Source organism: Panthera tigris, chromosome B2, assembly GCF_018350195.1.
Source record: "Panthera tigris isolate Pti1 chromosome B2, P.tigris_Pti1_mat1.1, whole genome shotgun sequence".
NCBI classification, from domain to species: domain Eukaryota; kingdom Metazoa; phylum Chordata; class Mammalia; order Carnivora; family Felidae; genus Panthera; species Panthera tigris.
In genome coordinates this window covers 3375870-3445458 of record NC_056664.1, presented here as the reverse complement: position 1 = coordinate 3445458, position 69589 = coordinate 3375870, and the positions used below count along the sequence as shown (strand labels likewise).

Genomic DNA, 69589 nt, shown 5'->3' with positions numbered 1-69589 from the left:
CAGATTGGGACAAGATATGCACAATACACATAACTGACAAAAGATTCAAATATATGCAGACTCTTAGACGTCAATAAAGAAAAATAAACAACCCAATAAAAATGGGCAGAGGCTTGAACAGCCACCTCCACTAAATGGTATTCAACGTCCAGTAAACGTATGAAAAGGTGCACCACATCATTAATCCTGAAGGAACCGCAAATCAAAACTACAATGAATTATATCACTGCACACACACCCGAAGGCATGAAACAAAAACATCAACAAGACAAAGCGCTGGCATACATACATATTTTGTTCATTAGCTTTATGAACTTTTAAAAACATTCTAATAGTATTGAATCGAAGAGGGGAAACACAAACAGAACTTGAACACCGCTGCCCTAACCTACCATTCATTCTTATTCATCTTATGAGAGACCCCTGGAGACACTACTGAGCTTGTTGATTATCTGAATGCTGGCAAGTCCCTTGTGGAATCACCTAGTGAAGGCAGTGAAGACTCGTCAAGAAAGGAGGAAAGCAAGCAAGCGAGCGAGAACCCGAGCCAGAGTGGAAAGGAGGCAGGAGCAAAGAAAATCCCATTAAATACAACTTGAATCTCATAAGGTCTTGAACCCAAGACCTCTCACTTTAACAGATAAATCGAACAACAAAGCTACACTATCTTCAATGTTATTTGAAATACATAATATAGGAAACATTTAATGATGTTAATTATATACATCTTTATGAGAAACTGCATCGATTTGAGAAAGGAAAGATCTTTTCTGGCCCAAACCAGGGAGAACTCCTTGATACAAGGCGTAGGCAGAGGAGACCGCCCCTTATGGAAATCGCCAGTATCAGACACATTATCCCTGTTCTAATTCCTCTTTTTTTTTTTCCTTTCCCCCCGTGTTTCTTGGCTCCGTAACTACAAAAAAAGCTGTTCTAAGCTCTGCTATTAGAGATAACCCAGACCTTCCCACCCTACCTGGCTCAATCCAACGAACACGGTGGGGTCTGCATCCCACGTGCCGGGTTAGAAGGGGGAGTGTGGAGAAGAGAGGCCACGTGGGCACAACAGACAACAAATACCTTCCGCTCACCTGGGGCTCCCGGTGCCGGAGTGAGCGTGGCCGGGGGCCACAGCCAGGGGGCCAAGCCAACTGCGCCCCCGGGACTCACCAGCGGGGGGCGGGGCGATGGACGTAAACATGCGCAGAAGGGGCGACCACAGGCCTTTTGAGTTACACGTTTGTACTTGTATGTTCCGTTTGTATGAAGAAATTCCAGGTGGGCCCACGGGATAAAGGTGAAAGGTTGATGTTAGTGGGGGAAGGGGTAGCTTGGGACTGGGGTGGGGGAGGATTGTTTATTTTATTTCTTTATAGATGCAGCTTTAAACCCTAGCAAATGCATTGCTTATTCAAACGTACCAAACAAAGTTGTGGAAGGGTAGATGGATAGATAGATGACGGATTATTGACTTTTAGAATTTTTTTTCCCACTCAGTATAGTACCCTTGAGATCTATCTAAATTGTTGCATGCATCAATAGTTAATTAATTTTTTTAAAGAGTTTTAAAAAAGGAATCTCTACACCCAGCACGGGGGTCCCGAAGCTACAACCCCAAGATCAAGAGTCCCACGCTCCACCGAGTGAGCCAGCCACGGGCTGCAGGTAATTAATTTTATTGCTGAATACTATTGTATAGTATGGATGTACCTCATTTTGTGTAACCATTCACCCATTGAGGCGCATTCCGGTTGTTTCCAGGTTGTTTCCAGCTTTTCGCCATTCGAAGGCAAACTGGCTGTGAACATTTGTGTACGAGCGTTTGTGCACGTACACTTTCATTTCTCTGACATATCTCATCTTAATGTGTATTTCTCTGGAAACTGGTGACGTTGCACATCTCGTCACATGCTAGCTTTCCATCTGTCCGTCCTCTTCATTGAAATATTTCGTGCCTTTTGCACATTTTATAATTGGATTGCTCCTCTTTCCCCTTTTGAGTTTTGAGTGTTATTTCTACATTCTAGAACAATCCTTTGTTTGATACACACTTCGTAAATATTTCTCCCAGTCTAAGGCATGTCTTTCCATCTTCTCAGCGGAGTCTTTCACAGAGCAAAAGTCTTTATTTTTTTTTTAAATTTATTTATTTACTTAGAAAGGTGGGGGAGGTAGAGAGAGAGAGAGAGAGAGAGAGAGAGAGAGAGAATCTGAAGCAGGCTCCACATTGTCCGTGTGCATGGAGCCTGATGCAAGGCTCAAACTTACAAACCATGAGTTTATGACCTGAGCTGAATCTAGAGTCCAACACTTAGCTGACTGAGCCACCCAGGCACCCCTCATTATTTTTGTTATAGTCTCTATTAAGCCCTTGGTCCTGAAGATGTTCTCTTCTTAAGCCTTTATTTTCCAGGGCGCCTGGGTGGCTCAGTCAGTTAAGCATCTGACTCCAGTGGAACTGGCGGGAGTTAAGAGCTTGTGCTCTTGTGTTAGAATCCTGGGTTCAATCCTTGGTTCAGCTACTTACTATCTATGGGTGTTGGAGAAAGAGAATTAGCAACAAAATCTCCAGCCAACCACAAGACTTCTCTATAAAAAGTAAAAGGGAAGGAAAACAATTTCATTATTGAGAAAGCAGGAAACCATAATGTGCTGTGCACCACAGACAATCCGCTAAAGAGACTGCAGGAACAGAAAACAAAAGCTACTCGCAAACTAAGCAGGGTTGGGTCTGGTTAGTACTTGGATGGGAGAAAACAAAAGCTCACTTTTAATAGAGCCAAGCAGGTGCAACCCATCACATACATCTTATCTCAAGATAAGTGATAGCTTGCCCTCCAGTGAGAAGTCTGGCCAGCACCATTTGTCACACATAGTGCGTCCTAAAGTCACCTGGCGATTTGGATGATGCTGTGTAAATGAATTGGCTTCATCTGAAGAGAAAATAAATAAATTTCTCAATTCTGATGACAGGGTGCAGTTTTGCAATTTGGGATAAGGTCCTCCCAGAAGTTGGGCTCCTAATGTCCCGTAGCAACTGGGTGACAAGGGCACTGTCTTCTTTCAGGCTTATGTTTCAAAAGGTGGCTCACAGGTCCTTGACAAAAACATTCTTGGGTTGCAAAACTGGTAAGCTTTTTATTTAGCTTTTAAAAAAATTTACATACATCTCAAAGGGGTTGAGGAAAAATTTATAATTTTTTTTTTAAGAAAACACTCTTAAGAGAAGGGAAGGTGGGGTCTCTCTTTTGCACCAGCGAAAATTATTATTTTTTCTTTTGCCCTTAGAAGTCTCAGTGGGCAACGTATGCAGTCTTTTTTGTGTGCGACATTTTTAAAGTTTATTTATGTATTTTGAAAGAGAGAGAGATCAGGGGAGGAGCAGAGAGAGAGGGAGAGAGAGAGTTCCAAGAAGGCTCCTTTGCTATCAGCAAGGAGCCAGATGCGGGGCTCAATCCCACAAACTGGGAGATCATGATGTGAGCGGAAATCAAGAGTCAGACGCTTAACTGACTGAGCCGTCCAGGTGCCCCGCAACTTATGCAATCTATGTGTGCCTGCGTGTCCTCATTCAAAATTGGGGACGAAAATAGTGCTTATCTCAAAAGGCTTTTTATCACATGTACATCACATGTTACATAAGTATTTTTAGCAGGTTCCTGGTACACCTATAGGTAATGTGAAAGAAGAGAATATTCAATGACGCTTGTTCAAGGCGCTAAGGCAGACTATTCAGGACCACGGTGGGAGGTACAGGGAAACACTGCTGTGGGATCTTACAATGATGGGGAAACACCGGGCTTAATTCGGAATACTGCTTCGCCCCTGGGCGCCGGCTTGCGGGGGCACCTCTTAACAGCCACCAGGGTGGCCGTTGCAGTGGCTGTTGCCGAAATCCCACTTCTTCATTGTAGGGTTGCCGGGTCGTGAGGTGGGGGCCCGAGGCAATCCCCTGCAATTGGACCCTAGGGGTCTGGAGCCGAAAGCGCTGATCTCATCTGTCAGTTGAGAACACGAGCCGACAGGGATGCCTCCTTGGCTCAGCGGGTAGGTGTTAGATCCAGAAGGGGCTCCACGCACCCGTCTGAAGGGAAACGGTGTCTGTGAAAATCGTTTCCTTCGACATTTCCCAAAACGAATCTGGGAGGACACCGTCCCTCCCTCCTCTGCCAGGGTTCGGTCGGAAACGAAGAGAAGCGGCTGCTTGGGTGACACAGACACCGGTCCCAACTCTGATTCAGAGTTTGAAATTTGGGGAAGATGAAAAGAAGGCTGCAAACTTGGGAGACTCTGGGTCGAGAGAAGCAAAACCAAACGGTTTTGATGAGGACATGGCGGGGCACTGAGCTGTGCTGAGTGCAGTCACTGTAACAGATTCCAGGGCTTTGACTAAACAGTGAATCTGTTCTGACTCCAGAAGGTTGGCTCAGGTGCTGTTCCTGCCATCAGGCGGGCCGTTTATTTCACGAGGTGCGAGGCAGTCGGGATCCTGTCACGCTTTCTCCGACAACGTGGCGCAGGCCTCGGTCTCCCCACGTGTCCGTGGGGGGGAGGACGCGGGGGCCCAAAGGCCACGACCGAGGTCCCCGGGTCGTGAGGCCTCCTGGTGCCAAACCCGGACACAAGCCTAAGTTCAGGCAGCTCGTGCTGCCAGACGCCTTCCGGGCCACCGTCGTCCGAGCCCTTAAGGACTGGGAGCGTAGGGAGCGGAGTGAAGGCCTGTGGGCCGCCTTTCTAAGCACACAGGGCCCATGCAAGCCCCGCGGTTCAGTCAGACCTCCTGGTTTATGTTGTCTGGGGGAAGCTGTCAGCAGTGTTCTAGCCACTTCTGGGTGAAAAGGGAGGTGGGAGAGGTTGGGGGCGAGAGTGTGCATTTTCACCCAGGCGCAAAGGGGACCGGCGGGCTGGGACTGACAGCAGGCGCCTCAGTTCCCTTGTTAACCAGGGCGGGAGGACAGCCGCGGGACAGCTGACCACTCAATTCCCTGCAAACACGGATTCCCCCAGGGCTCTTGAGCGAGTGTGACTGGCGCCATCACCCTTCGTGGCTGTGCTTCCTCTTTTCCTACCGAAGCGGCCCCAGCCCACTTGGCTACCCTGCCCACCCCTGGGAGTCCCTACTTCCTAAACCGCCCCTGTCTCAGGACAGCATCCAGTTCCTTGTTAGCTGGCTTCTCCTAACCGCCCCCTCCGGGGCGCCGGTAACACGCCCTGAAGGGACCCAGGCCTCTCCTGGGGTCTCCTCCGTGTCCTCAGCGGGACTCAGACCTCCTGTGCAGACCCCTGCCCCCCTGCCGGGCAGCATTCCAAGGTCCCCCGCCCCCCCACCCCCCTGGGGCCTGCCCAGACTGCATCAGGTCTGATCAGAGCTCGTCCAGCCCACAGACCATGTCTGCACGTCTCTGGCTGATCCGGCTTGAAAAGTTGGGGTCCCATCTCCAAAGGCTACGCCGTCTGATTTGATGTTGAAACTAGGTAAACCCGGTGAAAACTTGCAAGCAGTGAAGTCACAGACTCAGTCTGGGCTTTCAAAGACAACTCTGGAAGTATTCAGGGCTGTGTATCAGAGCTATAAAGATTGGAATTGGGAGGCACACCAGGAAATTGTTATCCTCGTCAGAATGAGATTCGCCGTGGCTGCTGAACCTAACGGGCCCTGGGAAAGATTGACAGGCTGAATGTGGGAGCTAAAAAAGACACTGATGCAACGGGAGGTTTTCAGGCTCTCGTGTGGGGACGTGGGGCGGTGAGCAAGACCCAGATTTCCTGGGGGTGGCTGATGGTGATGTCACGCGAGGAACTGGAAAGCACAGGGGGACGTCCGGTTGGGGGAAATGTTAGTTCCGCTCAGCACACGCTGGGATCGAACGTATCGGGGACACGTAAACTCTGGAGCACGTAGTTTGTCTTCGCCCGTGTGGAGCGAGACAACAAAATCGGATTGCCACTTCAGATTCTGTATTCTGATTCTCAGGATCGCATCCGAAGCCACATAGAACGACCCGGCGGGAGCACTCACGGGGAAAGGAAGAGAGTTCTTCGGACAGAAATCTGCTCTGTCACATACACCGTGACTGTCCTCTGTGCACCGGAGGAGCCCTCTGATGTGCATTTTTCTTCGCAGATCCGCCTGGGCCCACAGCTTTCTTCGAAAGCCTCTTGCCGGATTCAAATTTCTCTGCCCTTGAAGCAAAAACATGGTTTTGAACAATATCCGGGCAACAATTTTTCTCTTTCTCACCGGACCCGGCATCGTGGGGAACATCTCTGTGTTTGTGAAGTACATGTGCGCTTTCTTTTCGGGCACTGCGACGAAATCTGTACACCTTCTTAGCATCCACTTGGCTTTTACAAATACCGTGATACTTTTGTCCAAGGTAACGCTGAAGACAATAGCGATGTTTGGTGTGAGAACCGTCCTGGGCGACGTGGGCTGTAAAGCATTTGTGTTTCTGGAGAGGGTGGCCCGGGGCCTTTCGATCTCCACCAGCAGCTTCCTCGCCGTGGTCCAGGCCACCACCATCAGCCCCAGAGCCCCCGTGCCTGCCGGCTTCAAGCCAGCATCCGCAAGGCACATCCTTCCCCTCTGCCTCTTCTTCTGGGTCCTCAACTCCTTGGTCAGCATGAACTTACTCTACTACGTCAGAAACACGAGCAGCCTAAACAGGTCACAAGCTAGCCACGCAAATAGCTGCTCTTACGTCCTCCCAAGAAGCCAGGTCATGAAGTGGACGTTTCCCATCCTCATGGCCCTGCGGGATTTCTTGTTTCTGAGTCTCATGGGCTGGGCCAGCGCCTATATGGTGCTTCTTCTCCACAAGCACCACAGGCAAGTCCTCTACCTTCAGAAATCCAAGATCCTTCACCAGACCCCCCCCCGTGAGAGAAGAGCCGCTCACAGTGTTCTCCTTCTGATGCGTTGTTTTCTTTTATTTTATTGGACAGATTGTATTCTTTCTTTGGGCTTAAATTTCTCCTTAGAGAATGCTTCTTTCGTATTGAATAGTCAAGAATTTCTAACTCTTGGTTATGCAATTCTCAGCCCGTTTGTGCTGATTCACAGAGATGGACATCTGGGTGGATGTTGGCATACTCAATAAATCCTGAAAAATGCCTGGTTTTTCACAGATCCCTTGGGTAGCAAGTTTGAAAGAAGACATGTTATGGCTGAGCGCTAAAAAAAAAAAATGAAGCCTGGCTTAAACAAATTAAAGTATCGTATTATACAACAAAGCTGGTGACTAGTAGCCATGAGCTGACACAGGAAGGAGATTATAATAACCTCTGGGGACTCAGCCTTCTTCTCATGTCCATCCTGCCACCCTCGGGAAGAGTTAGCCAATTCCACTTTCTTTCTTATAAGATGTCTCTTTAACTATCACGCTTCCTGTAGGAAAGAGAAGAATCTGTCAAATTCCATCAAAAAGCTGATGTACTTACTCTTTGACTTATAAGCTTAACTTCTAGGAGGATCAAGCAGATAAATATTGCTCGTAGGAGATTTGGAGCCTAAAAACTATTACAAACTGCAGCGATTTTTTAAACACCTCAACTAAAATATCTAGCCAAAAAGGGCTGTTTTGCTGGCTATGTGAAAGTATCCTAGAGGATACAGCCATACAAAGGAATTTTTGTTGAGCTTGTGAAAGAACAGGTGAGTTCAAAATGTATTGTTATGGAATAATATTCTGAGTGTATTTGTAATTAATAAGAGATAGTAATTCAAGAGCAATAGTATTAAAAAATGGACTGTAATATTTTTACTCGCCCTTATCTCCATCTTTTACAAGAGTTCAAAAGACACTTAAAAGAGTGTTACCTGGTTTCAGAGAAACTGGGTAAGTGAAGCAAAAACTGGAACTTCCTTTTACATCTTTCTATATTTTCCGAGTTGTTAAATCTTTGAGTATGTATTTTTAAAAAATGAATTAAAATGTGTTTTGAAAATAATTTGTGACTTGTTGCAAGACACGTTTGTTAGTGCCCTCACACTGCCACAATAAAACCAGCCTCATATGCCATGAAAGAGTCACAAAATAATGTGGTTCTACATTAATTTACATAGGAAATCAATAAGATACCACATATCTATTTGTAGATTTTTTTTTTGTAAAAATTAAAACAAAGGAAGTGTCTTGAAAGTAACCAGAGTTAAATGATAGATTACCCACTGGAAAGCAACGATTCTTAAATGACAGTGGATTTCTTAGAAGAAACCATGCACCTGAGACAAAACTTCATTGATCATGTCACCCTACTAAACTCCTTCTCTAACTGGCGATCCCCAGTGAGACTTTGGAGCTCCGGGAATTATTGTCAGTTGAGAGCCAATGATCATGAATCTCTGAAAAGATGATTATGTCCCTCATCTACTACACAGTTACCATAGTATATGACTGAATGTTCCTTTCGGGATGGCCGGCGGGAAGATTATCAGTGTATTTCTTTGGCAATGTAGTAGGGTTTCTTCCTGGGGATCTGTCTCTCCCATCATTAGAGGTGCCATGGGTGACTGAACTGGTTCCAGTCTGGGAATGGTTAAGGATCCATGACCATTCATGATGTGCAAGGGATTCAAGTCAGATTTGTACTCACAAGGCCTGGAGTTTTTCTCCTTTTTCAGATCAAGAAAGACTTGAGTCAACCTCTTACATACATCGGTTCTAGAGAACCATAATCAACTAGTCAATGGCAAAGATCTCTGTGAGTCAGACTATTTGATTAATGTCCATACCTGTCATTCTGCATTCAAATTATTAACACTATATTTAGGCATTTCGGTTCAATGACAGTAACTTCTGATGTAATTTCTTATTTGTAGGGAAGAACTTCAACACAGCTCTTCTAGGATGCTGGGGCTATACTCATGATTATTTGTCACAGCTCTAGTGAAAGGCATATTCTCTGGAACCCTCCTGGTTTGGATGAGCAGATCTTACATAATAAATACTTTAGAATCCCAATAATCTCAAATCTTGGGTTAACTTCCTCTACAGCATATTAAGAAGTTCTTGGCATTTCAGCTTCATTTAGTGTGGGCCACGTTTGGGTTCATCTTTCAGGTATCCAAGCTTTCAAACTGTTTGAGCCATTCCTAGCCACTTAGGCTAAAATATTGAATTCATAATTTCTGCTGAGTGAGTCTATCTCAATACATTTGGCTTTATCCATCTTTACACTCTTTTCACCTTGATCCTACACCCTTCAGATCCATTTCCATATACCTATCGCCAGCTTGGGCCACAAATTATCTTGGGACTGTTTCCAAAATACAGATGAAATGTTTTCTGAAATACATGTGGCTTTGCCCTAAAAGCTATCTTGCTCTAAAATCTATTCCAAGATTTTCATTGCTCCGTATAGGATTTTGGACTGCCATAGTCATGTTCACCATATTTGGATCATCTCTACCATCAGCCCCTAATGGAAAATCTGACCCTTCGTGTCATACCAAATTTAATGAAGGCTATATAGGTAGTTATGAATTTACAATAAATATGGGGGATAACAGCATATTCAAGGACACTGTGGAAATGGGTAAAATTGGGATGTGAAAACTTCTATTACACAAATGTGCTTCTTTCTTGAGAAAATAAATCGAAAGAAATAAAAAGAGAGGAGTGAAAACTTGATAGTTAACAAGAGACTTAGATATTTTAAAAGAACACAGTATAAGATCTTATTTCTTGTCTACTTATTTTCTTTTTTAAAAAAAATGTTTATTTTGAGAAAGAGTGTGATCAGGGGAGGAGCAGAGAGAGAGGGAAGGCGAGAGAGAGAGAATCCCAACTGACAGTGTGGAGCCCAACGCAGGGCTTGATCTCACAATTGAGTGAGATCGTGACCTGAGTCAAAAGAGTCAGACGCTTAACCAACTGAGTCACCCAAGCACCCCTTTTATTTATTTATTTTCATCCCGTCTTATTTCCTTGAAGGAATAAAGTAAAAGTTCATAATTATTGAACACATGTATAAATGAATGAATGTCCAATTATCAAATAAGTAGTGTAGCAAGTAAGTGGGAAGAATGATTCTTATCCATGATGCTCAATAGAGCAAATGTAAGGAAACACAACTAATGTGCAAGCATGAACAGAGGAGAAGAAAATAGAGTCAGATACCAAACTGAAGGAAGGATTTTGGAAAGTGAGAGAAGTTTTAAATGAGAGCTATGGGCCATTTTGGCTAGATTGCCAAGGACAAATACTTAAGTATCCGTGACAGCTTAAAAACTAATATTTCACAACTGGCTCAACTGATTGACCCACCATAACAAACCACTGTTCATTTCCCCACTTTTTGTCCATACTGGACATATCAAGAGTGTCACATATGGTGATGATTCTTTCTCCAGAAGGGGAAATGAAATACCTACTTGAATGACTTTCAGTCAAGAAAACACCACATCCATGTAGTCTGGTATATTAGTATTCTATTCCTGCATAACAAATGAACACACATTTAATGACTTAAAGTAACACAAATGTATTACCTCATAGTTTCAGAGGGTCAGGAATATGGCCTAGCTGCCTCTTCTGATTAGTGTCTCACCAGACACAATTCACAATGTCAGCTAAGGTTGCGGTCTCATCTGAGGTCTTCCTAGCTCGCTTGATGGCTGGCAAACCTCAGTTTCCTGTTGTTTTAGAACGCAGACCCTCAGTTCCTAGAGGACACCCCCTGCCACGTGACCCTCTTCATAAGCAGTTCACATATCTGTTTACTTCTTCAAAGCTAGCAGGAGAGCCTCTCCTACTCTGAATATGTCTCTTTTGGACCCTCTTCCAAAAGGCTCACCTGATTAGGTCAGACTCACCCAGGATAATCTGTCACTCTCTCTTTTGTTGTTGTTGTTTAGTTTTTATTTTGTAATCACAAACGTAGCTCTGCAATCCAGCTAGACTTGAGGGGAATTAGGAAACTAGGGGACCCACAGAACTGCAGCCAGAGCACAAAGATTGTAGGATGTTTCGAGCAGATGGGGGTGAAGGACTGCTCCCCTGAGCGACAGAAGGAACAGCCTGGCAGTTCAGATGTGACGCGAGTCAACTGCACTAGATTTGTCCGCAGTCGGCAACGGTGATCTTGCTGCTCTTGCCAATGCTGGACCCAAAGTGTTCCCCGGCTTCCACAACATTCGTGCCCTCTTTGGTCTTGCCCACGCCCACCTGCTCACCATCACACTCAGTGCTGGCAGCGCAGACGAAACCTGGGAACCATTCGTGTTGGGTCCAGCGGACCACGGATGGGATGCCAGGATCCCTATGCTTCAGGATGACATTCTCATCAAGTTTCTCCCCATAAGTGGGCTTGCTGCCAGTGCCATTACAGCGTGGGAAGTCACCACCTTGGCACATTAATCCCCAGTTAATCCTATGAAAGCAGGAAACTTTATGACCAAGTCCATTCTCCCCAGTGCACAGAACACAACAATTTTCCATTGTCTTTGGAATTTTGTCTGTAAACAGCTCGAAGGAGATACGGCCAAATGGCTTGCTATCCGGGGTGATGTTGAAGAACACAGTGGAGTTGACCATGGGCTGGGCCACACAGATGGCTCCAAGGTGGTAGCATCTGCAAGGCTTGATCTCTCGTTTTTTATTATTAACTCAAAGCCAATTGATTAGGGACCTTAACTACATCTGAAGAAATCACTTCCATTTTGTCATATAATATAATTCAATCATGGTAGTGTAGGAGCCAAGGCCAGGTTGTCCCAAAATGTACCACAATGGCAGACTGATTGTTTTGAATTAAAGCTATTAGAGAAACAGACAGTGCATAGGCCTCAGACCTTCTGCTCTCTCCCTGAAAGCAGGAAATAAATCTTTCATATGAAAGATACCCGCCATATACTAAGAAGTAAAAAGAAATTCTTGTCACCAGAGATGGAAAATTTAAGAGTGGAGAAAGCTGTAGAAACGGCAGAGAAAGCTGTTATGTTTTTACTAATCTACTGTCTCAGCCCAAATTCCACTTAGAATTCCTTACTAAGTAAAGTTCCCAAACATCTGTTTTCTTTATCCTGTCAATTACTCAAAAATGTATTATTTCTTTGTCTAAAAAGTATAAACACTGCCTGCCTTGGTCATTTCTTTAGGTCTTAATTTTATTATTGGTAGTCTGGGCACATGTAATAACTGTGGTTGGTTTCTCCTATTAATCTGTCTCACGTCAACTTAACTCTTAAGCCAGCTGGAAGACCTTGAAGGGTAGAGGAAGAATTTTTCCTTCCCCACAGTAGTGAAATCCCACCATATCCAGAGGTCTTGCCCATATTCTAGGAAAGAGGATTACACCAGGTCTGCACACCAGAGAGAAAAGAATCATGGGACTCATCACATAATTCTGCCCATCTCCCCTTCCACTAGTTTACTGTTTTCAAATTAAATAATCTAAATCTCAAAATTTATTTTGGTAGCAGTGCCAGAAACACGAGAGATACAGAAGAGGGGCTGGTTGTACATCTTCCCACTGAAAGAAGTTAGATGAGAGCATGGCTGGAAGGGAAGAAGAATGAGGGCCATCAGGCAGCGGATTGAAAAACTAATCTGTGCTGTTCAGTCAGGACAGTCAGTTCTCTGGGAGCAAGTAGAATGGAGAAATGGGAGACACTCCTGGCTTATGTCTGGTAATGTTTTACACTTTTGTCTGGGGGGTGGTTTTATAGACATGTACAGTTTGTAAAGATTCATTGGGCTATATAAGTAAGCTATATGTGGTTTTCTTTATGTATATATTTTTTAATTTTTTTTAACATTTATTTATTTTTGAGACAGAGAGAGACAGAGCATGAACAGGGGAGGGTCAGAGAGAGGGAGACACAGAATCTGAAACAGGCTCCAGGCTCTGAGCAGTCAGCACAGAGCCCGACGTGGGGCTTGAACCCACGGACAGTGAGATCGTGACCTGAGCCGAAGTCGGACGCTTAACCGACTGAGCCACCCAGGTGCCCCATTCTTTATGTATATTTTACCTCAGTGAAAATAAAACTTAAAATGCCTGGACTATGGAAATTCTTTCTGAGCATATTCATATGCCTGGAGACTATTGCTGCTGACTGAAGATGCTACGTGTCACGTGTTTTTATCAAAATAACAAAATTCTGGGCATGCCTGGGTGGCTCATTCCATCGAGCATCTAACTCTTGGTTTTGGCTCAGGTTGTGATCTCACGGTTTCATGACTTTGAGCCCCGGGTCTGGCTCTGTGCTGGCAGCACAAGAACCTGCTTGGGATTCTTTCTCCCTCTCTCTTTGCCTCTCCTCTGCTCACGCTTTCTCTCTCTCCCTCTCTCTTTTCCCCTCCCCTGCTCACACACACACACACTCTCTCTCTCTCTCTCTCTCTTTCAAAATAAATACACTTAAAAATAATAAAATTCTGCCTCTCTTTAATGTTACTTTTTCTTGGGGCACCTGGGTGGCTCAGTTGGTTAAGCGTCCAACTTTGGCTCAGGTCAGATCTCATGGCTCGTTGAGTTCAAGCCCTGTGTAGGGCTCTGTGTTGACAGCTCAGAGCCTGGAGCCTGCTTCGGATTCTGTGTCTCCCTCTCTCTCTGTCCTTCCCCCACTTGCCCTCTGTTTCTTTCTCTCTCTCAAATATAAACATTTAAAGAATTTTTTTAAAAAGTTACTTTTTCTTCAGTGCATTATAACCCATATCAGGCTGTTATAAAAACCTGAGTGGTAAAATTTAGCCAAGTTGCCAGTAAAATACACTAGATCTCAGAAACCCTTTATCTGAAAAATGGGGATGATACTAATGACATCATGACCTTTACAAAGGAAAACAGGAGGAATATACCAGAGCACATAGTTCACAGTCTGTACCCCGTAATCACTCATTAATTTTATGGAAATGAATAAAGACCACTCCATGATTTACTAATTAGAACTCTGGACCCCGATTCTGACAATAAGCTGAAAGTTGAACCATTACCATCTCTAATTAAATGGATTCTTCCCAAATGTTGGGCAGGTCATTGAGAGGATGTGACCACTGGTTGACTTGTGAGCTGGACCCTGGCAATGGGAGCTCCTTACTCCTTCCCCTGTCTTTGGAATATGTGTTCTGTTTGCCTTCCCTGTTTCCAGAAGCTGCCTCAAGGACACAGCTTTGAGATAGTGATGTGGTGTTGAGGCCACCTAGACACTATATGTGACTGAACCCAGTTAGGACCTCTATATAAACTTTTAAGATTTGGCAGGCAGGTGCAGGGATCTTCTTGTCGCAGACCACTGAAGACAAGCCTAGTATGTAAATTCTCTTGCTAACTAGAACTGCTACCTACAAACCTGGAGTGGACTGCCTCTCTCTTCAGTCTCTCCCTGCCCTCCTCAGAGGGCCCTGTTTCAGATTGTCCCCAAGAAGCTCTTGAGGTTGCCAACTAACACCAACACACGTGTTTGATTCCAGATGAACTGCTGTTTCCCTGAAACATGCATGAATTCTGCATACCTGACTTCATGGGCAAACTAAGCACAGGGTTAGCAGTGACTACCCTTGTCCCTTGTTCCCTGCCAGCCCAGGGACAATTAAGGTAAAACTATGTGCCAGAGAGCAAAATGCACATGAATCTTGGAACAGATTAAATCAGTGTGAATACAGAGCAGAAGCTGGGACTTGTAATTAAGAGAAAGGACAGTTTTGTGACACCAAGTTCATTAATGGGAACACTCAATTCATTACTGCAAAGTATTTATTCTTTTTATACACTTTATTTATTTTGAGGGGAGAGAGAAAGAGAGTGAGAGAGAATGTGAGCAAGGGAGGGGCAGAGAGAGAGGGAGAGAGAGAGAAAATCCCAAGCGGGCTCCATGCTGTCAGCCCAACGTGGCACTCCAACTCACGAACTTCAAGATCATGACCTGAGCAGAAATCAAGAGGTGGATGCTTAACTGACTGAGCCACCCAGGTGCCCCCATTATTGCAAAGTATTAAAATTCTAAAGATATTCCTTAAGATATACATTTGGGGGATTTGAATTTTTCCATTGTTGCCTCTCACCTTTATCACCCACTTTTGGAAGCTATGTGGTAACACAGTAGGCTGGAGACAAGAGGAGACTGGGTACATTTCTTGAAGAATACCCAAAATAAAAATCAAGAAATACAAAGTGAGAGTAGGGATAGAAAGAAAACTACTTTCTTGGAGTTTTATGATGTTGTAGTCACTATGTGTCTCAAAAAACTCTTAGAATGTTCAGTGGTGGAAAACAATTCAAAGTTGTAATTGAGATACCTGCTATCACTCCATCTAGGACTTGAAACCTGTGATTAATAAATTAAAATTCAAGTTAGTTGACATACAGTGTAGTCTTGGCTTCAGAAGTAGAACCCAGTGATTCATCACTTACATATAACACTCAGGGCGCATCCCAAAAAGTGCCCTCCTTAATGCCCATCACCCATTTAACCTATCTCCACCCGCCCCCCCAGCAACCCTTAGTTGTTCTCTGTATTTAAGAGTCTCTCACGGTTTGCCTCCCTCTCTGTTTGTAACTTATTTTTCCTTCCCTTTCCCTCTGGTCTTATGCTAAGTTTCTCAAATTCCACATATGAGTGAAATCATATGCTATCTGTCTTTCTCTGACTGACTTATTTCACTTAGCATAATACCCTCCAGTTCCATCCATGCTGTTGCAAATGGCAAGATTTCATTCTTTTTGATTGTTGAGTAAAGTACATTGTATATATACACCACATCTTCTTTATCCACTCATCAGTCGATGGACATTTAGGCTTTTTCCATAATTTAGCTATTGTTGATAGTGCTGTTGTAAACATTGGGGTGCATGTGCCCTTTTGAACCAGCATTTTTGTATCCTTTGGATAAATACCTAGTAGTGCAATTGCTGGGTCATAGGATAGTTCTACTCTAAAATTTTTTGAGAAACCTCCATACTGTTTTCCAGAGTGGCTGCACCAGTTTGCATTCCCACCAACAGTGCAAGAGTGTTATCCCCTTTCTCTGCATCCTTGCCAACATCTGTTGTTTCCTGAGTTGTTAATTTTAGCCACTCTGACCAGTATGAGGTGATATCTCATTGTGGTTTTGATTTGTATTTCCCTGATGATGAGTGATGTTGAGTATCTTTTCCTGTGTCTGCTAACCATCTGGATGTCTTCTTTGGAAAGGTGTCTATTCATGACTTCTGCCCATTTCTTCACTGGATTACTTGTTTTTGGGTGTTAAGTTTGGTAAGTTCTTTATAGATTTTGGATACTAACCATTTATCCAATATATAATTTGCAAATATCTTCTTCCATTCCTTCAGATGCCTTTTAGTTTTGTTGTTTCCTTTGCTGTGCAGGAGCTTTTTATCTTGATGAGGTCCCAACAGTTCATTTTTGCTTTTATTTCCCTTGCCTCTGGAGACATGTCAAGTAAGAAGTTGCTGCAGCCTAGGTCAAAGAGGTTGCTGCCTATTTTCTCCTGTAGGATTTTTCTGGTTTCCTGTCACATTTAGGTCTTTCATCCATTTTGAATTTATTTTTGTGTATGGTGTAAGAAAGTGGTCCAGGTTCATTCTTCTTCATGTTGCTGTCCAGTTTTCCCAACACTATTTGCTGAAGAGACTGTCTTTGGGTCACAAATCAGCCCTCAACAGGTACAAAAAGATTGTGATCACACTATGCACATTTCTAGATCACAACATTCTGAAACTTCAAATCAACCACAAGAAAAAAACTTAGAAAGCCTCCAAATATATGGAGGTTAAAGAACATCTTACTAAAGAATGACTGGGTTAACCAGGAAATTAAAGAAGAAATTTAAAAATACATGGAAGCAAATGAAAATGAAAACACGACCGTCCAAACCCTTTGCGATGCAGCCAAGTCAGTCCTAAGAGGAAAATACACTGCAATCAAGGCCTATCTCAAGAAGCAAAAAAGGTCCCAAATACAGAACCTAACCTCACACCTAAAGGAACTAGAAATACGGCAGCAGAGAAAGCCCAAAGCCAGTAAAAGAACAGAAATAAAGATTAGAGCAGAGATAAACAATATAGAATCCACAAAAATAGTAGAACAGATCAATGAACCTAAGAGCTGGATTTTTGAAAGAATAAACAAAATTGATAAACCACTAGCCAGAGTTCTCAAACAGAAAAGAGAGAAGACCCAAATAGATAAAATCATGATAGAAACAGGAGAGATCACAACTAACACTACAGAAATACAAACAATTATTAGAGAATCCTATGAAAAATTATATGCCAACAAATTGGACAACCTGGAAGAAACAGACAAATTCCTAGACACCCACACACTTCCAAAACTCAAACAGGAAGAAACAGAAAATTTGAACAGGCCCATAACCAGCAAAGAAATTGATTCTGTTATCAAAAATCTCCCAACAAATAAGTGTCCTGGGCCACATGGCTTCCCAGGGGAATACTACCAGACATTGAAAGCAGAGATAATACCTATTCCTCTCAAGTTGTTCCAAAAAAATGGAAATGAAAGGAAAGCTTCCAGACTCATTCTATGAAGCCAGCATCACCTTGATTCCAAAACCAAACACATCACTAAAAAGGAGAACTAAAGGCCAATATCTCTAATGAACCTGGATGAAAAAATTCTCAACAAGATACTAGCAAATCAAATTCAACAGTATATTAAAAGAATTATTCACCATGATCAAGTGGGATTCATTCCTGGGCTGCAGGGCTGGTTCAATATTCGCAAATCAATCAACGTGATACACCATGTTAACAGAAGAAAGGATAAGACCATATGATCCTGTCAATAGATATAGAAAAAGCACTTGACAAAATACAGTGTCCCTTCCTGATAAAAACCCTCAAGGAAGTTGGGATAGAAGGAACATATCTTAACATAATAAAAACCATATACGATAGGCCCACAGCTAATATCATCCTCAATGGGCAAAAATTGAGGGCTTTCCTCCTAAGGTCATGAACACGACAGGGATGTCCACACTCACCACTGTTGTTCAACATAGTGCTGGAAGTTCTAGCCTCAGTAATCAGACAACAAAATGAAATAAAAGGCATAGAAATTGGCAAGGAAGAAGTCAAACTTTCACTCTTTGCAGACAACATGATTCTCTACATGGAAAACCCGAAAGACTCTACCAAAAAACTGCTAGACCTGATACAGGAATTCAGCAAAGTCACAGGATATAAAATCAATGTACAGAAACCAGTTGCTTTTTTATACACCAATAATGAGGCACCAGAAAGAGATCTCAAGGAATCGATCCCATTAACAATTGCACCAAATACCATAAAATACCTAGAAATAAATAAACCTAACGAAAGAGGTAAAAGATTTATGCACTGAAAACTATAGAAAGCTTACGAAAGAAATTGAAGAAGACATAAAGAAATGGAAAAACATTAAATACTCATGGATTGGAAGAACGAATATTGTTAAAATGTCAATACTACCCAAAGCAATCTACATATTCAATGCAATCCCTATCAAAACAGCACCAGCATTCTTCACAGAGCTAAAACAAACAATCCTAACATTTGTATGGGACCACAAAAGACCCCAAATAGCCAAATGTTGAAAAAGAAAACCAAAGCTGGAGGCATCATAATTCCGGACTTTAAGGTACATTACAAAGCTGTAATTTTCCAGACAGTATGGTACTGGCACAAAAATAGACACATAGATCCATGGAATAGAATAGAGAACCCAGAAACGGACCCACAAATACATGGCCAACTAATCTTCGACAGCGCAGGAAAAAGTATCCAGTGGAAAAAAGAACCCCATGTTTAAAAGGCAGACAAAGTAACCTCTGAGGAGATTAACTCTGTGCTCTTAACCCAAACAATATCTCCTCACATACATCCCAGGAAAGATTGGGACACAGTTTAGAAAAACCAGTGTCATAGCAGATGGTACAGGAAACTTTCTAGGCAGAGGTAGATGGCTTCCTTGTGCGGAGGGGGCAAATGGGAGGTAGTGTGGTCTACGTGGTAAACCATGCAGCGTGGGCATTCTCACCTTGTATCGTTGGGATCGGCACAATCAGGGAGGGAGTTCTGCCCCTATTACCAGATACAAACATTATCAGTGAAGGGTGACCATGGGTCCAGAGGCTGGGCAGAAGATATCTGCAGGGTGCCAGACCTATTTTAGAATGACAATAATGAGGAAATCTATGGTAGAGGTGACAGAATGTGTGGGCGACGTTAGCATAAGGATTTGAAATAAACACAATACAAATTCTGTAAGTCACAAAGGAAGAAAATGGAAACCTGACGCTGGAGTAAACAGTTACGAAGAAGAAACAGCCAGAGACACTGGCTATGGATGGGAAATGAATGAGTTTTTCGACAACTCAGTAGACTATCAGATAAGACAGTGGGCAGTATACCCAAAGATCAAATGAGTGAGCTAGAACATTAAGTCAAAGAACAATCTTAGCAAGCATTACAGAGGCATCAAAAGGTAGAAACTAAGATAACTTTATGAAACACAACAACAAACGAGGCCCAGAAGGATAGAACAAAATAAGTGGAGGGACAGCATTTACAGAAACAGTGCTCCAGTCCTTGGGTCTATGGTAGCTGGCGGCCCTGGACCTGGAGGTAGCCTCGCTCCTTGCCTGGGGTAATCTTGGAATCTGGGCGGTATGTAGTGCCTGATTTCAGGACTGTCCAGGACAGTCATGAATGCCACATCCTATGCCCTCCCCTTCCAAGGTGTTGAGTAATTCCAGAGGGCCAAGAGTCACAGGTATGTTCCAGTTCACTCTAGAAAGAAATGCAACCCCAAGGACAATTATGACACGTGTCCACAGGAGAAAATGAGGTCAGCGCAGTGTTCTAGCTCTGAGGAGTCCGTGTGCGCAACAGGCCAGGGGGTGAATCGGTGCCCTGTCGTTCTCTCCAGATCTGGCCTGTTAGTGGGTCTTTAGGAAGAACTGGAGTAGACAAACAGAAATAAAGGGTGAGATTACCAAATCAGATGGAATCCTTGGGAGACAGAAGACAGGAAACCTGATGAAGATAAAGAGTGAGAGTTGACAAGAATATCAGCCATCTCCTGGGTCTTGTCTTTGATTAGAGAAAAATGTTCAGAAAAACACTGATAAGAAAGATGGGTTGATGCACCATCTTTCCGAGGAGCTGACATTTCAAACGTCTCTCTCTCAATCCTACTGAAAAGCCGAAACCTTCTAAAGCTAAGGACAGACACAAGAGGGAGACAAACTAAGCATTCATCCGCCTGCATTGCCTTTTTCAGAGGAGGAAATTTTGTGAGACACTCAGCAAGCAGGGATGCCAGTCTATAAAGAATTTGGAGACAGCTACTTGCACTGAAGGGTTAAATCTTTGAAGGGCTCTGTTCTTAGTTCTAGCAGAATACAGAGGTTTCAAAGTCATAAACCAGATGAAGTCATAATGACCTGTGCTTGGGGTACAATCTGGTTTTAGGGCACCGAATATTACAATCAGTACCTTGACCAACATGCCTACTCATGGTACCTAACTGGGCCCTGGCGCCCCCCAGACAATAGAAATTGACAAGAGGCGGAGGGGGCCATCCAGGCAGGGTTTGGTTGGGGCTTGTGCTGGAGCACAAGGGAGGCTGAGCCCCTGAGGAGGGGTCAGAGAGAGCTTTATAAAGAGGCGTAGGTGGGAAAAGAATGACTTCTAATCACATAGAGGAGGGGATTTCTTGGCTCCTGCACGCGTCAAGGTCATGCTTCTTCATGCGTCTTCTAGCATGTTAAATCTCGACCCTCGGGCAGTACTTTTTTTTAGTATTATAATGAGGGGGAAACGGGGGTGAAACGTTACCACTGTGGTCCATCTTGGGGCGCGCTGGTTTGGCCCCACCTTTACCAGTCTTCACAGTCAAGACATCCCTTTCAATGAGCATGCTGCCTCTGTGTTCCTGCAAGATACGCTACTCAAGAGCATATCTTTTTCTCTCTGTGAAGGCAGCCAAGAAATGCTGGATTTTGTGGTTGGGGTGAGGGGACCCAAGTCCAGTCCTCACTCCGTCTTACTTATGAGAAAGCAAGTTTTTAGGGCACTTGTTAAAGAACATGTCAAACAACTACCTCTGTGAAAGTAAACCATAGAAAATTAAGATGGATGTCCCCTCAAATCATTTGTCATACCCTACAGCATATCATGAAATTTAGAATAGAGTCCAAATGTATTGTTTAGATAAGAATACCGATCAAAACTAGAGTACTTTCCTAATGTAAACTTAATTGGGTTCAGTGAGTCACAGATTAATCTACAGACAGAACTCACGTCGGAGTGGTTCTCATATAACAGATGGGAAAAAGGATGAAAAAATTTAGTAACATGAGCCTAAGAAGTGATTATAAGGCCCCAAAATGTATATTAGTTGTCACTGAAAGATAGTTGCATTGATTAAATAGCCAAGAAGACTGTGGCTCATCTTTTTGACTCTGAAAGTGTGAAGACAGAAAAATTCCCTCTGACGCTTACTTACTTGGTACCATGATCGCTTCTTTTTCCAATCTAATAATTATAGAATAACGGGAAGGATGAACCTAATGAGGGAACTGTTTTTAATTCTGAAGGCATCACACTCAGTGCAGCAAAATAAAATTGAAAATGTGTGTTAGTTCCAGGCATGCGTGTTGGTTCACATGGATTTAAAATGTGGCTTAGATACACCTGCTAGTGTAAACTTTGACTTTAACCAGAAGTTTTTGGTAAGTTAATAAACGCATCTAACACTAACGTCTTGGTGCCCGTGAAACATTAATGTTAAGAAATGTACCTCCGATCAGTGGAACTTCTGGGAGCTGAAAAACACGCTTTGGTCTAGGAGCCCCTCGGTAATGATAATATCCAACTTTCAAAAAGGAAAGAAGTGAGAAGAGGAAAACTCCAGAACAAGAATTTGTCTAACCTAACTTAATTCAAAGTTAGATGGAAATGAGTTAAACGACTTAGAATAGTTTAGCGAAGTGGAGCAAAGGAAAAAGAAAATGTCCAAATTCCCTACAGACCAGCCTTACCACCAGGTGACGTCATGGTGATTGCAACTGTCAACAGACCTTTGACACAAACAGCCTTTCCAACTGTTCATTCATGTAGGTGATTGGCGGGGAATTAAGTTTCGGGGAACAAATTCTTTGTAAACAGAATGAGGGTAATTGGATTCTATTTCTTCTTATCTGAAAATATGGAGAGGCCCTGCACGTAGGCGGCTCGTTGGTCTAGGGGTATGATTCTCGCTTCGGGTGCGAGAGGTCCCGGGTTCAAATCCCGGACGAGCCCGCTTCCTTTTCAACCAATTGGATTCAGAGAATCAAGGAAAAGAAGTATTTTCCCGAATATTCTTGCCAAAAAGACCGGGCTCTCACCTTGCTAACAGTGGTACTGTTCTCGCAGGAGCTGGGCTCTGAATCCCGGACCTCCCGGACGCGAGGCACCCGAATCGTTGACGGGGTACCCGGCCGCCAGCCCCTGTGGGTCCCTCCGCCGCCACCGAGGGAGCCCGGGGCCGCGGCGGGCGCGCACGCGCGTGCGCACACCTGGCGCGGCTCCGGAGGCGCGAGCAGCGTCCCCTCGGAGCTCCGCCGCGCGCGCGCAGTCGAGAATTCGTGACTTAACGTTGTCGCCTGGCAACGGGATGAGCGTCCACGACGCGCTGTATCTGCCGCTCCCAGGGCGCGGAGCAAAGAGGCGCCCCGGTCCGCTGCTGGCGTGAGACGCCTGCCGCTCTTTTCCTGCGTTGCCGCGGTTGTTCATTCGTTTATTCGTTCCGCGAGTGAATTTTCAGCGACTACTGCAGGTCAACCTGTGCTGGGTGCTGGGGGCGCAGTGGTGGACAAGGTATAAACTAGTTTTTGTTTCTACGGAATTTCACATCACAAGTAGCTAAATATTTACCATGTTCACGCTTCCTGGGACGAAGCGCAGCATTCCCATAGAAGCGTGAAGAACCAGGGCCGACCTGTCCGCTCCAGGGAATATTGTCCGCCAGGGTTTGTCCTCCAGGAAAGAGAAACCAGAAGGAGCAACCCCTGCCCCATGCCCGAAACTTACCAGTACTTTCTCCTCTGCCCCAGGAGATGCGCTCACTTCTGAACTGTTGAAACGCTCGGGTACATTGATGAACATAAATTTAAAAGACAAGAGAGAAAGAAGGAAAGAAAGAAAGAAAGAAAGAAAGAAAGAAAGAAAGAAAGAAAGAAAGAAAGGGAGGGAAGGAAGGAAGGAAGGAAGGAAGGAAGGAAAGAAAAAGAAAGAAAGAAAGAAAGGAAGGAAGGAAGAAAGAGAGAAAGAAAGAAGGAAAAAAAGAAAAAGAAAGAAAAGAAAAGAAAAGAAAAAAGAAAAGAAAAGAAAATGGAGAGGAAGGTATTAATGCACTTACTTTACTCGTGCTAGCTGAATTAAGTTATTTCTTTCTAATAACCGTGTTGTGACCCAAACTGAAAGTGAACACACACACACACACACACACACACACACACACACCACTCCAATTTCTTTCAAGGCTCAACTGGCCCCGCTCATCTCAGTCTGAAAGACTGGGTCTTTTGTTACCTTTCTGATCAGTTGAAGGCCCAATAGGCTTGAAGACGCAGGTCATCGTTCAGAAGTGGTGTGTGACATATTCTCTTTTTACACAGGAAACATGAATTTAAAATTTATTTGTAATTTAATATAATTTTACAATTTGAAGTAGATGGTGTCATTCATTAAGTTCGCAATTCAAAAGGAACTTCCTCCAAACTTTGCCCTTCAAGAACGTTCTTAGGATTCAGGAAGTCAGTTTATGCCATCTAAACCAGAGATTGAATAATCTTCTTTCAAGGGATTTTATTATCCCAAGAAGGGTGAGTTAAAGATCCTGTCTGGTACTAAACGGCACAGGCAGGTCATTTTACAGGGAAGTCTATCGTCAATAAGCTGGACTCATAATCTGTTTCCATTTATTTTTAGGGCCTCATTATAACAATGCCCAGCAACCAAAGATCACCTGACGTCTAAACTTAAGTGTCTAATATGAGAGGGATAAAAGTGCACTTAGAAAAAATAGAGGCTAATGTTATGCAGAGAGAAGAAACCTTCTCAGGAAAGTTATTACAGGGAGAAAGAATGCTGTAGAAAACAGTAGCTTGGCTACAAAAGCCTCTTAAAATTGAAATTGTGAGCGTAGAAATGAAAAACTTAATGGAGTAGCTGCAATAATTCTCTTCCAGAAGACGGAGTAAAATACGTAAAGGCAAACTCCAGCAGTCATGTTCCCTAGGAGACCCCCAAATTAGTTGAAACTGCCGCCTACACAAAAACCTGCACGCAATGCTTATAGCAGCTTTATTCACAATTGTGGAAACTTGGAAGCAACCAAAATGTCCTTCAATAAGTGAATTAATAAGCTGCGGTACATCCATACAATGGAATATTATTTAGTGATAAAAAGTAGTAAGCCTTCGGGGGCGCCTGGATGGCTCAGTCGGTTAAGCGTCCGACTTCGGTTCAGGTCATGACCTCACGGTGTGTGAGATTGAGCCCCGCATCGGGCTCTGTGCTGACGGCTCGGAGCCTGGAGCCTGCTTCCGATTCTGTGTCTCCCTTTCTCTCTGGCCCTCCCCCGTTCATGCTCTGTCTCTCTCTGTCTCAAAAATAAATAAACATTAAAAAAATGTTTTTTAAATAAAAATAAGAAGAGTGTAAATAATAATTTTCAAAAAGTGGGGGAAAAGGAAAAAGGGAGACGAAACACCCTGGAGGTTTAAAATCCAAGGTAAAAGAAGTCCCAGAAAAAAAAAGAAAAGAAAAAGAAAGAAACTAGAGAACACATAAGTGAGAAAATCAAAACAGAAAAAGTCAAGCTAATTTCCCAAACTGAAATACATGATTTTGCAAATTTAATGCTGTAATAGAGCTCTGAGAACAATGAATGAAAATAGAAACACACGAAGGCATATTTTTCAGACATTTAGGAACACCGGGGACAGAGAAATAATCCTGAAAGAGAAAAAAGCTAATTACAAATGAAGTATCAGTAATTAAATGACTTCTTACTTCTCAAAAGCAATACAGGAAGCTAGAAGAAAACGGAGAACGCTTTCAAAATCCGGAAAGAAAAACTTCCCCAACCTAGCATTCCATACTCAACCAACACTCAATCGAACGTTAGAGAAACATAAAAGATATTCTCCAATACCCAAATATTTAAAAAATCTAAATATCATAAGAAAACAGTGGACAATATTTGCCAGTCATCACAAACAAGCAGTGAAGACCAATTCAAAAAGACTATGATATAATTGGAAGAAAGATGGATCGGAAGCTTGTCCCTATACGGTGGTGTTTAAGGCGAGGAACAAGATGAGCCTTTTTGTACGGTGAGTAGTCAATCGAAAATTCTAAACTTGAAACATCAGTAAGTAGAGAAAGCATCCGTATCGGTCAGAATACAATTCTGGCTCTGTAACAAAGACCTCAACCTACTGTAGCTTAAAGGAGGCGGACGTTACTCATCTCTCACATGATCGTCTGAAGGTACAATCGAGGCTGACGCTCTGGCCCCACGGTGTTGGTTCCGGTATTGTACCTCGTGGCTCCCTCCTTCCTACGGGGTTGCTCCGTGTTTCGTGACTCCTTCTCTCCTGCGGTGTTGCCACTTCCAGCAAGCACACGTGGTAGGAAGAGAGAAGTGGAGGGTGTTCCTTTCCTCTTCTGGGCATAACCTGCACGTTTCACAGACACCGACTCTCCAACGCGCTGGTTTCGAAACTGGTCACATGACCCCGCTTAGCGTCAAGGAAAGTTGTGCATTGGGGACGTCTCGTGGATGGCTCTGAGCCCTACTAAATGTCCAACCAGCCATCTCTGCCGTGGCATCCGATTTGGAGATGCGCCGGGAAAAGCAAACACCACCACAAACCGAAAGCCAAATGGCTGAAAATCTTTCCCTCTCCCAGGGGGGAAGATGAGGAAGAAGGCCACGTATTTTTGAAGTACTTAAGATTTTTAAACGTGTGGTTAACTTTGATGGGAAAAGATGTGAACTTAAAAAATAAGCCTGAAGCCGAGAACAAAGGTGTGGATTAAAAAAAAAAAAAAAAAAATCCATCCGGGTTCAAATGGGGCAGGGGAGGAATACCCCATGAGGGAAAAAGGCCTTGTTGGAAAGAGGGGAAATAGATCCTTCTTGATACCGACTCGGGAATTGGACTGAGCGGAGAAAACAAGGCAGAGGGAAGTGTATGATTGATTTGCTTGATCTTCATGACCACTTTCCTGCTCAGATTTCAGGATTCTCCCTGATGGGTCACACACATGCTTCAGCGTTCCGGCCACAGTGATTTCTCAACACTCATCTAGACACTGTGGGCCCCCCGGCCTTTGCTCAGGCCCTGTCCTCAGGGAAGGACACCCTCTCTCCTGGCCAGCTCTAGAAAACTTCCTCGGCAAGACTCACCTTTAATACAGTCTTCTTTCCCCAGGCATTTATGATTCATTCTGATTAGTCATAATCAAGCCCTACCCATGTTCCCTTATGTGCATTGTATTCATTCCGTGAAACAAATTTTTAAAAAGCAGTTGAAAAAGCTTTTTGCACCCTTCCCCAAATAATCTTCCCGCTGGGAGTGACTCTTTTAACTTTTTTTTTTTTTTTTTTTTTTTTTTTTTTTTTTGCACCGCATCCTTTGGAAATCAGGCGCAAGTCGGGCCACCTGTCCCCCCTAAGACCACCCAAGAAGCACACGGGGATCTGGGGGGAATCGGAAGTCGCGGCTCCTCTGCTGGGATGAGCGGGGAGAGAGCCCCGCGAGTGAAGGGCTCTGCCCTGCGCAGTTTCACCCTGCAGGGTCCAGGCGGTGACGACACGGGGTAGAGTTGCAGCGCGACCCCGCTGGGGCCCAGTCGTCTAAGCTTCCGGACTGTCTTCTTAGCCGCGAATTCGGAGTCCGGACTCGCCAGGCTCCCCGAGGTCCACACCAGGGGGACCGGCTCTGGGAGCCCCCGCCCGCGGCTGGTTCGGGCGGGTGGCGCCCTCGGACCGCAGGGGGGGGACCGCAGACAGGTGCCAGGCAGCCGCGCGGGGGGAGCCCAGGCCCAGGCCGAGGTGCTTGCTTCCCGGCTCCGCCCCCGTCGCGACTCCTGGGGGAGCTGAGCCTGCTTTTCGCGTCGCGACTTTTCCAGTCCGGTCGTGGTCCATTCGCGTGGCAGCCGGAGCTGGTCTCCCGGGCGTCCCCGAGCCGCCTCCTGGATCCCCTGCGTCCAGGACAGCCGGGAGCGCCCGAGGGTCAACTCTGAAATAAAGTACTTGGAGAGCGTGGTGCGTGGTGACGAGGTGGCCGAGTGGTTAAGGCGATGGACTGCTAATCCATTGTGCTCTGCACGCGTGGGTTCGAATCCCACCCTCGTCGGTGGAGGTATTTTAGCGAGGGGGCGCGGGAAGGAGTGCGTGCAATTTCACCTTGGCTTTGACTGTCAATATTGTCTGTGTGGATACTTTATGTGAGTAATAAAGTGCCCGCGGAAGGCTTCCTTCCGGGTCCCTGAGAAAGGAGAGGGTGAGAAGGAGAGAAGCGAAACACCGGTGAAAAATTCTGCTCCCTAGAAATCACAAATAAGTGGATGGCCCTTTATTAACACTTGAAGCCTGTACTGTTTTACCGCTTATATTTAGATCTGCAACTCTCCTGGAACGAATATCGATTTACAGTGGAAGGAAAAATCAATTGGCGTATTTATTTATTGGTCTATCATCCACCTGTAGATAAATATAGTCATATTGCTATTCAAACAGATCACCTTTACCGTGGACATCGAATGGCCCTGTCTGTGCGGTTCTTTTCAGGAATCTACTCTTGAGTTGTCTGTTTTACATACTCCGCTGTCTTATTTCTAGAGCTTTGTAACAAGTCTCAACCCCTTGTTCCTATTCCAGATTTGCCTGTTCTCAATTGCCTTTTTGTAGTTCCATACACATTTTAGAATCGTTATGTAAATGTCTGCTCCCAAAAAAGGGGGGGGGAGGGGAAGGCTGATATAATTTTGGCTAATAATGTTTGAATCTATAGAGCAATGTGAATACAATAGACATCTTTAAAATATTGAATCTTACGATACATATTAGACCCTTCAATTATGTATGTCTTCTTGAATTTATCTCAATAGTGGCTTGTCTGATTTGTCTACGTAGAAATATAGCCCGTATTTCACTAGATATGCTTTAGGTATTTGTATTTAAGTATCTGAATTAGGCTGTAAAATATGGCGTATATGAATATGTTGTTGTATATGCTATTAGGTTGTGAAATTTTATTGTTTATTAAAGCATTGAAATCCAGTGGATTTTTATATACCAGTCATGGAAAGCCTGATAATAGCTCATCATGCGGGCGCTGAGTTGAAAAGACGACATCACAGGCACATGGTCTTGCTATGGGAAATGCCATATTAGGAAAAGCCGAGGCCCCATCAGGAGATGCATACAGGCCATCGGACCCCAGGGAATGCGCAGTCTGCACTGGGTACGTCGCAGCACACAATTTTCGGGAAAGAAATAGCGGGGTGGGGGAAGTTGAAACTGAGATAGGCTTTTTGTATTGGAGAGAGAAAATGTTCTACTGAAAGGCACTGTTACTGTGCGGGTGAACATTCTGGACAGGAGTCACCGCTTAGTTAATTTCTGGCTCCCTGAAGTGGGTCGAGGAGGGAGGACAGTTGCCAGGTACAACAGAGGACCCACCTTTGCTTTACGCATAGAAGCTGTCTTTTGAGTAAATCTGTTGACAGCATCCGAGAGCACCCTCTCCCCCTCCAAGACTTAATGATCTACTCACTACATAGGCTTTCTGTGATACATGCACTTTACTGCGGATATAAAATTGATTAGAAAGTATGGACGAGTTCACTGAACATCGATGATACAAAAGTATATGACCTGAGCCTTATGTTTTAATTAGTGGACTTTCCGTTGCTGCTTCGATATGGACATCTACGAGCATCTTGCTCACGGAGATTCTCATTCCCCAAAGCTCATTGCAAACTTCTTGGAACTTTAGCAGAACAAAACCCAAGGGGCTGCTGGCCTCTGGCCCACATGTCCGTTTTTTCCAATTGTGGCTGAGGCTTCCGCTCACCCGGCGTGGCCCTCTTGACTGGAGGGTGGGCGGAAGTAGTTCTCAGTGACAGGTGATTTCTCCCCATCGGGGGATGTTCGGCCATGTCTGGAGACATGTTTGGTTGTCACAACTAGAGAGGGACCATCTGGCGGGGAAAGGCCAGAGGCGCTGCCGACACCCTCCAATGCTCGGTACTTTCTCCAACAGCAAATAATTTCCAGCACGAAATGTTACTAACATCAAGGTTGAGAAGTCCTGATATGTTGTGATAGAGATTAACATAATGCACACACATATGTATTATAATATCATAAGAACCCTGAGTACAATATAGTAAGAACCCTGTCCTGGGTCTTAAGGAAGTCCATTCCGGTAGGTGATACAGACAGTGACCCCCACAGACCACAACACAGGCACAAGCTCATGCTGTTGAGACACAACATGAACCACACATACAGCTACTCAAAGGCAAAAACTCTAGCACAGACCTGGAGCGGCACAGAGACAGATGAACACCAGAGACACATAGTCTGAGAAGCAGACGTGTATTCAAAATGACACAATCACCCCCACACGCACTAAATAAGGCAGCGAGGGTCAAAGTGTGCCAAACACTGGGCTAAGCACTTCCTACTCAAATGTGGATAACATTCTCATTAAAAAGTATCTGATACAATCATGGTCTCTGTGTAAAATTTCATAAATCCAAGGCACAAAGAACTTAAACTTTCCCAAGGTCACCAGCTGATAAACTGGGCTGGGGGGTTAGGATTTTTAGCCGTCTGGTCTGAAATCTAGTGTCTGCCTTACCCACGCTTTTAAGCTATCCCTTTCCCTGAGGGTCTCAGGAGGCTGGTTCCTTCTTCTCCTTTGGGTATTGGATCTAAGAGGCCTTCCAAGACCCCACACGCACACCCCTGTCTTTAAAACTTCGACTTTGCCTTGTTTTGTTGCCTCCAAGACCCGTGAGCGTTTGAAATGACTCTGTATCCTTTTCACTTGTATATATGTAGCTACTTCTCCCCACAAGGCTTGAGGAAACGAGAGCTGGTCCATCCAGGACTGCGACATACAGCGAATGAAAATACGAAATGCCTAATTAAATTGCAACTTCGGATCATTTTTTAGTATATCTCATGCGATATTTGGAACATGCTTATATTTTTAAAAATAATCATTCATCTGGGGGCGCCCGGGGGGCTCCCTCGGCTAAGCGAAGAGTCTTGCTTCTTCGGCTCAGGTCCTGAACTTGGCAGCTTGTGAGCCCGAGCCCCGCGTCGGGCTCTTGACTGACCGTGTGAAGCCTGTTTGGGATTCGCTCTCTCCCTTTCTCTCTGCCCCTCCCCTGCACACTCTCTCCATCTCCCTCTCAAAACAAATAAATAAACCTAAAAAAAAATTAACCAAAGAAATAAAAAAAATGATTCATCCATTCGAAATTCACCTGTAATGTTTTGTCTGGCAACCCTATTTCCTTCACGGTCAGCCTGACATCTGTGGGGTCTTGGCATACAGTGGCCATTAAATGTCCATTCAATGTGGAGATATAGTGTTTCTATGGTTGCAGCTCAGGAAATCGATGGAACTCTCTGACCTGGGTGCAGGGATTGGTCTACTTACAGATTTGCAGGGAGAATGTCCACAGAGAGTTGCAGATGAACAATCGAGTTGCAACGTCCACAGATAGTTGCAGAAATCGGTGATTTCTTACTGTTGCCCGTCCCCAGGTGGTCACTATCTTCACCCATCGCTTTGGGTGCTGCCGCACCTCGGTGCCATCGTGTGTCTCTGCTGGTCTGAAAGATCTTCCCTTAGAACCTTCTAAGACTTGTTGATCCCCCAGCAATTCCTCTCCACACACCTAACTGCCTTCTCAGTACGGGACGGCGTAGAGCGACAGTGTGTTTTCTGGAAAGGGTCCGAGGACATGACCGTTCTTTATGGACGCACCGCTCGTGCGTCTTTTCCCTTTTCATTCCAGGCTTCTGGCTCCTCGTTTTTCTCATCTTCAAACTACTATCCACCTGTCGGATTTGGGAGGCGATAAGTGAACTAATGAATATGAGATCATTTGTAGGCTCTCAAAGGCAAGACAAATGCCACTAATCGATACTGCTTAATGTGGGACTCTCACACTGTGAGTGGACACCTGAGAGTGAGAGTCTCACACTCAAGAAGACACCGAGTGCAGAACAGAGTCTGGGGTACGGCAGGACCAGTGGGTTTTGGAGCCGAAATGCCAGGATACCGGCCCATGAACATCTATAGCCACAAAATAAGCATATCCCTGTAGCCAGCAGAGAAGATGGTGAGAGGAACTGTGTTGGGAACAGGCCTCTGCGGCTCCCTGGATTTGGTTCCCGGCTGTGATGGGGTGTATGGAACGAACGAGAAGCCCAGGTGCCTGCTTCCCTGATGCTGGCGCCTGTTGCTGAGTCAGGAACCGTGTCCGTACCTTTAGAGGAGTCACATGTTCTCCTGGAAGGGAAGCATTACGTGAGCAATCACGGAATCATTTGATGCATCGTTCGTGTGTGCTGAAAAGAACCAGATGAGACTATGAGGACAGAATCTGTCACCGAGGGGTTCAGGAGAAACATCCCAGAGACGGGGGCATGAAAGCCATGAATCGAAGGAGACCCACAGGGGCCTGAGTATTTAACATATTCTGACCATCATCTGACTGATAATGATGAACTCTTCTTGAGAAACCTTCGTTGCCCGGTGGACTGGGGAGACCCCGGGCCCTGACCCAGAGGAGTCCCCAGAGGTGCTTAGTCTTGTCACGAGAAGGAATTCCAGGACAGACACGCAGCAGATGAGCGACGCAGTGGGAAAGTTTATTAAAGTGAAAAGTCCACTTGAGACATGAGAGCAAGAGAGAGGCAGAGACAGAGACAGAGAGACAGAGAGAGAATGAGAGCTGTGCCTTTGGGGTTGGGTTTCTTTTATTGCCGGATGTTAACTAGGGGACAGAACATTCATTGCTTGGGGCGCGAAGCGTGGCTGGTCTCCCACTTTTCCTCCTCTCTTGCTCAGGGCTTCCTGTCATGGCCCGGCCCTCTTGGGCCCATCTGGTGTGCTGGGGCTTCTCGGGGAGTGAGGCCCCGACAGGCCTCTGACCCTCCCCACGGCTGGGCACGGCCTCCTCCGTGCTGGCCTCCGGGCATCCCCTCAGAGCCTAACTAACTGCCTGCTCTCCAGGGGTTACAAAATTGTGAATTAATTATTTTGACTTAGTGATACATGGGCGAGGAGAAAAAGACCCAGAAGTTCTCATGGCTACAGAGAATCGGCACATTTTCTGAAGAGATTTGTTATAGATCATCAATACTGACTTTTTTCAGTCTCACATAAGGCAAATATTTTCTAGTTTGTCCTTTGTGTTCTATCCTTGTTTGTTAGTATGTGTCAAAACATTTTAAATACGTGCGTTTTAATGTTTCTTCTTTGTGTTTTTTCATCAGATTTAGAATGAAATTCAGAAACACAAATGACATAATTTTCTCAATTTTTCCTCCTGAAGAAATCATGCTACCTACGGTTATACACTTTCAGTCTTCCCCACTCACCATGAAGTTTCTCCTTATGGACCACCTGCCTGGCTGAGTCGGAAAAGCGGGCAACTCTTGATCTTGGGGCTGTAAGTTTGAACCCCACACTGGATGTAGAGATTACCCAAATAAATAACATCTTCAAAAAAAAAAAAAAAGTTACGTCAGGACCGCTGGGTGGCTCAGTCGGTTGGGCACGCAACTTCGGCTCGGGTCATGGTCTCCTGGTGCGTGGGTTCAATCCCTCCATCCGGCTCTGTGCTGACAGCTCAGAGCCTAGAGCCTGCTTTCGATTCTGTGTTTCCCTGTCTCTGCTCCCCCCCGCCCGCCGCTTGCCCTCTGCCTCCCTCTCAAAAATAAACATTAAAAGGTAATTCATTCATTAATTAAAAAGTTACTTCTTGCACAAAATAGGTGCCAAGTAAAATTTTGCACTGTGGGCTGCACCCTCAAATCACCATCCACAAAATCTGGAGTCTCACATAGGCTGGTGAATGTCCTGCCTTATTTCGATTGGTTTGTTTAATGGAAATCCATGCAGATGAGATATCTGTTGAGATGAGTGTGGCAGGGCGTGGGTAAAAGGTGTGATCTTGCCCGTCCTGATAAAAAGGCAGCATTAAACCGCAGGCCTTCACGTGCACAGTCTTTAGGGTTGGAGGCCTGAAAAGAGCTCCTCGGTGTAAGAGGTGAGTTTTACTTCTCGCACTCTTTCCATACTTGATTAGAAATCACTTTGATGAGGGATATGTGTTTGCTATTGGGGGTATTTGTTTAAAAAGTAAATACATAAACAGAGTAAGTAGACAGTGTGGAAGACAGAGGAATGGTCTCACACCATTCCTTCTTTAATAGAATTCTTCTACCCCTTCAGCCCCCAGCAAATTTTAGAGAAAACATTCATGAGGACTCTAAGGGGAGTCTCCTTAAACACTGAAAGGGCTCTGCCATGTATTGGAACCACTTAAAGTTATGCTGAGTGTTATTTGTTGGACGTGGGCTAAAATGAAAGGTCACAGAAACACGGGCCATGTTTCACGGAACTCAAAATCTTAGGAGGCCGTGAGACGGTAAACAAAAAGGGGACTAAAGAATGCAAATTCCATGCAGAAATAAGTGTTACTTACGGGCTCTTTGCCAAAGCATTTTTTTTTTTTTTATGGATTATACATCCTGTCTTGGCTCAGTGATCAATCATACTTCACTTGCAACCTCCAGTCAGCTTGTTTTCACCCCTAAATGTTGCTCAAAAGAGTGAAAGAATCCTGGATAGTGATGGAACACTCAGTCTTTTTTGATGGCGTAATCCTCACTGCCGGGTGCGTTCCTCGGTACAACGATACGTTTGGTCTTCATCCACCGTTCCTGTAACTGCTTCAGAGCCATAAAGGTGAACTGGGTGTCTTGCTGTTAATGAAGGTGACTTTTGGATCCCAACTTAGGGCAGGGCTGGTAGCCAGGAGGACCGACCCTGTGATCAGAGGGGCTCAGTCCCAGACCCCTGGGGAGAGGGGAGGGGCTGTAAGTTGAACGAGCCAACGGCCAATGACTTAGGACTGTGCGACGAGACCGCCATAAAAACCCAGAAGCGCTGGGTCTGAAACGCTTCCAGGTTGGTGAACACGTGGAGATGTGGGCCGTGCCGTGTGCCGTGATTGCTTCCTGCCCTTTCTCCATACCTCGCGCTTCTGGCTGGTGATTCATATCCTTTCTCACATCCTTTAGCAAACTGGTAAGCCTGTTTCCCTCAGCTGTGGGAGTCGTTCTAGCAAATTAAAAGAGGAGGAGGTCCTGGGAGCCTGCGATCTGTAGCCAGGCAGTCAGAGGCACAGGTAACCCCCTGGGGCTTACTACTGGCAGCTGCAGTGAGGGCTGGGGGCAGTCTTATAGGACCGAGCCCTTGACCCGTGGGATCTGATGCTGTCTCCCCATAGATGTTGTCAGAATCGAGTGAGTTCTCGGACACCAGCTTGTGGTTGGGGGCCACCGCCCCCCACACGGGAATCGGGTCCAAGAACTTAAAAGATCTGGTGTCAGTAGAGTCTCCGTTCCCCAGCATCCATGGCTAAGCTCCAGAAAGCGCTGACCTGTCTCTGTTTTCGGGGACGTTGAGGAGCCCCACTGTGGCGTGTGAACACAGCGTGTGCCCGGGAAACCCTGCCTCCTTGGTGATGGTGACCAGCAGGAGGCCTGCGCGTGAGGTACGCGTCGTCAGCGTGTGCGTCTGAGCATCTTTCCTACACGCCCACCCGCTAACAGGGTCCCACAGGGGCCCTGGCAAATTTGGGGACGATTATGCCAACGCCGCTGCTGTAAACGTCCTCGTCCTTCCGGATACCATGTGCTCGCAGCTTCTCAGGCCGCTGAGTCACGGATCCGAAACGTGTCCGAGTTTCAGTGTGGCTGTTGCCATCCTTCCCACGCCCTCAGTGCCCAGGGCCGCCTGTCGCTTTCCTACCTCCCGTCACGCAGTGCTCGTGTCTCTACGGTTAGGGCACTCACCTTGGTTATGGTTGGTGTATATAGTGTTACCACGCTGTGACTCGTACTTGAACACCCAACATGCCAACTGAGTTTGAGTCCCCTTGTATCATATGCATGGTCCATTTGGAAACTCGCTTTTATAAAGTGCTTTTTCGGGTCGTGACTATTCTGTTTTAAGTGGATTTATTATTTGTTTATTTTGAGAGAGAGAGAGGGAGAGGGCGTGTGACCAGGGAGAGGGGCCAAGAGACCGGGGGAGACGGAATCCCAAGCAGGCTCGGCGCTGTCCGCATGGAGCCCAACGCGGGGCTTGAACCCACAAACCGTGAGATCATTAACCTGAGCCGAAATCAAGAGTCGGTCGCTTAACTGACTGAGTCACCTGGTGCCCCAAGTCTTGACTGTTTTGCAAAGGTGGGGTTATCTTCCTTTATTTGGTTAGGGAGTGTTTTTGACATTTTTTTGGCCGGTGAGCGTCTTGCCACTGCGTTTTTCCGTTTCTGCTCTGTCAGTGGTTTCATTTTTTTTTTTTTAATCACAATTTAAATAGACGCCGGTTTTCCGTCTTCCGACTCACAGTGATTGTTTTTTCATTTCACGCTCCATATACGTTGCATTTTGAGCTGAAATTTCTAGGGTGACACAGAGGGGTCGTTGTCAAACTTGTTCTCTCTTCTTGCCCGATGAACCCAGCCCTCTTTGCTGACAAAGCTGTCCCACCCCCCTTTCTGCAGCGCTCACTGTGTCTTTCGTTGAGTTTCCATACAAGTTTCTGCCGTTTTTGAAACCTTCCTTTTCGCTGATCTAGTAGTTCTCTGAGGAGGAGTCCCAGGTGGCTATGACTAGGATGGCCTCACAGAGCACGTGCTATTTGCCGTGCAATTCCTTTCGCTTGTTTTCATTTTGTGTTGGTCTTGGGGTCTCTGGACCCCGCTCATGTCCACATCGACTTACCTTTTCTTCTCAGTTGCCAAAAAAGGCAAAGGCTGCTACGTTGGTAGAAATACAGTTGATCCCACCGGTTAAACTGAGGAGAAAGGAAAGGACCCCTTTAAAATATCATCTTTCGGTCTGTGACCATAATATGTGAGGAAATAAAATTGGCGTTTGCCCGTGTTTTGTGTCTAGTAACCTCTTTCAATGCATTGGTTCCAATATTCTCTCTGGTGTCCCGTATGTATTATGCGTATCTTACAGCCTCACTTGGCAACAAGACAATTGTCACTTATCATTGACACGATGGTAAACCTTTCCTTCTTTTTTCCACAGGTACCGCGGCGGCAAAACTCAGAGCGGCCATGACTGACGCGCCCCTTTCACCCGAAGTCCCTACTTCAAGATCCCCGTTTGACGTTCTCTGCCTCACTTGTCCTTTGGACATTTGGAGAGGGAGAACCGGGATGGCTCTTCCACCTGTCCTCGATGGCTTGACATCAGCCGCATCCAAAGGATCCAGACCAGCGTGATCCCGGGGAGGCCGGGGGCTAAGATCCCAGCGCGGGGGATGCTGGCAATGAGCAGGGTCTCCCGTGTGCCGCCTGTGGATGCTGGAGGTGGTCACCCCATCCCAGCTCCCTAAAAGGGAGAGGCAGCTTCCAATACTTTCGCCCGGGAGGGGAGGGATCGCCGTTCTAACTTGAAGGGCTGGGTGGATTTTGAGAGAAGCTGCAGGCTTCTGAGGCCGCTGCAACTTACACGTCGCCTCTGCTGACGGCTCGTGGCATCGTAGCTCACCACGTCTCCCTGTGTTAAGACGAGGTCAGTCACCGAAACACGCGAGTGCAGCCGTAGCCAACCCTGGGGCAGCTCAGATGATCACGTCACCCTCCTCGCAAGTCCGCCCCCCTCTCTGGACTGGGACCTTGCAGCCCGAGAGGGGGCTGGGAAATGAGAGATACTGGTGACCCGGCCACAGCGTGCGAGCCTGGTGGGCGTGTTAGTACCCGACGTTCTCCGTCTTTGTTCCTACTTTCAGCGTCTGCTTCAGGGAGTCGGGTCGATTCGGCAGAACCGGAAGATGTTTCTGCAGAAAAGCATTAATCCAACAAGAAGCTCTTTGCCCGAACGTGTGTTCCAACCCCTTGTAAAGACCCTTCAACGTATAATAAATCTTCAGTTGAGTTCAAGTCTTAAAAATCTTGTGTTGTGGCGCACATGAAACTGAACAGGATTCAACACGAAACGAGGGCTTAAGACAGAGACTGTGAAGCTATTCGAGCTGCCTTTTAATAACCTCTGCGGCCGTTACTGCCTGCAGGACCTTGAGCTCTTTGCGGCCACCTCTGTCTTTCAGGTTCGTCCTCTGTAAATGGGGGGAAAGTAGAAAAGCCCTTTTCAGAATTAAACATGTTAGTATCTGTAAAGTTATTAGTACAGGAACCGAAGCCAATGATAGATTGTTTCCATGCTGTTTTACTCCTATTATTAGTGTCATTATCAAACTGTTTTCTACTTTGCTTGAGTCTATTACCTCTTTATTGTGAAGGAGTCTGGATCCGGCTACAGTCAGCGATCGTTGGAGCCTCTGGCGTGGGTTCATCCAGATGTGCCCACCACAGACATTCATCTCAGCTCCTCGTGGCCCCGGGTCCGCTGGTCACCTCTGGTCCCCTCCGCTAGGCGGTTCCAGTGGGAGGGACAGCAGAGTGGGCTGTGGGAGTTTGCAGTGCGCCTGCATACCATCAAGGACCTTTCCTGGTGTCTTCAGACCTGGGTTCTCCCCGGGAGGAGGGCATGAGGTCACCTTCTGGGCTAGCACAGAAACCGGGACTGTTCGTCGCGTGACCCCCAACATGCGGTAAGTAGATATTGTTCTAGACTTCGGGAGGTCGAGAGAGAGGGAGAGAGAGAGAGAGAGAACCCCAAGGTGGGGGGGCGACGCAGGGCTTGATCTCACAACCGTGAGATCATGACCATGAGACCACGACCCGAGCTTAAATCAAGAGTCAGATGCTTAACCAACTGAGGCACCCAGGCGCCCCTCTAATTTGTTTTTCTGATGAGGAAGACTTCAGATTAGAACTGCAAAAATAAATCAGTGATTTAAAAACCTGACTTAATTCTAAATACTAGGTTTTGCTCAACGTGGAGCTGAACCAGACCCCAGAAGCCACAGTTCAAGGGTGGGTTTGTTTCTTTCTCTGGCATCTTTCCAAGAGGTAGCATTCGGCTGCTTCTGGATGGGGGAAAGGAAGGGGGCGGCCAGAACCTTATAGAACAAGGACCCTCCCCTATAGACCGTGGGCATTCACTTTCAAATGTCCCCTCTCTGCAAAGACAGCTTTCCTACTATCCTCCCTTTCTCATCTTATAGTCTAATAAACTTTTGTCTACTGCTCATTTTGATGGAGTTTTGGGGTGATAGTGGGGTGGTCCGGAGCCGATGGCCAAGAAAGAATTCTTGAAGACGTCTTTGGTGCAAAAAAAAAAAAAAAAAAAAAAAAGGCGATATTATTAAAGCATGGAGACGGGACCCGTGGGCAGGAAGAGCTTCACGGGGTCGTGACGGGTAACTCATTATATACCCTCAAGTTGGGAGTGGGTCAGGGATAGAGTAAGTCTCTAAGGAATTTTGGAAGCAAGGTTTCCGGGACCTTGAGGGGCTGGTGTTGTGAGAAAAACACCATTTATTACCGCTTAGTAAAACCCCAGTCGTGAGACCCTTCAGATGTATATCAGGGGGCCATATGCTTAGAGTATGATTGCCAGCATATACTTGGGGCAGTTGAGATCAAGGAAGTTTCCAATGGAATTTTTATATGTTAAAGTAGACTCACAGGAGGATAATGTTGAGCCAAGGTTCTCTTTTGCCCCCAGCAAAGTGCCATCATGGAGGCAGCTGAACTCCCAGAGGGAGGTCACTCTACCAGTTTCAAGGAATGTTAATGGGCTGTAGGCAGTAAGGGAATTTAATTTTTCATTTGCCTTAGTTTCCCCCATCACCGTGGCCAGCACTGAAAGCCCTTTCCTTCATTCTTGGGCGGCCAGGAGTGTCCGAGGAACATCACACATGTCCCACCTGCAGGCGGGGGTGCTGTAACCTGTACTTGGCCCTCAGCTCGCCCCGCGCTCCCTCATCAATTTTGTTTCCCCCTTTTCATTCTTCGAAGCGGCGAGACAACAAATCCCGGGCACTGAGGTAAAGAATCCCACAAGAACATCGTTTCCATATGTGAACTAGAGTTCTCGTCCCTTATTTGTGGGCTTTTCAGATTGAATTTAAAAAGGTGTATTACAGACTTGATCTATCCTATGATATTTTTACTATGACTGAAAAATGACATTTTTACTTGTTTGAAACAACTTTATTAAAGCGTTATTGGCATGTGACAAACTGCGGATATTTATTTGTTTTGATTTTTTTAATGTTTTATCTCTCGTTTGAGAGACACAGAGAGAGAGCAAGCAGGGGAGGGGCAGAGAGAGTGGGAGACACAGAATCTGAAGCAGGCTCCAGGCTCTGAGCTGTCAGCACGCAGGGCTCGAACCCATGAACCGTGAGATCATGACCTGAGCCGAAGTCGGAAGCTTAACCAACTGAGCCACCCAGACCCCCCAAACTGCACATATTTAAAGCATACATCTAATGAGCTTTGATAGATGTATACACATGAAACCATTACCCCCATCAAGATAGCGAACTCCCCCCCTCACCCCTAAAGTCTCCTTGTCCCCTTCTAGAATACTGTTCTCCTGCCCCCTCTGACTCCATCTCCAAGGGACCTGATGGGTCTCCATTTGTAAGGATGTCTCACTCTCTGTCCCAGGAAGAGAAACTCTCAGCCATGAAAAAGCTGCTGACTTAAATCTGCATAACAACCTCACCCTCCTTTACAGTTTTTCCTGGGAACCTCGCCTCACTGGCCTTCCTAACCTCCAACTGCTTTCTTCTGTCTTGGGCTGAAGATGATATTTAAGGTGGTGCCATTTCAGGGAGTTTCGCTCAGTTTTCCTGGGCCTGTCCCATGCATACACGAGGTAGACATATTATTAAGCTTCTGTTTTCCTCTTGTGAATCTGCCTTTTGTTACAGGTCTGTAACAGGTCTGTTACAGGTCTGTGGCTGTGGGGTCTCAGCCACAGCACCTAGGAGGGCAGAGGGGAAACTGTCATCCGCTACGTAAGCTCCCCGATGAGAATGCAGGCTGGCAGGGGTCTGGATGGAAGCCCTGGGAGCCGCTAGGCCGACGCTGCGGCTAAGTCTTTCCCGGAGCTGAGCATTTACTATCCTGAGATAATACACGTGTATTATTTATAGACACTAAGCTCGTGGCATCACACAAAATTCCACCAAGTAAATTCTAAAGATCTTGTCGGCGTTACTCAACGATTCATAAATCCAGTCTAGCAGACAGAAGTTCTAGGACCTCCAAGGAGCTACACAGAGTGAAAGGCTCTTATAGGCAGAAAGCGGGGAGAAGAAGGAAGTTCTACCAGAAGAGCAGGTTGGTTATTGCCAAGGTTACTTTCCTTTGCAGAAAAGCCTGGGGTCTGTCAGGCGGATTACCCACCTACCTAGTGCTGACCGGGTGATTTCTGATGGACTGGTTTACGATTCCATTCTCTGAGAGAGCTAGAACTGTAATTATCAGTCTGGTGATCCAAGGCTGAACATAAACTCCATCTGGGGCCTATTGTCTTAACAAGGCTCATGTATCCCGCCCAGGCGCGGCAGGAAACTGACACTTTTGTTGGCCAACTGTTCATTCCTTTTCGTTGCCGAGTAGAATTCCATGACATGAATGTACCACACACGGAAGCTATTGACCACTTTGGGGGAGGGGAGGTGAGGAATCTTTTATTTATTTATTTTTTTATTTATTTTGAAAATCGTATTTAAGTTCTGGTTCGTTAACATACAGGGCAATGTCGGTCTCGGGAGTAGAATTCAGTGATTCATCGCTTGCATCCAACACCCAGGGCTGATTCCCACAGGTTCCCTCCTTAGTACCCATCACCCATCTAGCCCAGCCCCCACCCACCTCCCCTCATCAACCCTCAGTTTGTTCTCTGTCTTCAGAGTCTCCTATGGTTTGTTTCCTTCCCTCTTTTTTCTCCCCGCCCCCTCCCCCGTATGTTCATCTGTTTTGTTTCTTAAACTCCACATACGAGTAAAAATCATATGGTACTTGTTTTTTTCCCTGATTGACTTCTTTCACTTATTATCTATTTATCTTTTGATGACCATTTAGACAATTTCCAGATTTGGGCTAATACAAATAGGGCTTCTATGAACATGTGTATGCAGATCTTTATACGGTGAAGGGTAGTGGAATATTCCGTCGCAGAATAGGCCACTTTGGCATATTGGTTGTTTTGAGTAAAGTTACTTGAGAAGCAGCTGGTTCAAGAAGAACACTGATGGGGGAGCGCGGGGCAAGCTGAGGGCCAAGTACAGGTTACAGCACCCCCGCCTGCAGGTGGGACATGTGTGATGTTCCTTGGACACTCCTGGCCGCCCAAGAATGAAGGAAAGGGGTTTCAGTGCTGGCCACGGTGATGGGGGAAACTAAGGCAAATGAAAAATTAAATTCCCCTACTGCCTACAGCCCATCGACAAGTCCTCGAAACCGGCAGAGTGACCTCCTCTAGGAGCTCAGCTGCCTTGACGATGACACTTTGCTGGGGGCAAAGAGAGAACCTTAGCTTAATAGTATCCCAACCTTGAGGAGCCTGCAAGTCAATTTCCTTTATCTCAGCTGCCCCAAGATACATGCTGGCAATCGTACTCCAAGCTTATGGCCCCCTGATATGCATCTGAAGGGTCTTAAGACAAGTTTTATTAAATGGTAATAAATGGTGTTTCCTTAGCAACAGCTAGCCCCTCAAGGTCCTGGAACCCTTGCTTCCAAAATTCCTTTAGAGACTTACTCTATCCCTGACCCCCTCCCAACCTGCGGGTACATAATGAGTTACCCGTCACGACCCCAGTGCAGCTCTTTCTGCCCACGGGTCCTGTCCCCATGCTTTAATAAAATCACCTTTTTGCACCAAAGACGTCTCGAGAATTCTTTCTTGGCCTTCGGCTCCAGATCCCACAAATCCCTCACCACTCCGAAACTTCATCACTCTGACCCTCATTTTCCCCCCAGAAAGCAGGAAATAAATCTCCCATGTGAAAGACAACCTCCCTGTACCAGAAGGGCAGAAGACCCAGGGATGGGACTTTAGGGTCAAGGAGGCTGTATAGACAAATCTTGTGACTTCACGAATTTAACCACCCTAAACCCAAACTGTCTTGTCAATTCTTCACAGATGTATTGTTTGTCTACAAGGTATAATAGCCACCTGCTTTGCTCATGTCCTTGAGTCTCATGTTTTTATGGGGCCCCCGCACATATGAAACTAAATTTGTTTTTCTCCCGTTAATCTGTGTCATGTCAATTTAATTGTCAGATGAGACCAAGAAGCTAGAAGGAAAGAAGGAAAATCTTTCCATGCTTACAATGATCATATGTTTCATTTTCTTTTGAGTACGAACCTAGGGGTGCAATAGTTGAATCATGTCGTAGATTATATGATTAAATTTTTAAGACCCTGTCAAATTATTTTCCATTTTCGATTTATAGCACAACTCTACGAGAGTTCTGGTTCCCTCGTGTCCTTCCCAACACTTTGCATGATTAATCTTTTTACCTTTAGCTTTTCAAATAGGTGTAGTGGTATTTGGTTGTGATTTTAATTTGCATTTCCCTGAGAGCTAATGATATGCAGTATCTTTTCCCTGTGGTTATTTGCAGCCCCATATTTTCTTATAAAGTATCTGTTCATCTCTTTTGCCCATTTATTTAACTGAGTCCCTTATTCTCTCAGTGTTGAAATGTTGAGCATGCTTTAAATACAGTCCTTTATCAAATAAGGGAATTTGCAACGATTTGTCCCAGTTTGTGACTTGACTTTCTCCCAGTGGGATTCTCTTGTCTTTTGAAGAACAAAGTTTGTTCATGTTAAAGAAGCCTAATTTGTCAATTTGTTCCTTTTTGGATCATATTTCTGATGTCATGTCTACAACTCTTTGCCTAACCCAAGGTCACAAAATTTTCTCCTACATTTTCTTCTAGGAGTTTTGTAGTTTTTAGCTTTATGTTTAAGTGTGTGATAGATTTTGGGGTAGTTTTTGCAAATTATGGACCCAAGTTGTCTGTGTGTGTGTGTGTGTGTGTGTGTGTGTGTGTGGATATTGAATTTTTCCATTTATTAAAAAAGATATCCTTTTTCTACCAGTTTGCCTTTGGGCCTCTTTTAAACAATAAATGAAATTTATTTAAATTTCAATTTCTGATTGTTGTCAGTATAGTAAAATACAGTTGAGTTTTGTATATTAACTTTGCGTCCTGTAACCTTTCTGAACTCACTCATTAGTCTTAGTAGGTTTTTGTAGATTCAGTACAAATGCTTCCTTTTCAATTTGGATGACTCTTTCTCTCTTTCTTTCTCTCCCTCCGCCTTTCTCCCTCTCTGTCTCTCTCTATCTTATTCTTTTTCCTTTTTCTTGATTTCACTGACTAGAATTTCCGATAAAACATTAAATAGAAGTAGTGAGAGCAGACATAGCAATCTTATTCACAGTCTTAGCGAGAAACCATCATTCTTTTTAAGAATGTAGTTAGTTGAGTTTTTTGGTAGACGCCCTTTATCAGGGTGAAAACATCTGTTCCAGAGTTTGCTGAGAGGTTTTATCAGAGATGGATATTGTCAAATGAGTTTCTGCATCTATTGAGATGATCATATGTATTTTCTTTTTTAGTTTGTTAATGCAGTGTATTACACTGATTGATTTTCTAATGTTCAACCAGCCTTACATTTTAGGGATAAACCAGGGGTGTTTGATCATGATGTATGATTCTTTTAATATATCAATTGATTTTAATTTCTAAAATTTCGCTTAGAATTTTTGCATCTGTGTTCATGAAGGATATCGGTCAGTAGTTTTCTTTGTTTGTAATGTATTTGCCTCGTTTTAGCATCAAAATGATACCCTCATCATAGAATGGGTTAGGATCGGTGTTTGCAAACATTTTCTTGAAGGTGCCAAATAATAAGTATTTTAGGCTGTGCAGGCCGTAGGGTCTCTGTCACTCCTCTGCTGTTGAAGTGAAAAAGTAACCACAGATTCTACATGAATGAATGGCGTAGCTGTGCTCTAATAACACGCTATTACCAAAATCAGCTGAAGGGCTGGATTTAGTCTACAGACCACTGTTTGCCAACCCCTGAATTAGGAAGTTTTTCTCCCCGAATCTAACACTTATGAAAATGTAAAGACCATCATAAAAGAAGAACAAGTTTGGGGGACTACTGGATATCAACCCCTATCTTAAGCTATGGTAATAAGGGTGATTGGTATTGGGCTAAAAATATACCCACATGTATACAGTCACCCGATTTGCAACAAATAGAACACTTCAGTGCAATGGTCTAAGGGTTGTCTTTTTAATAAACTGCGTTGGGTCAATGATACGTCCATATGGAAACATCCATATGGAAAAGACCCTTACAAATCAATAAGTAAATGATAAATAACCCAATAAAAAATGGTCAAAGATATTAATAATCTCCACTAAATGGTATTCGATGTACAGTAACCATATGAAAGGGTACATAACATCATTACTCATGAAGGAACTGAAAATTAAAATAACAGAATAGCGCTGTACATCTTCCCAGAAGGACAAAAATTAACAAGCCTGACAAGATAAAGGCAAAAATATGAAGTAATTAAAATCATTTTATATTGCTCACAGGAGACTGAGTTGGTCTGTATTATCTATTTTGGAAAAATATTTGTCAGCGTTTCTGACAAGCGAACATATGACTACCTTATAAACAGTCGATTCTGCTCCTAATTATATGCCTGAAATGAATGGATGCATAAGTTCACCAAAATACATACACAAAAATATTCATAGAGCTTATTATATTCATAATACCCAAACAAACTAAAAGCCTCTGAAAAGTAACCGAGCGTATGAAATTTAAATTGTTAGCATTTCCTGAAATTGTCTTGTAAGCATTCTTAAAGCACAAATTAACACTTCAGCCCTAAATTGTCACCATTTCTTCCGGGCCACTAGGAGTCAATCAAATATTTTATCATGTGTATATTATTTTTAATCAATAAAGAAATCTAAGAGCTCAAATTACAAACTTGAAAGTACTGACCTTGTGGGCGCCTGGGTGGCTCAGTCAGCTAAGCATCTGACTTTGGCTCAGGTCATGATCTCACAGTTTATGAGTCCGAGCCCCATATCGGGCTCTCTGCAGTCAGTGTGGAGCCCACTTCAGATCACGTCTCCTTCTCTCTCTGCCCCTCCCTGGCTCCTGCTTTCTCTGTCTCAAAAATAAATAAAAACACCAAAAAAAAAAAACAACAACAAAAAAAAAACAACAACGCCTAAAGTATTGACTTCATAGCATAATTAATGAAGATATATTAAATTCACATACAAAGTCATAAATTCAAATATACTGTGGTTTGTTCATCTCCAGTTTGTCACTTCTTTACATAAGATGGTTTTTTTTTTTATCAAGCACATAAATAAAAATATTTTAAAGTGGCATTTGAATCAATCATGCTGGAAAGTCCAAACACGATGTGTAAACTACCAACTTGCCCTGTTATCAGAATAGAACAGAAGGAAACCGGCGAGGATACTTTCTGAGTTTACGAAAGTAGTTTGGAAGGTCTCTGGTTCTACTCCTTCTGCACGGAGGAGGCCATTCTTCCAAGGTTGTGTTCACGGGGCCTGAAGGACAGAAAATGGGAGTAAGTGGAAACGCGGTGTGGGATACTAGAGCCGGGGGGCTGTGGGCTGAGGGAGGCCCTGAACATCTCACTTTGTTTCTGGTGGCAGGATTACTGGGATTAAGTGTAAAGGCCCCTCTGGTCTCTTCTATTAGACTGAGAGCAGGGGTGATGTCTGACTCCTCTCTGCTTCCCAGAACGATGGAGTTTTGGAGTGGTGGCGGGTCCGGAGCCCACAGCCAAAAAAATTCTTGTAGACGTCTTTGGTGCCAAAGGTGATTTTATGAAAACACGGGGACAGGACCCGTGGGCAGAAAGAGCTGCGCTGGGGTCAGAAGGAGTGACTGATTAGGGAGGCCCCCAGAGGGACTGCGATGTGCTACAGAGGACTCCTAAAATGCCAGAGGCCTTTCTGTTATCAAGCTAAGCTTGTCCCTTAGGACAGGAGGGGGTTCCTGGAGAAATGCTCTACTCCGGATTTGCCTCAACTATTTGCCAACGGGCTGCAGGTTACTAAAAAATGGAATTTTACCTGTCATTTCCCTCTTGCCTCTGTTCTCCGCAGCGCTGTGGAGGGAGGGTGACATTAGGGCTCCAGGAGAATGAGTGATTTACCGAGAAATGGGTAACTGAAGGACAGGCTCACATGCAGGGGCTCCCGTGTAGGAACAGGTCTGGTCTCAGGTTACCTGCCTCAGGTCACTAAGTTGCACCTGCCGAGAAGTTTCAGCCCCGCTAGTTAGTAAGGAAAGAGTTCCAAGCTAGATAATGAGAAAAGTAGGCAGGAGAACCGTGAGAAGAACATCACCGCTGGCCATTTGAGTTAAAGTGGGGGGTTGGGGGTGGGGGCTGAGAGTACACGTTGATGTTTCTGTTTGTATAAAGAAGTTCCAGATGGCTGCACCCCAAACTGGTGAACGTGCTTCTTTGTGATCGATGGGGGAGCTCGGCGGTCGAGGAGGACGGTGGGAGCAGGGCTCTTTCTTGTGTTCTTTATATAAGCAATTATTAAACCTTCGCAGCGGACTGATAGAAACCGGAAATAAAACAAAGCTCTAGCTGCATTACCCAAAATGGCCACAAGGTGCCGACAGAGTCCAACGCTCTCCCCGGGCGCGGGAGGCGGTGGTTGGGGGAGGGGTGGGAGGAGGAGACCTGGCCGGGAGCCCCTCCCCGCTTGCCGACCCCTCTGCCTGTTCCTGCGGTTCAGTCGCTGGAGTCGCTGTCTGTGTCACCCTTTGTCCCAAAGAGAAATCGCTTCGTTAACCGGGCTCACTTACAAAAGTCGGGGAGGCAGGCAGGGAAGGGACTGAGGCGGGATGGAAGCTACACAAGTCCTCCTCAGTTACAGCGTCTCGCCCACAGGGTGTCACTCTCCGCGCCTACATTGGGCGGAAGGGGGACAGTGTAAAGAAACCACGTATTACGTCAATCATGAATATTGTCACAAAAGTCCCAACAGATGCAGAGTTGAACAAAACACAAGATCCTTGCACCTAAATTTAGAAGTGATGATCTGTAACATCATCCAATATCTAGTGCTTACAAAGAAAACCCCTCAATTGCCTCGAATACTTTTTTACAATAATTTATTCTATCTGAAGTAGGATTCCATTGGTTGCTATGTCTCTCAGATCTATTTTAAAGCGTAACCCTTATCCAAATGTCCAAATTAGCCGAGTTGGCTCTCCAGAAAAGGGTTGAGAAACAATCTGGGTGATGGCAATTCTCACTGCTCATGGATTGTCATTGCTTGTAGACATTTTCTGCGAAAAGTGCTGGGGAGAAGAGTTATTTTATAAGAAGAAATACTGACGTTTTCATGTGAAAAGTTAATATCTTTCCCAAATGTCCATCGACTGATGAATGGATGAAGAGGGTATGGTATATATACACAATGGAGTATTACTCGGCCATCAAAAAGAATGAAAGCTTGCCATTTGCAATGACATGGATGGAGCTAGAGTGTGTTATGCTAAGTGAAATAAGTCAGAGAAAGACAACTATCCTATGTTTTTACTCACATGTGGAATTTAAGAAACAAAATAAATTAACATATGGAAAGCAGGGGGGAAAAAAAGAAAAAAGAGGGAAACAAACCTTAAGAGACCCTGAAAGATCTAGAACAAACTGAGGGTGGGGGATGGGCTGGATGGGTGATGGGTATCAGGAGGGCACCTGTTGTGATGAGCCCCGGGTACTGTATGCAATTGATGAATCACTGAATCCTGCTCCTGAAACCAATGTTGCACTGCCTGTTAACTAACTAGAATTTAAATAAAAATCTGAAAAGAGAAAAAAGTTAAATCCTTAAGTTTATAATTGAAGCTCCTCTGAAACTCGTAGTTTTTCAACACAATAAACAAATTTGTTTTCTATATCCATAGATAAAATGGGAAAAGGTATCTTAACACTTTTATTATTCTCACTTAGGAACTAGAAGGAAAGAGAGAAGAAAAGAAGGTCTGAACCTAAAAATCTGACCTCGGGTGAGATCGAGGTCAGATTTCAGCACAGACTTTTCAACCCCTTTTTCATTTTAAGTTGACATTCACTAATATTTTCTCCTTCCCAAATTAAGGAAGAAAGAGCCTAGAAGCGTGGATGTTGCAAAATAGCTTAAGAGAAAATGCCTCCTCTAAGGGGGTATAATGTAATATTCTTTTCTTCGTGGTTAGTACTTTTGTTTCCTGTTTCAGAAGTCCTTCCCTATAGTGAGATCATATTTTCCTAGCTGATCTTTTTTTTTTTTTTTTTTTTTTTTTGGGACAGAGAGAGACAGAGCATGAACGGGGGAGGGGCAGAGAGACAGGGAGACACAGAAGCGGAAACAGGCTCCAGGCTCTGAGCCATCAGCCCAGAGCCTGACGCGGGGCTCGAACTCACGGACCGCAAGATCGTGACCTGGCTGAAGTCGGACACTTAACCGACTGCGCCACCTAGGCGCCCCTGATCTTCTAAAAGGCCTTAGTGGTTTTCTATTTACACTTAGGGGGTCTTCCTACAATCACCCATAACCAACTGCACTCATCAATTTTTTTTTTGAGCAGCCTATCGTTTCCTCACTAACGTGAAATTTCAACAAAAAATTAGATGCGATCCTTGGCTTTCTATCTAATTCAGTTGGTAAATGTGTTCATCTCTGTGCATTGCCACCCAGTATCAGCTAAGTGTTTTATCACATCAGGTTCTACCTCTCATCAAGAGTTTCTTGGGTTTGTTTTTGTTTTGTTTTGATTTTTTTTTTTTTTACCATTTTGCTCTTTAAATAAATGTTAGGATTAGCTTCCAAATTCCAAAACTGACATTAGGATTTTGACTGGAATTACCGTGAATACCGATTTTAGAAGACCTGACATCTTTAATATTTCGTGCCCATGAATGTATTATATCGTTTCATTTAATGCCTTTAAATAAGGGTCTGATATCATTGGATTTCTTCTTGACCCATTATATTTACAGCAGCTATTATATGGTTCTATTACATATATTTAGTAATGTGTGAAAAAGTTTGTGGTTACATAGAAATTCAATTAATTCGTGCAAATTGAGAAGTAAACCTTGGCCAAAGACCAAAATACACTCTTTTCCACATATTGCTTTTCCGTGACAGTGACGATGTTCTCGTTTTGCCTGTCTCAGTCATATCCTAAGAGCAGAGGCAGAATCAGTTCAGTTATAGAAAATAGCTCGTAATCCCGAATCCACTGTTCTTCTGGTTCCACGGTGAGGCCATATGTATACTGTGTCACCTGTAGAGTTATGTGGCACCAAGACACCATGAATAAGACAGTAAAGGAGAAGGAAAGAAACACCAGAGATTAGGTTAAATAGCCAACTACACACGTGAAATCTCACAGGAGGAGACCGGGTAGACAGCACAATTTTTTTTTTTTTTCAGCTCGGTTATCTGAAAACCGTTTCACCAAGTGACCCATTCGTAAGAATTATTAAAACTTTGTGTACTTATGAATTTTGTAGTAACTTACATCAGTGTAGTTTAACTTGTACTTGAAGGTTTCTGAGACTAAGTCGACCGGCTTCCATTGTATCTTTTTTATGACGGCCTTTTAAAGAACACTCCAACGTTCTCTGTCCCAGGTGCCTGCCTGTCCCTCCTAAAAACAGAGGGTGTGGGAGGGAAGAAGGAAAACAAAAACTTATACAAGATTGAGAAACAGAGGAATCCGAAAGCCCAAAGTCCTCAAGACTTCCCACATGTCTCTCTCATTCTCTTTTTTTTTATTTTTTTAAATGTTTATTTTTTAGAGAGAGAGAGAAACAGAGCGCAAGCAGGAGAGGGGCAGAGAGAGAGGGAGGGAGACATAGAATCCGAAGCAGCCTCCAGGCTCTGAGCCGTCAGCACAGAGCCCGATGCGGGCCTCGAATCCACAAACCGTGAGATCATGACCCGAGCCAAAGTCCGATGTTTAACCAACTGAGCCACCCAGGTTCCCCCTTCCCATATGTCTCTTAAGTCAGTCCGTGAATCTAATTAAAATTGTTTTACTTTATATCAGAAATGGCTCATTTTTTGTAAATCAATAAAATTTAACAGTGTGATCTCAGTCTCTGCTGGCAGACATATTCCTCCTTTGAGTACTAAAGCTTTTAAGAACAAAAGAAACGAAAATCCAATAAACTCAACAGAGAGAGCCCTGAGATGCAAGGATGGAAAGTGGGTGTTTTTTGAGCTGGTGACTAACCCTAAGAGCAGAGGGACTACCCCCTTTCTGCCTCTTTGTTCTTTGGCCAATGTGTTTTGGCAATGGCAGAAATTATGCCTATTTGTCACTCTTCGGTACCTATACATTATCCAGTTGAATGGCACTCCAATAACTTGCCAAACTCCTAGATGCCACTTTAACAGAGTCTCCCAGTAATTGGTAAGGCTGTGCTCATGAAGGATGTGGTGCCCATGAAGACTGGTGAGTCCCATGCCATCTTCCCATTGCCTTACCCTTTTTCTAAAATGACCCGAATGCTGTGAGATAGAGGCACAAAGTATTCAGGAAGTTCATGGATAATCTTGCCAGCGACGGCATGAGAGAAGGTGAAACACACCAAATCTAGAGTAAGTGTCTGTGTCAGTGAAGTCCAATAGCTGCCTCATCCATGACAACATGGATCCAGGAAGAGCGGTCCCGGCACATGGGTCACTTAGCAGTGCCAGGATCCAGGTCAACTCTGGTGAGCTAAGTCTATACCAAAGAGCTTGTGGGTAACCTCCAGCAGCATCACCCTGGCCACCTTGCTGGGGCCGTAGGAAGGGTGTTGAGAAAAAGAAACTTCGTGACTTGCACTTGGTGGCTGTCGTATGCCTGAGTACCGATAGCCTCCTCGGAAGGACACACCTGTTGGTTCGCATCCACAAGGGCCAACGTCATTCTTACACTCTGGGACCATTCTGAGTCCATCCATATCACTCGTCCCCCAAATTTGTCCCCAAACCTCCACTTTTGTCCCCTTCAAACCCTTGCCCAGCCAGACACACATACATCAGTTTAGCTCGATATCTTAGATCATTTCTCTTTCCAGCAAAACCAGACAATGAGATGCCATTCTCCTCTCTTTTCTGTTGTCTTTCATGGGTACTTTTGAGCGGGACGTTGTTATTACTCGTTCTAATACTGCCCTTTTGACTGGTGTCAGCAGTGGTATTAGCTCAAATATGTTGAAGCCTTACTATATGCAACACATTGTTAACACAGCAATTCACAAGGGGCGCCTGGGTGACTCAGTCGGTTAAGGGTCTGACTTTGGCTCGGGTCATGATCTCACGGTTGGTGGGTTCGAGCCCCGCGTCGGGCTCTGTGCTGACGGCTCAGAGCCTGGAGCCTGCTTCAGATTCTGTGTCTCCCTCTCTCGGCCTCTCCCCTGCTCATGCTCTGTGTCTCTCTGTCTCTCAATAATAAATAAATGGCAAAAAAAAATTTTTTTTTGAAGATATTAATTCACGAGAAGCACTACCAAATCCTCCTTTGGAAATGAGGAAGAAAGCGACAGAAATTAAAGTCATGTGTAAATGCAAATTTCAAGTGGCAGGGCCTAGTTTCAAACCTAGGTAGTGTTTCTCAATCAGGTATTGACAGGAAAAGTCCTCAGGCTATTGAAAAATAGCAAAAAACATAACTATGTTTCAGAAGTAGAAATAATTGGGGTGTGAGCTACTTGCTCTAAAAATTATTTTCCTCCTTCAGCACTTGCTCAGGCCGAGCCTTGCGTGTATCACTTCCTCCTGACGATCAAGTACCGATGTATACGTCATAGTCTTGTCGATCTGATGGTGTACAGGTAATAGCAGAAGAACAAACAACGTGTTCTTCTGGTGTCCCGATGTCAAACAAATAGTATCGTTTCCACAGTGAGGGTGAAGCAATACATTTGCAAAGACTGGAGAAAATACTAGTAATGTGCAAAACAAATGCTTCAGGTATGCCAAACAGTGTTCTTAAAATTCAAAAATTCCATTCTAGACTTATGGGCAGAAGGCATAGGCCTTCATGGAATGCAGACTCTAAACAGGGTTGCATATCCAACATTTGGGGACAATATCAGGAAAAGTGGTTCTTCGAAATTAAAGCTTAGCATAAGTCGTTCAAATCAATACTTTGGAAATATGGTTATTATGAACTGGGTATTTGCCATGTATCATCAAAACTTGAAAATAAAATTGACAAAAGTTATAATGGAATGAGCTTTAACGTACCAAAGATAGAGTTGAAGAACAGATATCCGCATAGGTATCTAGATATAGGGTCATGCATCTTTCAATGGACTTTGTCAGCGTGTCTCTATTAACTCCCTGGGGAATGGGTGCCTTGATTTCCACAACCGATGTAGATTAGCTGACAAAGAAATATGTGCACGGTAGAAACATGAAATATCATTTGATATAGCATAGCTTGAAAAAAGATTTCTTACAAACAGCCGGTTCATCTAACACAATGTTCAAGGCATCATTGTGGTTTATGATCTCTGGGGAAGATGGGCCAAATAGTCATAAGTATTTGAGCAACAAATGTGTGTATTTTGGGATAAGATATAACACCATGTACAATGTACACTTTTGTAAATGACATACTGTATTAGGTTAGCTTTGAACCAATTCTTCTGAAGCTGGTTAGAAGTAGGTTAAAGTGATAACAGTTTAGGGGAGCCTGAGTGGCTCCCTCAGTTAAGCGTCTGACTTTGGCTCCAGTCATGACTCAAGCCCCACATCGGGCTCTGTGGTGACAGCTCGGAGCCTGGAACCTGCTTCGGATTCTGTGTCTCCCTCTCTCCCTGCCCCTCTCCCGCTTGTGCTCAGTCTCTCTCAAAAATAAACAAACATAAATAAATAAATAAATACATAAGTACATATAAATACATAAATAAAGTGTAACAGTTTTTCAAGCAAAGGATTAAACTCTTGCCTTATTTATAAGGGGACCCCATCCAGGTGCAAATAACTCCACAGATGAAAATTTGATTTATTTTTCTGATTTGTGTATGGCTTAAGCAGTTTAATTTTCTGAGTAATAGGATAAATTGGCCGGTTATCTTTTCAACTTTGTTGTTTCCAAAAAACACTTAGTTTTCACAAAGTTTCATCTGGGAATGGACTATTGCCTACGACTCATCCTCTGTCCCAATCCCTCTGCTTTTTCCACGAATTCGGGCTTTGTATTCTCATTTCTGTATCCTATAGCACAAACAACAAGAACAAAAAGTATTTAGCTTGAACATTATCATCTGATTACTTGGATTAATGGAGAGGATCAGGGGGCTCATATGACAGAAGAAGTGACAAAAATTATGTTGTTTCCAGGTACTCGGTTATCATTAGCGTGGGGTGGAGATGAAGGAAAGAATTTTCTCTTTTCTTCCTTCTTTATTTTTCCTGTCTTGACTGCACATTTTCTGTGGGGAAACATACAGCAAACCACTTAGTAGCAATTCAAATAGATCTGCATGAGGAACTATACGGAGGCAGTTCCCAAATGCTGCACAAGGAAAGGGAATTTCGGAGAGCAGGCCAGATTGACGTGGGCACTGAACCAGGAGTAGGATTCGAGTCAACAAAGGAGAAGCCTATATTTGACATTGGATCTAACAAAACATTGTTTTAGACATTATCGCTGTGTTAAATTTAGATCCGTTTTAGATAAATCGGGTAATTTGTTTATATCAATTAAATGCATTTAAAACTACTACCTAAACCCCAAACCAGCCGGACTGGAGGCTTCCAAATGCTTTACAGATCATGGCTGTTTAGCTAAGAGACACAAGATATTGAAGAATTATAATCTAGAGACACATTGTTGGCTGACTGGTTCTTATTTGTGGCAACCTAACTGACGCGGAGCGTGCTTTTTCCTTACTGGTTCCCAACAATGTCAAACAGCAGATTTAAGCGCCAACCAAAGGAACTTTAAAAGAAACACTGATTCTCGTTTTACAAGAGTCTGGGATAGATGCTATCAAGCTTCTTTGCCTTCACCGAACCCCCAAATAGCCCTGTCTCGTCATGGTAACATTTTCCATTATATGGGTATATGGCAGAAGGAAAGCGGCAGCCTAATTGGAAATACAGCATTGGTACTTCTCAGCCTGAAAACATCTTCAAGATTCCTCTCTCCAACGAAAATTCCAAGAGGAAATACTAAACCTCAGTCCTGACAAGTTTAGAAAGCTTAAGAGGATGAAAACAGGATAGACAGCCGGAGAATATTTACTCTAGGTGCCTGAGTGTGCTGGGCTGGGGGGGGGGGGGGGGGGGGGGCGGGTCTCAGATGCCAGAACCAATCAGGGCGCAGAGAGGAAGGGCGGCAAATTCAAACTGTAGGCGCAACCCCCGAAACCTGGGCACGAGTCCAGCTCTGTTCTCAAGGGGTGACTGGGGAGTATTTGAATTTGCTTCCAGCTTATTTTTTCTCTTCCATCGTTTACTTAATTCTAAAGGTTATTCGGACTGGTGACAGAGCCCTTTTGAAAGTAGCTAGCTCCTAAGTGAGGGACAAGCTCAGAGCCTTTGTTCCTTTGCACAGGAGTCCCAGAGCTTGGCTGAGGCCCAGTATTAGTTTTGCCGCTTAGTTACTGTAATAGGAAAAGCCGGGGATTGTTCAGACTAACTACTGTAATGAGTCACAGGATCAGCACAGAATAAGCAAGTGGCAGCTCTCTCTTTGAGAATATGGGTGGCTCTTAAAAGAGCCGTTAGGGTTCAGTTTGCAGCCAACTCACTGTTCACTTGGCGCTGGTGTACTTGGTGACGGCCTTGGTGCCCTCGGACACGGCGTGCTTGGCCAGCTCCCCGGGCAGCAGCAGGCGCACGGCCGTCTGGATCTCCCGGGACGTGATGGTCGAGCGCTTGTTGTAATGCGCCAGGCGCGACGCCTCGCCCGCGATGCGCTCGAAGATGTCGTTCACGAACGAGTTCATGATGCCCATGGCCTTGGACGAGATGCCGGTGTCGGGGTGCACCTGCTTCAGTACCTTGTACACGTAGATGGAATAGCTCTCCTTGCGGCTACGCTTGCGCTTCTTGCCGTCCTTCTTCTGCGCCTTGGTCACCGCCTTCTTGGAGCCCTTCTTCGGGGCCGGGGCGGATTTGGCTGGTTCTGGCATGATTCAGAACAGCTCACAACTCCTGAAGGAAAAAAAAAGAGAAACTAGGAGAGGGACGTAATGCGCCCCTTTTATATAGAACCACATATGCAAATAAGGCGTAAATTAGAGTCCTGTGTCTGATAGGTGGCTGCTCAGGGCAACGTCAGGAGTGAGTTCTGCCCAATCGGAATACAAAGATTCCAAAGTTGCATTTCCATTGGTTAAGATGAAGCTGCAATGCTAACCAATGAAAACTTTTCTTTTTCAAGCCCAATAAGGGTTATAAAAACTGCTACCCCGTTCGGTTTCGTTTTGGCAGTTCTCGCACTGTAGCTTTTCTGAGCCGCAATGTCTGGACGCGGCAAGCAGGGCGGCAAGGCTCGCGCCAAGGCCAAGACGCGCTCGTCGCGGGCCGGGCTGCAGTTCCCGGTGGGGCGCGTGCACCGCCTGCTCCGCAAGGGCAACTACGCCGAGCGGGTCGGGGCCGGCGCGCCGGTGTACCTGGCGGCCGTGCTGGAGTACCTGACGGCCGAGATCCTGGAGCTGGCGGGCAACGCGGCCCGCGACAACAAGAAGACGCGCATCATCCCGCGCCACCTGCAGCTGGCCATCCGCAACGACGAGGAGCTCAACAAGCTGCTGGGCCGCGTCACCATCGCGCAGGGCGGCGTCTTGCCCAACATCCAGGCCGTGCTGCTGCCCAAGAAGACCGAGAGCCACCACAAGGCTAAGAGCAAGTAGTGGTCTATATGATAGTTTACAGTAGCTCGAGTAAGTCGAGTCCAAACCCAAAGGCTCTTTTCAGGGCCACCTATCTTTTCTGGAAAAGAACTTAACATTTCTTTGACATTAAGGAAACTGAGATGTAGGGAAATTGGGTCACTCTTAGCACGATCCTCCGTCCTGGGATGAAAAAGCAGGACACCATAGATTAAAGCCTAACGTGCAAAGCGGGGTAGATTTCAGCCCATGGCGGTGATTGGGGATAGACTTTTTCGGTACCTTCATTGTTTACGTAGCTTTTCGGGTAATGAAATTTGGCGCAAAAAAAGTTGCCCTCCCTGACTTGGGCGGACGGCGCAGCGAGCGGCCGGCCACCGGCGGCGTCAAGAAGCCGCACCGCTACCGGCCCGGCACGGTGGCCCTGCGCGAGATCCGCCGCTACCAGAAGTCCACCGAGCTGCTGATCCGCAAGCTGCCGTTCCAGCGGCTGGTGCGCGAGATCGCGCAGGACTTCAAGACCGACCTGCGCTTCCAGAGCTCGGCCGTGATGGCGCTGCAGGAGGCGTGCGAGGCCTACCTGGTGGGGCTCTTCGAGGACACCAACCTGTGCGCCATCCGCGCCAAGCGCGTCACCGTCATGCCCAAGGACATCCAGTTCGCCTACAGGCGAACGGAGAGCTTCAGGGCCCGATTGTCGTGCGCCATCCCAAGGCTGGCCGCCACGTCCAGTCTTCCTAACAGTACCTAAGTTTTGAGACACCGCCCTCGCCAGCCCCCTCCGTGTTGGCAAATGAATGAAATACTGGGATTACGCTGGTAGGTAGGACACCGTTCGGGAGCCCGAGAAATGTTTCTCCTGTTGGGGAGGAGCCTAAAATCCAGTGCCGTTGGTTGCTTCCGGGTAGTTATTTCTGTCCCACTTTAAGTTAGTTCCCACAGCTATTGCCATTGACATGTAAAGTGTAGTTAAATCGCACAGGCTGTTCCGCCTTGCAGACTTCAAGGTCCACGTGGAGTAAGGAAAATCCTATAAATAGAGGATTGTATGGTTTGACCAGGGAATGCTTCTGAATGGAGGGGTGGAGTGTGCTGTGGCTCCCGACGACCCAGGTCTCTCCGCCCAGCTGACCGGTTAGGTGTGGAAGGAGGTTGATTGACGTGACTTACTTTTGTTCCTGTTGTCACCAAATAAGGAAAACTCTCTCAATGGTTTTGATTGCCCAGGGCACAGTCTTGCCTCCTACTTTCTGTGCCCTGGACCCCTGTCACGGATGTCATCTCAAAAACGGGGAGAAAAACGTTCTTTGCTTTTTTTCTTGAATGTCACGGACGACGTTGGCTGCCTGATGACATTTATGGAAATTCTTCTTAGGATAATATTTCAAGGGTATAAAATGCAAACATTGCAAAAAAATGTTTATTCCACTTCTTATCCAAATTTTAAAAAATAATAAATTTGGTAGGAGGGATCAGTGTGTTTATATAGTTAGCACGTTCCATAATACAGTCTTTTGGAGACATCTGTGATTTCCAGTGAGTGACAAAGTCACAGGTACTGAAATTGAGGGCCCAATATCGTCATAAAGGGAAATGCTAAAGTTTAGTCAGAGGCGAACTATATTTTTCCCCATCCCAACTCACAGGCTTCCCCCCCTTATCAGCACCACCACCCCATCCACAGGCTCCTGATTTTTTTTTCCTTGGAGGTATTGTGGCGTATATGGACTCCAGGTTAAAAGCACTTGCTCTCAAATTTGGTTGACCTACCCGTTATTTTTCAACCCGATAAAATTTGGGGGTGATGGTGGTGGGGTGGTTCGGAACTGACGGCCAAGAAAGAATTTTTGAAGACGTCTTTGGTGCAAAAACGTGATTTTCTTAAACCACAGGGACAGGACCCGTGGGCAGGAAGAGCTGTATGGGGTCGTGACGGGTAGCTCATTATATATCCTCAGGTTGGGAGGGGGTCAGGGATAGAGTAAGTCTCTAGGGTATTTTGGAAGCAAGGTTTCCGGGGCCTTGAGGGGCTGGTGTTGCGAGGAAAACACCATTTATCACTGTTTAGTAAAACCTCAGCCGTGAGACCCTTCAGATATGTATCAGGGGCCATAAGCTTAGAGTATGATTGCCAGCATATACTTGGGGCAGTTGAGATCAAGGAAGCTTCCAAAGGAATTTTTATATGTTAAAGTAGACTTACAGGATCCTGGGGGTTGGGATAATGTTAAGCTAAGGCTCTCTTTTGTCCCCAGCAAAGTGCCATCATCGAGGCAGCTGAGCTCCTGGCTGAGGTCACTCCGCCGGTTTCAAGGGCTTGTCAGTGGGTTGTAGGCAGTAAAGGAATTTAATTTTTCACTTGCCCTAGTTTCCCACATTCACCATGGCCAGCACTGAAACCTCTTTCCTTTGTTCCTGGGCGGCCAGGAGCATCTGAGGAACATCACACTTGTCCCACCTGGGGGGAGGGGCGGTGTGGTGGCCTGTACTTTATCCCCAGCTCGCCTCATCAACTGTAACTAAATTTTTCCCGGAAAGTGCCCCTTCCTATCTGGAATGTTTTAACACTCGAAGTCTATTAATATCTCATATTAATATTCACACCTTTCAGTTGTTTCTATTTCTTGTACTTAAAATATAATTACTGCGAATCCCAGTGTAAATATGACTTCTTGGAATCAAAATAAATGCTGACAACTTATCTAACAATGATGGGCCCTCAAGTGCACACTCCCCATAGTAAAATATTTTTGACTTTTGATGGGATTTTTAGAAGCTGGGTGACCCAAATGATTTTATTCATTATTCAGTTGTTCTGTCTTTAACTATGTCTTCTAATTATAGGCCAAGAAAAATAATTTATCCTCTATGCTTTTGACTGTTTGGCTGAGACCCCTGCAATAGAAGACAGTTTTCCCAAGAGAAAATCACACAGAAGTTTATTTAAACGTTGTTAAACAACAAAAATTCAACTGACTAAAGGTCAAATTGGCTTTTTTTCAATGATTCCTGGAGCAGGCAGCATCCCATCTAGCAACAGAAAGGAGTTCTGCTGCGCTATAGAAAACGAAAGGCTTTTCAAGGTGGGAAAGCAGCAGAAAAAGGAAATTATTAGCAAAGAGTGCATTGTTTCAGTCAAGGTCATCCTCCTAAAGGGATTGTCTGGGCCTACTGGTGGATTATCTCCCCAGCACAGACTAGGTTAATTGCTCCTTGAGTGGCTAAAGGTTCCATTCCCAGGGTGGGAAACCGATCAGATTAGGCGTTCAGGCTTGGTTTGCTGCCGTGGGGTTTCGCACACGTGACTCCATCTGGGGTTTACCGTCTCTGTGACGTGTCCCCCGTGTGTACACAGGAGATACACTGGGGAGGATGAACTCCAGAGGTGCCTCGGAAGTACGGCTTAAGTACCGTCTACAGCTTGTCGGGAAGCAAGAATTCCTGTCCCCTTCAAGGGTCCTTCTAGCTGGACTAAGAATCCCATTGACGTGAGAAAAATTAATAGGAGAAAATCAAATTTAACAGCATACATATGGGGAATCCACACAGACATGGAAATTCCAAAGACAGCCAGGCCAAACAAGGCATGTATGTCACCCTGAACTAAGAAGGGGGCAGAGGTCTGGGACTAGGAAGGGAAGGAATGCATTCACAGGGCAATAGGAGCATGCTAATTCCATGTTTGTCCTGCCATATGGATGGGTCACTCAGATCAACTTTATCGCCGCCAATAACCCAGTTCTGGGAAAGACCCCCAATTTAGGTTGTTCTATGTAGTTAGTACCAAGAGTTTCTCCGAGCCCGCGGGGTCTTCACTGCCTTCAGCTCAGAATAATCTTCATGCCCAGTGGCGCATCTTGGAGCGGCCTGCCCTTGGCCTCCACGAGCCGAAGACAAAAGGTGAGGGGAAGTCAGTTATGGGAAGGTCACCAGGAGAACAAGAATGAAGTCCGTCAGGCAGATTTAAGTTGCTGCCTTCTCCGTTGATAAGGGTCGAATGCTGTCTACTGGTGTGGCCGGGTGAACTGGGGAGACCCTGAGCCCTAAGACCTCGACCAAGCCCAGATCAAAGATGTCACCGAAGACTCTTGGTCGCCTCATGAGAAAGAATTCAAGGGCAGACACAACACAGTGGATGAGAGGTACCCTCGAGATGTGAGAGCCGGTGAGCTCAAGGGAGGGAGAGAGCACGTGTGAACCAGGGTTGAGGTTTCTCTCAGTTATTGACAGTGGTTAACAAGGAGGAGGAATATTGATTACCTGGGGGCGGGGATTTCTCGGAAGCAGGGTTTTGGGCCTTTTCCTCCTCACTTGCTGGGGGGCTTCCTGTCCTGGCGCCGCCATCTTGGGCCCCTCCAGTGTGCTGGGGCTTTCAGGGGAGTGTGGCCAGACAGGCCTCTGACCCACCGTGCAGCTGGGCACGGCCTCCTCCGCCCTGGCCTCCAGGCATCCTCTTAGAGCCTAACTAACTGCCTACTGTGACACTGGAATTAACCTTTCCCCTTCCTGGTAGAAAGGGAAGGAGAGACATCTTGATAAATCTACTTACTGTTTTTAGAGATAGAAGGGAAAGACCAAGAGCTTTTCTGGTCTCTGCTTTATCTCAAATGCCTTCAGCTGAAAATAAACCTTATGCCAGAGTGGAATATTCTGGAGTGGCCTATTCTGCCATCTTTCAATACCTAATGCTAATATTTTGTTGGTATTTGTTAGTACAGAATTAGGTCAGTATTAATAAAAAAAACCTGAGGAGCGCTTGGGTGGCTCAATTGGTTAAGCATCTGACTCTGGCTCAGGTCATGATCATGATCTCACAGTTTGTGAGTTTGAGTCCCACGTCAGACCCTGCGCTGTCGGCTCAGAGCTTGGAGCCTGCTTCAGATTCTGGGTCTCCCTGTCTCTGCCCGTCTACCACTCACGCTGTCTCTCCCTGTCTGAAAAAATAATAACAAAGAGGTTTTTTTTTAATTAAAAAAAACTTTAAATCTGCACTGTATTTCTAAGTAATACACAGAGAACACGTCTAAACATTTTAAGGCAAACTAAAGCTGTCTCTTGACAATAATTCTCAGGATTGTATCTTAACTCCATCACAGGTACTATGCCCCTCGGGTCTTTTGCCTAAATTAAGCCACACACTGGAAAAAAGAGCTTAAGGAAAACGTGGGACAAACGTCAGTACGAGCAGCTGAGCAGTAAAGGTCAGGTCTTGGGGCCTCTCTGGTGACATTGTCACTTTCCTCCAGTACTGCACCACTTACCTGCTGAGTTTTCATCTGGTAAGGAATGAGAAGACCAAATTCTCTGTCAAAATTTTGGTTAAGATGAACCTTTATGGATTTGTCCCGAATATTTGGTCAAATGCACAAAGACATATATATTCAAGGTGATTGCAACATTGTTTTAGTACCAAATTTCATCAAACCTAAAACACTCACTGTTGGAAGTTAAATAGCCCATTCTGTGCCAATAACCTGTTAAAAAGCAAAATTCAACCAAGTAAATCTAATTGGCTTCGTTAAATGAAGATTCATGAATTGGGCAGCATCTGAGGAACTGTATAAAATGGAAAGTTTTTATAGGAAGAAGGGTGGGGCAAGAAAGTTATAAACAAAAGAAAAGAAAAGAAAAGAAAAGATTGTTTCCGGCCAGAGCACCTTCCCTTAAGGGTAAAGTCAGGGGGTCGGATTATGCCGATTACCTCACCTTCCTTTGGAGGATGAACAGGCCCCCTGAGACAGATTATACCTCTTTGGTGCTTATCAGAAATTAATTCATGTTAATTTTAGCCATTCTGACAGGTGCGTTTGGGAAAGTATTCTAAGAAGATAATGCAAACACCCAAGGCAGTCATTTACACGAAATGTTTAAGCAAGATCAAAAAAGGATAAGGAATTTAAAGATCAAGTCTAAGATCAAGAATGTTTAAGGACGATCAAGAGCAGAGGGGCCAAGGGGTGAAAGCGAGTTCACAGAGTGGTCAGAGGTCACAGGCAGAGGTCACGGGCAGAGGTCAGATCACGCCAAGCTGAGTTGTATAAACCATCCGAAATTACCATTCGAAGCTTCGAACGTGGGAGTAGCACAACCCGACCTACATTTTTTCCGGAAGTTCACTAACACAAGGGTATTGTGAATACAAAGTTCAGAAGTAAGGCTAGAAGTTGGGAAACCATTGCTGTAGTCTGCTCGAGAGATTTGGCCTAAAGGAAACAGTACAGAGTCATTAGGCATAGGATGTATTTGGCAAGTGTAACTAACTGAGTTTGCTGCCGAGGTTCGTTATGCACATTAAAGTACGTGTCTTTTCCATTAAAATTGTCTTGTTATGTACCAGTCTTCCTTCCCGGTACTTACAAATGAAGATTTCCTTTAAAAATGTAAATATCTCTTACAATAAAGTAACTTCTATTTTCAGACATTCTCCTGTATCTGCTGTTTCGCAAAAATAATCAGTTCAGAATGATCCTTACGAGAAAGAGGCACACTCAGCTACCCTTCAGCTGTGAAAGGTACAAGGAAAATACCTTGATTTGAATGAAGTTTATCTTGATCTATAAAAGTCAGTGAGTATGAGAAAATGGCCCAAATGGCATTATATTTTCATGAACTAATACACTGTAGGTTTATAGAGAAATAAATACCTCCCGCTATCACTTTCAGAAACTATAAAGAGCCTGACCAACTTTCCAGATCGCTGCCCACTGCCAACTTTAACAGGATGCGTTGCCGGGCAAAAATCCATGAAGTCAAAGAGGGAGGCTACTGGTTGGTGGGAATTTTACTGATTTTTTAAAGTAGAGAAAGTAGGGTCTGTAAAATGTATTCCAATTAACTCATGTTGGAGAAACACAATTAAAAGCAAAAGGAGCGGGGCGCTGGGGGGCTCAGTTGGTTAAGCATTCTTGATTTCCACTCAGGTCATCATCTCATGGTTCTCACATCTCAGCGCTGACAGCGTGGAACCTGCTTGGGATTCTTGTTCTCTTTCTCTCTCTCCCTGACCCTATCTTCTGGCTCTCGCTTTCTAATTAATTAAATAAATAAATAAATAAATAAATAAATAAATAAATTTAAAAAGAAGGAAAAGAAAACAATCTTTTTATTCAACACACATTAAGCCAGAATACTATGCTCATCATAGGTAGTCTTCTAAAGAGACTGCAAAGGCACAGAGAAACCTCACTTTTTTAGTGAGATTTAATAGCTAAGTGGGTACATCCCTTTACATTAGATAGGTTTTGCGGTGTGGATGCAGGTAACAGCTGAACTTGGGTCCCTTTCCTTCTCAAGAAGCTGGCAAGTAGAGGACTGTTTCCCCTGATGATTACCTTTCAAAGAGAGTAAGATCCTTGAGGAAAGTCCCTGAGTTAAGGGGCCAGCAAAAGACTTATTTAGCCATAAAAAGGCAAGAAATTCTGAAACAGAAAATGAAAAATAGAAGGACCCTCAGGGAGAATTAAGCCTCTTATTTCCTATTTGCATTTGCCCTTGAACTAACCTATGCTATCCGTCCCTTTATAAAATATATAGAATATACCCCCACTGGTTGAATGGGTTTTGTTTCTTCAAGTGTTGGACAAGTGTTCTTTTATTGCCACATAAACGCAGAAAACAAATTTAAATATCTTAATGACATTTTAAAATTATGTTTATTTCTTTTATAAAATTTAAATGGAATACTTTGGAAATACTGTAATGCAACATTTGCTAAAAGTAATTCATTGATATAAAGGGTAGCAATAATATCATTGGATAGCAAGGGGATTACATGCTAATGCTGAAAAAAGTGTTAAAATTTCACAGAATTTAAGCAATAGTAAAGTTGTATATATATATTTTCAGCTAAGTATATTTTCATAAAGATTTTCGTAGAAAGACCAAAGTGTACTTTTTTTCCCCCACATTAGAATTTTTACTTGTTCACTAATGACAAATTAATTGCTCTTATAATTAATGAGAGCTTTTAAAAAATTTTCAAATGATATATTACCTAGGGGAAAAAAAAAAAAAAAAAAAAACACCTCTACTGAGATACACTTAAAGACCTAGATGGATGGAGAGATTCAGTATTTTTCAGGTTAGGAAAACACAGTATTTACCATAATAAATGTATAGCGAAATGCTATTTTTCAATGTTACAGATATAACCTTCAGCACTGCCAGTAGACTAATCAGAGGAACAGTGAAAACTCAAGAAATAATTTTAAGTGAAATATTCAATATATGAGCAACTAATTCCCTCAAATCAGTGGGGAAAATAATAGGCTCTACTGGTTAGCTAGCTGGTTAACTTTTTAAAAGTTAATTCTCTGTACAAGAAACCAAGTCTGGATTATTATAGTTAAGATGTAGTAGGAACTGCTGTTGAAACTGAAAACTGCTCCACCTTTGCTGGAAGAGAATTTAGCAATACACCTGCAAGATCTTAAAATTCTCTGTTTTACTAGCACATCTTGTTCAACATCTAGGAAGTTCGCATTTGGAGCATTATTCCCCCCGTATAACCTTACAACATGCACAGTCTTACACACATAGCAAATGCATGCATATTTGTAGAGACATAAACGGAGTATTTTCTTCCCTGTGCTCTTTAAAGCGTATCCTCTGCAGTGTTAAAGTTTCGTTGCTTAATGAGGATGGGGTACGGAACACGCTACACGAGAACGAGGGGAAATTGCCCGGGTCCTGGGTGTAAAGCGCTCCGAGAACAAAGGAGGCTCGGGTTTAGGTCCCTCCTCCAACCCAGGCGGACTTCCCGCCGCTGCCCTTCCGGTTCTCACTCCGGTCCGCAGAGGTTGCCTATAAAAGAGAGCTGCGCGCTCTGCCTGCATTCTCCTGCTCTCAAACTTCCGGAAGATGTCAGGTCGCGGCAAAGGCGGGAAGGGTCTGGGCAAGGGGGGCGCCAAGCGCCACCGCAAGGTGCTGCGCGACAACATCCAGGGCATCACGAAGCCCGCCATCCGGCGGCTGGCCCGGCGCGGCGGCGTGAAGCGCATCTCCGGCCTCATCTACGAGGAGACCCGCGGGGTGCTCAAGGTGTTCCTGGAGAACGTGATCCGGGACGCCGTCACCTACACGGAGCACGCCAAGCGCAAGACGGTCACGGCCATGGACGTGGTGTACGCGCTCAAGCGCCAGGGCCGCACCCTCTACGGCTTCGGGGGCTAAAGTTTTTTAAAGGTCCCGTCGCTTACCAAAAAGGCCCTTTTTAGGGCCCCCAAGTTTTCGTTAAAAGAGCTTTAGTGCTTGTCTATAAACGGGTCTCGATAGAGCCGTTTTTAAATGCGGCTTAATGGTTACTTCTGCCCCGGGAGTTCAACGTGGCCGGAGGATGGGAGTTGAGACCCAGCGGGATAGGACCTGGGCCTCCCGACCGCATTTCGCTGCGTGGTGGCATTGCACGGCATCTGGTTATTTTTGGATCATTAGCTTAGTCCAAAGATTGAGAAATCTGGAAGCGTCCGGCCTTAAGGGCCAGGCCCACACTAACCTAAGCTAACACCGACCTTTTAAACAGATCCCTTCATGTCCGATCATGAAGAGGCCAAGCAAAGTAATGTTCCCCTTCACAGGAAACTTGTTTGCAGAGAGCTCTAGAAGAGAAAATCTATCTGTCCTCTTGCACTGTAGACCACATTCATGATTTATCCGTTCCTTTCTCTGTTGGAAATTTAAATTGCTGTATTTCCCTCCATGACCTAGCACGGCAATGGGCATTGTACTCAGCTGTACGCCTTCTCTCCTTGCTTATCTAGGAGTGGGATTGCTCACCAAGATCTGTGCATATTCAACTTGACAAGAAATGCGCAGCTTGCTTCTCAAGGTTGTAGTTTGGGCTACATTCCCATATTCCACAAGTGCCGAGAGTTCCTGCTACCTCCCCCCCCCCCCCCCCCCGCAACATTTGGCAGACCAGATTTTTGCCTGTCCGCATTTGCTAAATTGTATCTCATGTATTTAAATTGCATTTCCCTGATCGTAACAAAGTTGTTTACTTTCTTACAAGATTTTTGGCTATTTTGGAGTCAGGTCTAATAATGTTGGGTTTATATTCTTAGGAGTTCTTGCAAATGATGCCTGTTCGTACAGGAGTTATTTCCCTCGGTTCCTCAAAGAGGCTGCTCATGGCATTATTGGGCTTGGAGATGGAAACTTTTCTGAAATTACTGGCAACTGATTGATGGCCCGAATGCCTAAAATTTGCAAGCCATTATGAAAGACAAAAGGCAGAGTGAAAGAGAAGAAATCCTGCCTATAATTTGTTTCAATTTGTGGTAAATACTTTCCGTGGACTCTCTCACGTAATCTTGATCGGTTTTATTATTCTCATTTTAAAATGGCAAAATAAAGGCACTGCCAGCCAAGTCAAATAACCAAGTCACAAATATATTCTATAACACGAACCTGTAACGTTTTTAACCATTCTTCTCTGCTTAGCGCGGCTAGAGAAGCCATCACCGAGAGTCGGCTGTAGTCCTAGTCCCATGATGAAGAAATGGCAGACGTGTATCAGGACAAGTACAGGGACAGCTCGTGACTATCCCAATCTGATCGTTATTCCGATCTCCTCTACAGTAGAGCCGATTGTGGGCCTAAGAAAGTCACTTTTATCATCTCTATTCACACAGATTTCATGTTCTCTCTGGAGAGCACATAATTCACGAAGTTCAGATCCATGCTCTCCTACAGATAGGCGAACAGATGCACAGACTTTAATTTACTCAAATCAGTAGAGGCACGAGATTCCAACGGTTACTTATATGCCCTTATTTTCCCCCATTATAACACCTGTCCCTTCTCTCTCTGGCAGTATGAAGAACCAGTAAGCTAGCCACAGTATTGCGAGCCTTTGTATTCCATTTCTTTACTCAGGAGAAAAGGCAGGCTTATCTTTGCCTTCATACCTCTCTCCCTCGGGGTGGTCTGGCACTGTCCCGGCCCCAAATGGGCCGGAGAGGCCCACTTTTTTTCCCCTAAGCTGGGTGAAAGCACTGCTCTACGAATCTAACGTCCCCTCCGGCACACAGTATCTTTCTAATTATATCGTACCGCCCAGGACACGCGGTAACCGGAGGTAAAAGTCTGGCTTTGGAAGACCAGTGGGGACTGAATTTACCAATAGAAGCAGATTAGAACGCCTAACGGAGAAAAGTTACAAGACAATAGGCTGTTAGGATCGACAGGAAGCCACTCTTGCTCACAACCAAAGGACCCACATTCGCGTTACAGCCAGGAATCATTTTTAGTTCACACAACACACGTATACAAACTTGTGTTACTCTCCCGTTACGGGGCATACTAGAGTGCTTGCTGCAAACCCTTAAGAGTCAACTCACAGCACATCCGGTTTCCTTCCAGCCAGAGGCGGTTACGGGCACAGTAGGCATTACTCACTGCAATGGAATCCTGATGGTTGCCTCAAAGAAACCGCCTGAACTGGAGCCTAGATTCTAAACATGTAGTTACAGCTCTGATATTGACAGGTTAGTGGCTCTTAAAAGAGCCTTTGGGTTAAATATTCTTACTTGGCAACTTTACTTCGCGCTGGTGTACTTGGTGACGGCCTTGGTGCCCTCGGACACGGCGTGCTTGGCCAGCTCCCCGGGCAGCAGCAGGCGCACGGCCGTCTGGATCTCCCGGGACGTGATGGTCGAGCGCTTGTTGTAATGCGCCAGGCGCGACGCCTCGCCCGCGATGCGTTCGAAGATGTCGTTCACGAACGAGTTCATGATGCCCATGGCCTTGGACGAGATGCCGGTGTCGGGGTGCACCTGCTTCAGCACCTTGTACACGTACACCGAGTAGCTCTCCTTGCGGCTGCGCTTGCGCTTCTTGCCGTCCTTCTTCTGCGCCTTGGTCACCGCCTTCTTCGAGCCCTTCTTCGGGGCCGGGGCGGACTTGGCTGGCTCAGGCATGGCCGAGAGAAGACCTGTCGCGCTGAGAAGAGAAACGAAAACTATACTGCGGGCAAAGCGCAACTTGTCCTTTTTATGTAGAAGCCCTTATGCAAATAAGGTGCAAGTTACAGTCCTGGGTCTGATTGGTGACTAGTCAACTTGACGTCAGCAGTTAGTTCTGCCCAATCGCAACGCGAGACTCCCAAAGCTTCATTCTCATTGGATGAAATAAAGCCACCAGCTTAGCCAATGCAAAGTCTTCTTTTTCGCGCTCAATAGGGTTATAAAAAGTGCTGGCCTGGTGCTGGCTGTATCAGGTACACTCTGTGCATCTGGGGTCGTCATGTCTGGACGCGGGAAGCAGGGCGGCAAGGCTCGCGCCAAGGCCAAGACGCGCTCGTCGCGGGCCGGGCTGCAGTTCCCGGTGGGCCGCGTGCACCGCCTGCTCCGCAAGGGCAACTACGCCGAGCGGGTCGGGGCCGGCGCGCCGGTGTACCTGGCGGCCGTGCTGGAGTACCTGACGGCCGAGATCCTGGAGCTGGCGGGCAACGCGGCCCGCGACAACAAGAAGACGCGCATCATCCCGCGCCACCTGCAGCTGGCCATCCGCAACGACGAGGAGCTCAACAAGCTGCTGGGCCGCGTCACCATCGCGCAGGGCGGCGTCCTGCCCAACATCCAGGCCGTGCTGCTGCCCAAGAAGACCGAGAGCCACCACAAGGCCAAATAAGCAGTAAGGTTAGGGAAGTTGCCAAACAAAGGCTCTTTTCAGAGCCACTTAAGCCATCAAAGAGAAAGCTGGTACACACTATCTGCTGTGTTTTTTGGTGACTGTTGTAAGGCCTCGTTAATCACGTGGGAGATGAAGTGTCAATTCTACGGGCGATAACTACATGTAGTCTGACCTACAGGAAGGACAAGCTGGAGAGAAGGGGTAGCGGGTTTAGGACAGGCTTGTCCAGAGGTTTCAGATGGAGCCAGTCAGGCAAATTCCTGAACTGATCTTGATTACGTTATCCGTTACCAGTTTTAGGCGGCCGAAAGTACTGGATGCAGTGACCACTTTTCCAGAAGAAACTTAGCTGTATGAATGTACTAGAAGAGTTCTGGAAAAGGACACTGATTCTTAAGTGCTCTGAATTCTCAGGTGCTGGAATTCTTAGTGGTCTTCCCCTTTTAAGATTTCATTACGAAGGTAGTCTGACTTACTGGTTAAAAGTACACAGAATTTACTGAATCCCACATTGGTAAATCCTTGGTCCTATTTCTTTGGAGCCCATGTGTTCATTTGATTCACTCTTCCAGCAGCTCAGGACCCAATAGCGGATGCAACCTAGAAAATCTGCCTCCGTGGAAATTACTCCAGTAAGAGACAAACACAGAATCATACAATAGGTTAGGTGTCAAATATCTTGTGCAGAAAATAGAGCAGCTACACAGCATAATGGGGACCCCTATTTTAGATCGAAGGTAAGTGTAGATAACTTCTTTAAAGGTGTATCTGATCAGAGACCCATGTTCATCTAA

At 45.0% G+C, this 69589-nt stretch overlaps 7 protein-coding genes, 1 long non-coding RNA gene, 2 other non-coding genes and 1 pseudogene across 11 annotated transcripts; 7 read left to right on the top strand and 4 right to left on the bottom strand.

Moving 5' to 3' along the window:
• The first annotated feature begins 1256 nt into the window (after window positions 1-1256).
• LOC102956607 (putative vomeronasal receptor-like protein 4) lies at window positions 1257-7384 on the top strand. Its single transcript, XM_015540739.2, has 3 exons — window positions 1257-1278; window positions 1591-1665; window positions 5975-7384. The coding sequence occupies exon 3, from the start codon at window positions 6198-6200 to the stop codon at window positions 7098-7100; it is 903 nt and encodes a 300-aa protein (XP_015396225.2). The 5' UTR covers window positions 1257-1278; window positions 1591-1665; window positions 5975-6197; the 3' UTR covers window positions 7101-7384.
• A 3670-nt stretch (window positions 7385-11054) lies between these two features.
• LOC102956895 lies at window positions 11055-11537 on the bottom strand (annotated as a pseudogene).
• Window positions 11538-14827: 3290 nt separating this feature from the next.
• On the bottom strand, window positions 14828-22537 carry LOC122238526. Its single transcript, XR_006217451.1, has 3 exons — window positions 22341-22537; window positions 15009-15079; window positions 14828-14869 (listed from the first exon to the last, which is right to left on the bottom strand). It is a non-coding gene; the product is annotated as an uncharacterized LOC122238526 (long non-coding RNA).
• On the top strand, window positions 22183-22254 carry TRNAP-CGG. Its single transcript has one exon. It is a non-coding gene; the product is annotated as a tRNA-Pro (tRNA).
• Window positions 22538-27283: 4746 nt separating the features above from the next.
• TRNAS-GCU lies at window positions 27284-27365 on the top strand. The gene has a single exon. It is a non-coding gene; the product is annotated as a tRNA-Ser (tRNA).
• An 18143-nt stretch (window positions 27366-45508) lies between these two features.
• On the bottom strand, window positions 45509-55479 carry LOC102957157 (histone H2B type 1-J). Of its 2 annotated transcripts, XM_042985549.1 has the most exons (4): window positions 55077-55479; window positions 52561-52699; window positions 49841-49969; window positions 45509-47233 (listed from the first exon to the last, which is right to left on the bottom strand). In XM_042985549.1, exon 1 carries the CDS (start codon window positions 55458-55460, stop codon window positions 55080-55082), a length of 381 nt encoding a protein of 126 aa, XP_042841483.1. In that variant the 5' UTR covers window positions 55461-55479; the 3' UTR covers window positions 45509-47233; window positions 49841-49969; window positions 52561-52699; window positions 55077-55079. The 2 variants fall into 2 exon arrangements, 1 of the variants encoding a protein (XP_042841483.1); XR_006217448.1 differs by lacking the exons at window positions 52561-52699; window positions 55077-55479 and having other exon boundaries at window positions 45509-45852; window positions 46384-47233; window positions 49841-50092.
• A 283-nt stretch (window positions 55480-55762) lies between these two features.
• On the top strand, window positions 55763-56314 carry LOC102969017 (histone H2A type 1-H-like). Its single transcript, XM_042985546.1, has one exon. It carries the CDS (start codon window positions 55791-55793, stop codon window positions 56181-56183), a length of 393 nt encoding a protein of 130 aa, XP_042841480.1. The 5' UTR covers window positions 55763-55790; the 3' UTR covers window positions 56184-56314.
• LOC122238520 (histone H2A type 1-E-like) lies at window positions 55766-68822 on the top strand. Its single transcript, XM_042985547.1, has 2 exons — window positions 55766-55811; window positions 68427-68822. The coding sequence occupies exons 1-2, from the start codon at window positions 55791-55793 to the stop codon at window positions 68790-68792; spliced, it is 387 nt and encodes a 128-aa protein (XP_042841481.1). The 5' UTR covers window positions 55766-55790; the 3' UTR covers window positions 68793-68822.
• Window positions 56372-59020, top strand: LOC122238516 (histone H3.3-like). The gene has a single exon (XM_042985535.1). The coding sequence runs from the start codon at window positions 56473-56475 to the stop codon at window positions 56911-56913; it is 441 nt and encodes a 146-aa protein (XP_042841469.1). The 5' UTR covers window positions 56372-56472; the 3' UTR covers window positions 56914-59020.
• LOC102958217 (histone H4) lies at window positions 64660-65348 on the top strand. The gene has a single exon (XM_015540675.2). It carries the CDS (start codon window positions 65022-65024, stop codon window positions 65331-65333), a length of 312 nt encoding a protein of 103 aa, XP_015396161.1. The 5' UTR covers window positions 64660-65021; the 3' UTR covers window positions 65334-65348.
• Window positions 67661-68102, bottom strand: LOC102957926 (histone H2B type 1-K). The gene has a single exon (XM_007074464.3). The coding sequence runs from the start codon at window positions 68078-68080 to the stop codon at window positions 67700-67702; it is 381 nt and encodes a 126-aa protein (XP_007074526.1). The 5' UTR covers window positions 68081-68102; the 3' UTR covers window positions 67661-67699.
• Window positions 68823-69589: the final 767 nt, after the last annotated feature.

Bases quoted from the DNA above. Each gene is read 5' to 3' on its own strand.
- LOC102956607 (XM_015540739.2), top strand. From the start codon at position 6,198: ATGGTTTTGAACAATATCCGGGCAACAATTTTTCTCTTTCTCACCGGA.
- LOC102969017 (XM_042985546.1), top strand. From the start codon at position 55,791: ATGTCTGGACGCGGCAAGCAGGGCGGCAAGGCTCGCGCCAAGGCCAAG.
- LOC122238516 (XM_042985535.1), top strand. From the start codon at position 56,473: ATGAAATTTGGCGCAAAAAAAGTTGCCCTCCCTGACTTGGGCGGACGG.
- LOC102958217 (XM_015540675.2), top strand. From the start codon at position 65,022: ATGTCAGGTCGCGGCAAAGGCGGGAAGGGTCTGGGCAAGGGGGGCGCC.
- LOC102957926 (XM_007074464.3), bottom strand. From the start codon at position 68,080: ATGCCTGAGCCAGCCAAGTCCGCCCCGGCCCCGAAGAAGGGCTCGAAG.
- LOC122238520 (XM_042985547.1), top strand. From the start codon at position 55,791: ATGTCTGGACGCGGCAAGCAG. The intron at 55,812-68,426 runs GGCGGCAAGGCT...CGCGGGAAGCAG, and splicing joins TGTCTGGACGCGGCAAGCAG to GGCGGCAAGGCTCGCGCCAA.
- LOC102957157 (XM_042985549.1), bottom strand. From the start codon at position 55,460: ATGCCAGAACCAGCCAAATCCGCCCCGGCCCCGAAGAAGGGCTCCAAG.